Here is a 72,089-nt window from a genome sequence, read left to right as displayed (position 1 = left end):
ACGTTGTTATTAGTGTCTTCTATCAACACAACCTCCTCTCAGACAGATCCCGATCATCTCTGCAAAACCCACATAATCTCTGGGATTATGGTGAACATTTCAGAAAAAAAGATGAAGTTGCTTCCTCATTCTATCCACTAAATCCAGTCTTCTAGAAACATAAAGTATAAATCATATATTAAATGAAAATATAGAATGTTGATATTTGACAAAAAAGACGTAAAAGAAGAGCTCATGAACAAACTGAATATTTTACATTATTGGCCTATGCCTCAGCCACCCATAACACCAAACAGGAATGCCTACAAACCACAGGGATCTGTGAAAAAATGCAACTGAAATTAAGAAGAAGGATTAGAGTCTGAGGATTAAAATCTCACAGTAAATCATATAGCATGAAATGTGGAGCTGTGGAGCACCAGGTTGCTGTGAGGATGTACAGGTCACCAGCCAAGACCCAGGAGTTGATTCTTCAGCCACAAGGACAGAGGAATATTTATTATTATTCAGGGGTCTTTGCAGTGCAGAAATCCTCTCCAAGATTTATTTTGGAGATGCTCGCTGTTGAGGAATGAGTACAGATGCAAAGTGGGCCTGGTGATGCAGAGGTCTAATGGTCAAAGAGGGAGTAAACAGTTGGCCACCTAAAGCTGGCAATAACTCACAGGCCACCCTTTATTTTTCTTCAGTGACAAGGCTGAGCACTGGGTAGTGTCTCATCTGAAAACTAGTCTGAAAATTATCTTTCAGGTTTCAGATAATGATTACAGGAGGTAAGGAAGAGCTTTGCATGGAAGGAAGAGGAGCAGGGAAACTGATTTTACAACCATCAGTACTTGGGACATCAAGGAGTTTTTCTAAAATAACGTTGAATTTGGGCAATAACTTCAACCAAAAAAATGACAAGAGAAATATATGCAGTAAAATTTTTATGGATAGGCAACACCTTTTCTCTGAGTAACAGCTGCAGCTGGAAAAAATTTTGGAATTTTGTCTATTATTTTCCAATCCTATTAGTTGGCTAAGCATACACCTGTGGCCACAGTTCCAGAATTTTTTACATCTAAATATTTTCTGGATGTCATGGCTCCAAACTTGTCTTCTCTGTCACACTGCTAATGAAGAACAGATGTGTTTATAGCCATTGCACCTATTAAAAATTATAAAGATCCAAAAAAATTGGACTAAGTATACTAAAGCTGAACAAGTATGTTTCAATCATCGATCTTGGAAGCCTCTTGCGGGTGTAAAGAAAACTGTCATAACACAGTGGATAGGTCTTGGAAGTAAGACTAACTCACATGTTTCTTCTGTCTTGAGACTCTCTTTTTCAGTGAACTTTACATTTCCAGCAGTTTCAATGCATGAAGTGCATTTTAGCATGTTCCCCAGGAACACACTGGGTACTTACAATCCTGTGGATTGTAAGGCAAATGGATTTATAATTAATTAATTTTCTGAAGTACTTCTTTCTGCATGTGTTGATTTTTACAGCTTGTTATTAAAACAAAAAAAATGGTACTTAATTCCAGCTAAAATACGTTATTAATATTTGACTGCCTATGGTATCTGTCATGATTTAATTAGTTGCTGTTGTTTGGACAGCACCTTTTAACTATATACATCCTTTAGAAGGATGTGTATCTGTGATAGAACAACAATATTTTACTGCAATAAAATTTCTATTTCAACTTCATAGACTTTTGAGTAAATCTTAGATAAACTTAATTAGATGATTTGTTTTCTATCAGCATGTTCCCTAATGCTGTTAAAGCAGAGAGTGCCAAATGTAAATTTGCAATTTTCCTATTGCTTTATTTGCTACATACCCCTCAGTTTGTGTTGTACACTATTAATATAATTCTTGACAGTGTTTCTTCCTGGAAGCAGGTCTGAGCAGTCTGTGCTACAGTAAATTAGTTCCTTGGGCTGCCCAAGTTCCCCTGGTGTCTCCATCAGCCACCAGAGAAGGGAGAGCACAAAGGAGGGCTAAGGATACCTTGCCTTCTCTGCTGCAGGACAGTGAGATCTACATTTTACCTCTCAGACTGCATCATGGAGCATTGAGCAAGGCATTACAGATGCCTTTTAAACTATGGTGAGGATTGCATCTATGTAGAGCCTCAGGGGTTCTTTTCACCTTCTGTCCTGGTTTGAGAGCCCCAAAATCCAATTCCCAAGTCCAAGCCCCCCTCCCACATCTCAACTCAGTGTGAGATGGGTTTTCCAGACACCACACAAGACTCAAAATGGGGGGAAGGGAATTATATTACAATGACTGTACACATAAATATTCTAATACATTACACACGCGATCTCAACTATCTCTACCATGATAAATCAGTATTTACAATGGATCAGATCTCTTTCCCCTCCAATTAAAGTCCAGAAGGGAGAAAGAAAGATCTTTTCCACGTTTAGGGCAGCAGCCTCTCTTCTGTCTTCCATGCAGCAGCTGCAGCTGGACCCTTGTAGATGGATCTCCTTCCACTACACACAAGGGGATCTCCTCTCCCCCCTCTCTCCCGTAGACTGCGATATCAGGGACAAGCTCGCCTCACCACGTCATACCACGAAGTGCAGGGGCATCTTCATGACGGTCCCTTTCCTCAGGGGATTCACCCCTGAGTCAGAACATCTCAGGCAGTTTTCAGTTGTAAGCCTTTGCCTCAAGAGTTCTATCAGAGCTCCTGTGCTCTGTCTCAGGCTGCTAGCCAGCTCGGCAGCAGCAATGGGGGGGGCGAGGCCCTCCTCCACATTCCTTCTTACTGTCCCAGTCCAGTTCTGGGACATCTCTGAGCTTCTTAGCTCCACTCTCCGGTGCTGCAGCACTCTAAGACTCCTCTCAAGCTGGAGTCCATCTCCCTCCTCTCTCTAGGAGATCTCAGAGGGGTTTGGGGAGTTTGTTTCAGTTCTTACCTAAACTCTCTCTCTCTTCAGACAACTCTGTGTCTCTCTGCTTAGCTGCGTGCTTGGTTTGCTGCTTCTTCAATTCTTATCTCTTGGCTTTCAGCCATAGCCTCTGTTCACTGCTGTTTCTGTTGCTGCTTCTGCTGCTGCTCATAGTGGAGAAACTCCCCCCAGCTCTTACCTACAGATGCCTGGCCCAGTCTAACACCGTTCCGGGTTCCTGCAGCCCCCCAGCTGGGGGTTGGGGGGGGGCCTAGCCCCCAGTGGGGCTCCGGGTCCCTTCCTCGTGGCTTAGAACATGGACACTCTCCTCCAACAACTACAACAACTACCCTTCTTTTCCAGTCTGGTTGTTGATATGTTTATATTTTGCAGGAGCACTCATTGGCTTAACCCCAAGGGTCACCACCCCCTGGGGGTTACCATTATTTTAACTCGAGGGGGAAAACTTTTTCCCCCACCACACCTTCTAAGAAATTCCCAATTTAAACAGAGTTCATGTGAGCTCCCTGAGCAGGAAATAGATTTGAAATTAAATACAGGTACCAGACAAAGAAATTGGAATCAAAGGCCTTCTACTACTTTATCTGGATGATAAGTGCATTGAAGGGATTGACAAAAATAACAACAAAAAAAAGTGCTGGTTTTTGAAGGGATTTTTTTCCCGGTTTTAGGTATTTTTATTTTTTTTCTGCTCTTTGTTTACCTGTAGTGGGTTTTCCTCTGAAGTATTCATTGTGCAGGTTCATATAAGGAGGCAAAAAAAATGAGATGCTAAAATGAGATGTGATCCATCCCCTTCAGAGGGCAAACCTGGCACTGTACAAGCAGGAGACAGTGCCTATCACTCAGTGAAAGGTAAAGCAGCAGAGTAACAGTCCCCAGACAGTCTTTGTTTCTGGAATAATGGGCAGGGAAGGGCAGCCTGCTCCTCCTCCCAGCCTCCAATCCACTTCATCTGGAAGTGGGAATCCTCAGGTTTGTTGTGCAGAGTCACTGCTGCAGCTTACTGTGCTTTCTAAACACTCATGATTACTTCCTTCTGGAAGAGACAATATGCATTTTTAGTTCTTCACTTCTTTCCCAAAGAACTAAAGTAAAATGAGTAACTTCCTTCTAACACACCCAAGTGATGGTCCAGTCTCCTTGCCTGTTAGAAGTCCTCAGATCCAGGGGACTAAACAATTTAGCCACTGATGCTGGCACTAGCCTGACACTCACCTTGCGTCAGCCACATCACAAAAAATATGTCACTTCTGAAGGACTTCGGAAAAAGCTGTCACAGAGTGTTACGTAAATGTGAAGCTTTTCTTGTGCACATGTGCTGCCAACAGTGCTTCTTTTTCCTTTCCTAAATGCTGACAGACTGGTGTCTTCCAGGTCCTGTCCTTGCCCAGCTCCTGCCCAACACATATACAAATGTCATGTCAGCAGAGGTTATTCGTTGAGTTTGTAATCCCAGACCTCTTCAAGCAAACCTTCATTTTATGCTTTTCAGTTCCACATCTAAATTTTCTGATGCAGAGACCCCCTAACACCCCTTTTTTAACACTTTCAGCCTCTTCCTGATCCTACGGAGTTGATGGAAGGATGTGTAAGTGAGCAAGTTTGAACTGGCTTCCTGCCAAAATCTCCAATGCTCAGCAAAAACCCCTCCCCTCTCTCTCTCCTTTTCAGCAAAGAAAGGAAAGGGAAAAAAAATTATAGAAACGGAAAGAAACCGAAACCAACTGAATTATATCAAAATATATGTGTATTTTTACATGTATACAGTAAGGATATTATGTACAACTCCCAAGAAAGGGGAGAGGGGGAAAGAAAATGGGAAAATGGGGCAAAAAGGGACAAAACCAAAACAGGTATACACAATTGAGAAACCCGGCAACTAACAAAACAAAGAACTATCAAAATCTCACCACTTCTCTTGAGAGAAGCAGGATGGTTGGACGCGGCCCAGCACTCTCCCCTCACGTGTGGTAGACAACAGCAGTCACTGTAGGCCTCAGCTCCAGATAAGCAAGGTTGAGACAGGGACCTACTGTTCCCAAACCTCGCCGGAAGAGAAGAGATGAAGAGGCTTCTCTCTCCATTTATTTATATGTTTGGATTACGTAAAGGAATAGGATGAAATAAATATTCCCTTCCTTCCTGGCGACCAGGAAGGAAGGCCTAATACTTAAAACCATTACAATAAGGAAGGATGTATAAGTAGCATGGAAAAAGGAAGAAGAAATAGATCTTACATAAAGCAATCACTTATTTTAAATCCAATTATAAGAACTATGAAGGATTGCATCTCCCATTGTTGCTATTTTTTATATCAATGAGTTATATGTCTGGCAAGAAAAGAGTCTGGTCATTAAAAAGTTGCAGGCTAATGCCTCTAGATTTAAAAATTATTGAGATCCAGCTCAAAGGTGGCAAATTTACCCTTAGGTGAGGCAGGACTGCATTTGTCAAGTTTTCAAATACCTGTCTTGTAGTGTGCAGCCAGCTTGCTTCGTATATGGCTACTCCAGTTTGCTCTAGGTTTCTGCCTTCAATTTTCTTCTATTCCTGTGCTTTTAGCCTTAGGCAGCAGGCAGGATTTAGACCCAGTGCGTTGGATGATGCATAAGACATGGGCCATCATCCAACTGCAAAACATACATAGCAGGTGTGTGAATAATCAGAAGACGCTGCAGGGGAAAGGGACACAGTGGCTGTAGCAACTTTTTGGTTGTGTCATTGGATCGAGCTCACACTGCCTGTGCATCACTTATGCCATTTGGCCAGGTTCTGCCTCACTTACCCATTTTAAATAGTCTCTTGACCTGCAGTCGTGATTATTGAATGGGACTGCAGGGAAACTGAGGTGCTACCACTAAAAGGCAAGACGCAAAGCAAAATAGACCAAAGAGGTGTCCTTGTTTTCCGCTGTCCTTATAGATAGCTTTCCCTCCTTGTAGTTGATTGATATCACTGAGAAAAACAAACAAACAAACAAACAAACAAACCCCTAAAACTTCAGTGCAAATTTAAAGTGAAATTCAGTGTGAATTCAGTGAAGGTTTTCTTCCTCTAGCCAGAGACCAGAACTATGAAAGGTTATTTTGGGCCAAGTAAAGCTTAGGAGCTTTATTTGCCTCTCCCCAGCAAAGTCAATAGGATCTGTGCTTTGCTGTGATCAAGCTTATTTACTTGACAGTTTAGAATAAACCTAAAATCAATATCTTTATTGTGTCATGTGGAAATGTATATATTTGCTAGATAAAGCCTTGCAGTTACTGCAATGTGAGAGACATAAATATAGTGCTTTAAACTTCTGGGGAATTGATTTTAGGAATAATGTGTTTTATATAGCAGAGGCACTACTGATAACAGAGAGACTCAACTAATGGACCATGCACTAAAAAGTAAAATGGTACCTTCCTTAAATCATGAATAAGGGAGTATCATGATTCTTCTAGATGCAGTTTCAATGAGACAAGCACAGTATTTGAGTAGCAGAGGTTGCTATCTGACCACTTAAAGTAATCATCTCACTCCCCATAAAGATCACCTAATATTCTTGAAACTACACCATGACTGTATCTGATCTTCTATTCATTCAGCCTGTGATAAAACTACTCCATGATTACAGCATATTTTTAGCCTTATTTTGAACAGCTTCTTTTTAATTCACAACTTCTAAGAATACAGTAACATTTTGACAGTGGCACATTTTCTCAAGACTTAGAGCTACCCAAGGGTAATGAAACTTAAAGGTCAACTTTCACTGTGAATTCAAATTTCAGCTGTAACCAATTAACATTTAGTTTTTCTGGCTGATTCCAAGTCTTGCAAGACATTGCTACCTTAGCCAGAATTATTTTACCCAACAACAAAAATGGAATAATTTTCAGGGTGTGTGCAAACTGTGAGAGACTTTTTTTTAATCACTGTGGGACATTTTCTTTAACACCTGTCTGTCAGACTCAGCATTCACCAGGAGAGAAAAGTGCAGCATCCAGTGCTCTGTGTGTGGCTGCGCTCTGGAGCAGTTTGGTGCCTTCTCTGGAGCAGAAAGAAGTCAATTCCTGGCTCACAGAACTCAAGCTGCATTTGCTCTGTAGCAAGGTACTGATCATAAGCTGACTTTCAAGCCCCAATTTGTGGGTTACATTTCATGTAACCTGATATGACCCTGACAGAAAAATGGATAGGGAAAAATCCCTATCCATCCTTTCTTCTCCAAGATCTCCTGAGAAGAGAGGAGCCTGTAACAGGAGTGCATTCAGGTCCCTTCTGGAAGAGAGAAAGGAAAATAAATGAACACATCTGAATCATACTTGTTTAGCCCATGTTCATACATGAACACAGTTGTTTAGCTTATGGTATGCTTCAATATTTTCATGGCATCTCTGCCAAAGGAAGCTATATCATAAAGCAGGAGAAAGTTTGTAATGAAAACAGTGTATGGAAATATATGTGAACTATCTCTGTATAAACATGCTCTAAATTCATAGTGCAAAGACTAGAGAAAGAGGAGTAGAATGCTTTATGTGTTATGACTTTCAAGCAAAGATGTGGGAAGAAATAAAGCTGCTTAAGAGTCACCTGTTAGCTAACAGCCAGTTCAGTTTGCCATGCTGCACACACTTACCAAGAGTGGGAGGGACAAAAGTTGCTAGAACAGCCAGTGGGGTAAGCAGGGTTTAGGGGGACCTGGCAGCGTAATGACTGCTACAAGGCATAGTCAGAAAGATGAGATGTAACCAAAGGAAAAAGAGTAAACCAGCTGACCAACTTGAACTAGACTTCGCTATGCGATGAGAAGTGAAAGTCTTTACCAGCCAGTGAAGGTACTACAGGACAGGGAAACTTCTCCCTGAAGAAATCTGTGAATCATTATTTGCATAGATAAACCAGGTTGCTAGCTGGGGGCAACCCACGACAGAAAACCAACACATTTAACTTTGGCAATGTAACTACTAGATGGCTGAAGTGTGGAGGACTAGCAACCAAACCATGCTATACAAAAGCTTTACCATAACTCAATATCAGCTATAGCTGAATTCTTTTGTCCACAAAGCAATTATGGGGCCCAGTATGCTGGCAAAGTGTATTAGCTAACTATGCAAACCATAAGCAGTTTAGAAGCTTAGACGTGATGAAAATTAACCAGTGGCAACTTTCATTATCACATTCTGTTCGTGATGCAAGGGAAATAGCTAATTACATTGCAAGTATCTTCAAAATAAAAGTGAGTGACCTGAAAATGGAAATTATAACCTTGCAAACTCTGATGATATAATTAAAGGAAAGACTGGCTCAGCCAGACTATTGATAATTAATAGCTGAAAGTGGAAACACATTTTTTTGACTGCAGATAGACTTTCAGCTACAAAAAAAAATGAAATCCAATTGAAGGTCAAAATCTTGAGACAAAGATCAGGATGGTAGGGACACATTGACATTCTAGACCTGCCAAAAGCCTTTTAACAGGCTTTTTTATTATTTAAACATCCATTGTATAATATTTTCAGTTTTCTGCCTTTCCCAAATAGGTTTTTAATTTTTTTCAAGGGAGCAGGGGAAGGATTGATGAAGGGGTTGTAATAATGGTTATATCATATATAACTGTTTATTAGATGCCTTGGACTCCTTCTTCTGGTAAAAATAATTATAGCAAATATGAATGATCCCACAGTGTATCAAACGTGTGTACTGCATTGAGCAAAATTCAATTCTCCCAAATTAACAGGCAAACCCCCCCCCAAACCAAACAAACATCAATAAAAAAGTGCAACCACTAAACCTACAGAATAACGAAAATAGAGACCAAAATATGTTATGTTCTAGGACACATAGCAATTTTATTAAATTTTAAGAGAAATAATAGATAAGTATTATAAATATACAAATGATAAAAAATACTTTTTAAAACTACAGAGCTAAACCAGAATTTCCATAAACTAAGAGATCTTTTCAGAAGTTCAGTGTATAGCTAATCCTTGAAGTTAAGCTTTTGTCTGGGCAGTACTCCTTTCCTATCTCCAGGCTAGCCTCTTCTGCCAAAAATAAGATTGTCTAATCTGAGGTCCCAGACTAGGTTGGCTCTTTGGAGGCCAGGACAACTTTGAGAGGTCCTAAACTACATGTTACTCACTGAACTTCAGTTAGTCAGCAATTGCTTAAAGCGCAAGGAAGAGAGAATGTAGAAACAGTAGATGAAATTAAGTAAATCACTGAAAAGTGAGTATTTCTCTGCAAATATTCTCTAGACTTGATCTTCTGTAGGCAGTATAAAATTGGGAAACTGCAATGTCTTTTCTGGATTTTCAGTAAGATCTCAACCTAGGATGTTCTACATCACAACCCTGGTCTACAATACTAGGCCTAAAAGTAAACACATTAGCTCACAGGCACAGCTTTCCTCAGCAGAGGAGGCACTACAAGTGGAATGCCCTAATCTCTCCACGGAATTGCTGTATTCATGTCAACCACAGTTTATGGACAACAGTCTGCACAAGCAAAATTCAAAGATTTAGACTGTAAGAACAGAGACCATAAGCATTACCTATTAGCACATACAGTTTAAAAGTCTTGGTACTCTCTACATTTTGCAAACATTTAGAGAGCAAGAAGAAACTTCTTTATTAAAAATGTGAAAGCTGAAATGTCTTCTAGCGATGTATTGGAAGGTGAAATAGAGGGGTTTTTTAACTTGATTTGTCTCAGTCATTTATTTTGTGATATCCAGCGGGAAAGGCACTGAACTAGGCATGCTTTTTATTTTCCTTTGAAACCATTTTCATTCCATATGATTTCTTCCAGTTCCCATTTAAGATTCAAAAGATCCCTTGGTACTGGCAAGGATGTAAAAAATATAATGTCTCTAAAGACAATTTTTATTCAAGTAGTTGCAAAACTACTGCCTCTCCATGGATTTTCACAAAGAATATTTTCCATACAACTAATCTACAGTATCTGACCTGAGCAACCCTAGCAATATCAGGGAAAATTTCATTCTTTTCTTATCAAGCTTCAAGAGCTATTAGAGCTGACAGTAAATATGCAACTGTGTTCCCTCTATCACTCTTTCAGGAAGCAAATCTGTTCAGTTTGTATTCATACATAAATACAAATATAATCCCAAACCAACTAGAATGTGAATTAGCAGAGTGACCTGAGTACTGTTACTAAGAAAGGAACACTGGGAAAACAGAATGTGTTCTGGAAAGTGTCTGTTTTTTTACACCTGCTTTCTGAAACTCATCTTTGAAACTTTATCAAAATATCACTAAATGTCACATTCCTAAAGGCAACATGTATAATAGAGAAAGCTAGCTATAGAAACAAACAAACAAACAGAAAAAAAAATCAATTATTCTCTAGAAGACAATGTATATGGCTCATATTGGGTTATAGAAAATTGTATCTGTACTTTCTTCTTACTCCCAGCAGAAATTAGTCCCTTATTTAGGCTGCGAGAATTGACTAAGGGAAAATTGAAGTTGTTAAGAGGAAAAAAAATAAATGCTTGACTTAAAAACTTATATAAAGACTAAAAAATATAACCATGTCTTTCATTAAACTGTGTATTCACTTGAGTTAATTTGCTTAAGAAAAGACGGTTTGATGCATTAAGGGAAAAGTTTTTTATTAGATATTGCTAAGTTAATACAATAGTAATTTTAATATAGTGAAGCATCTTTATTTGCACTGTGCTGTTTACATTAAATCTGTTCCTACACAGCTTTATTAGTTTAAAATTTACTGATTCAAGAAGACTTCACTGTAAGTGAAAAGTTGCTATGAAAGTGTTCAGAAAAGGGAATTCATGAACAATATTTGTGCTTTCAAGAAAAGGCTGGAATATTTTAAGAGATATTTTAGTTACAATTAACTTTATCATCATGTAAAATATTGTATATATGTTTTTCCCCTGTAAATTTTCTGTAAGAAAAAACTGAGTATTCAACATCAGGTTTTGACTGAAGAGTCTCTGATCGCCTTTCTTTCCACATTTTTGGTAGTACTTAGGAATCTCATCAAATATAAATTGTAGTTACCTCAAAAAGTGAGACAACTGATACCATTTTGTATTCTGTAAGACTTTGGTCCTTGTGCCTTTTTTCTCTCTTCAGATGTATTTATTTCTTCGGTGTGTTGCTTTTATTACATTATTAGTTCACATGGAGAACTGTAAACTTCACCACATTCATCATTATTTTTCAGACCAATTCAATCTTCCCAACTTGCCATAACAGTTACAATTGTATCCTTTCTCAATAGCCCAGCATATTTTTTTACAAGAAAAAATGTAACTGTTAAAGGTATCTAACCTGAGATAAAAGTCTAGGGGTGAGAGGACAGTATGTAAGTTTTAGCACAAATTATTCAAAAGAGTTTTAATCTCTAAAGTTTAACTTCATAACTGAAACTCCACTGTTGTTAATAATTTTTAAATTCAAGTATAAAATGCAAGCCTTTATTAGAAATTATATTTTTGATAAAATGTCCCTGTTTTCCCTTTTCCCTTCCTTTTTTTTGGTCTGAGGCAGAATAAGGCTGAATTCTAAACCATTACACTGTGTCCATTTCACAAATGTGTATGGCAGTCAGGTAGCTCATACAGGTAATCTCTCACTTGTTTAAATCCTACAAAAAATGTAATGTCTTCTTATTCCTCTAAAGAATGAATCAGATGAATAATTGTATATACATAACAACATCTGAACCCTGCCTCTATTACATGACCTAACCCTAAGGTACCTGCAGCCCAAGCATACAATGGTAGTCCATGCCCTGCCTCAAAGCCTCAGCACCAAGAATTTCAGTGTCTGGGATACAGAGCATCAGTGCTGGAAGTCAAAGATTACTTTATTTCAGATATACATTTGCATGGGAAAAAAAAAATGAAATTCAGAGCTGCAAGAAAGGGGTTGTCTGTGCATTATATGTCTTATAGTGCTCTGAAAATTGAACTGAGATGCATCTGAGCTACAGTGGTAATTCTTTAAATACCTCAAGTTTCTATAAAGTTCTAATATCAATTTAAACCCTGGAAAACTGGGAAGGTATCAGAAAAGGGTGAATGTGGATACATTAGACAGGCTGTCAAACTTCTTGAATGTGCAGAAAGACAGAATAGATTCATCTATGAAGAAATGCGGGGTAATATTCTTGAGGTAGGGAAAATAATCTCAAACATTGACACTTAGGAGGAAAGAAGCATGCAGAAGCTTGTCAAAAGATAAAAAACAGACAAAAAATAAACTTCCATCTTTACTTGACTTTAGAAAAGGTTAAAATCAATGCTGATTTATATAGAGAGGTCGTATCTCAGGTACAACTGCGAAAAGATGACTTGTACCATGAAGAAAATGCGACAAAGCCCAGTGCTGACTTAGACATCGAGCCCAAGATGACAGACTCTGATTCAGTCAGCTATTGCACCCTCTGAGGCAGAGATGCACTGTGTTTCATTGCCCAAGTGACAACATGGTTTGCATTTTCACCTTCCAAACCTAAGGCAAAAATGAGGATGGCAGTGCTGTGGTGGTAGATGTCTGTCTGATCTGTAAGAACCTATGCTGACCAAGGGGGTCGAAAGACGGCTGAACCTTGGAGCGGGATTCAGTACCACCAGGTTCAGCTTGGGCACCACTAGTGGGTATCAAGGCAGATCAGACCTGGTGTATCACAGTGCAGGGCACTGCCAACTCTCAAAAACTGTTTCTGAAAGAGGAGGTACAACTGGATGGCAAATCCCCCACACTAGAGATAAGTCCCAGCCATGTCCCCAGGCTTCAGCAGTGTTGCCATCCACCTTAGTAGTGTCAATGGTTGTTTCCCTCACCCTTTTATGACAAGAAGCCTCCATTTAGTAAAATATTGTAGCTCATATGTTTTCATACTTCTCTATGGTTTCTGGATGGCCATTTGTCAACACTTTCTTGCCTCATGATCAGCTGCCCCTTCCTTGTCATGCAGAGCATAAAGTCCTACTGTGTTGTTTCAGCTACCATTCTGTTCATTCTGCACAGTTCTTGGCTGGGAGAACCAAAGGAATTGGCCCATGAGCCAGAAACCATATTTTGAGATAAGCATCACAAGGATGGGGGAGTGTTGTGGGAGGGTCCTTTGCTCATGGCTGTGGAAGCTTGCAGCTGCCCATAAGATGGATGTGGCCTGGTGCTATACGTTTCCTCAGCCTTAGGTTTTACAGAAAGATTTAAAATGCTCTGGGTGAGGGACTATGGAGGGAGAAGACTGAACTGTGCTCTGGTCTGCATCCCTCTTACATGTTCTTCTCTGTGGTTGCAGTTGTACAGCTTTTTTTGCCCCTTTTTAAAAATTTTATTCCAGAGCTGCTACCAAAACCACTGATGGGCTCAGCCTTGGCCATCAGCAGGTCCACCCTGGAGCCTATTCACATAGGTTCTATCAGACATGGGGAGAAGCTTCTAGCAGCTTCTCACAGAAGTCATCCCTGTAAACCTCCTCTCCACCCCTTCAGAAACCTTACTATGCAAACTCAATACACACTGAAGCAGTATTCCGCTCCGCATGGGCAAGGTTAGATTTCATCATCCTCAAAAAGTACTCCAAGGAGGATATGTTGGGAAAGGCCTGTAATTAGCAGAAAGAGATTACAGATGCATTGTGTTTAACCACTGCTGCATCTCAAATGGTATTTTCTGGTGGAGTAATGTACAGGTCTCTGCCAGTCTTCTCAAAGGTGTTTTCCATTTTCAGTAGAGCACCCAAACTTTTTCAGTCCACTTACTCCAAGCAAGACACAGCAAAGAAACAGAAGTCGAGGACACCTGCCACTTTGTGGGGGTTTGACCCCCCACAAAAATCCAGCATCTCCTCCAGCCCTTTGCATGACTTACCTTTGTTCTTCTCCTTGTGCAGGGAGGCACAAGGGCAGTTATGGGACAGGTCTATCTCTGCCATCTGTAGGAGTCTCATGAACATGTGGGAGGTTATCTTGTCTGGAGTTCTTCTCTCATTAGACTGTTGAGAATGAGTCTAGTCCACATTCTTTCAAACACAACTGTACATTGTTCCTTAAGGATGAAGGTATGCCTTGAAGGGGCAACAGAGCAGTGTGTCTCCCAGAAATTCTAGACACTGACATGCATAATTTTTTTTTTTCACACAGATACCTACAGAGGATCCATCAAAGCCAGGCCATGGCAGGAACTCACACTGAGGGTCAGAAGCATATGAAGTGGGAGTGGAGCTGAAAGTCATGCTGCAGAGATTGAGGAGTGAGAAGGCGCAACATGCAGTGGGATAGGAGCTAAGCCAGGATCTACTTCAAGGGCTGAGCACTTCAGTGGCCCTGGGCAGCAGTGTGAATCTGCACCCCACATCCACAGCTAGAAGCTAGGGATGATCCCTGGATCAAATGAACACACATCAGGAGAGCAGGCACAGCCACTGCTGTGATGTAAGCTGCTTACTTCTCTCATCAGTGAAAAAGTGACAACAAAAGTGCCTTACATAACTAAGATAATGATCTTACAGTTGCTTTTTCTAAGAGATAATACTTCTTAAACCTTTTATTGCTCCTGTCTGTTTCTTCCAGACCCTTTAATTTGTTACCCTTTAATTTGTAAGGTGACCAAACCAGGGAGGCTACCATCACCTGCATCCTCACCTAAACCAAATAGAGCAGAATGATTACCTCCAATGTCTCGCATATGACACTGCCATTAATACTTCCTGGAATCTGATTTTCTTTTCTGGCAAGTGTATCTTACCACTAATTCCTACTGGGTCTGACTCATCATTTAGTCATGTTCAATTAGCTTTTCCAATCAGAGTGATTTCATGCAACCTAATCAACAGATAGGAGCAGCCCCTTCTAGAAAAACCCTATTCTAAAAAAAAAAATTAGTAGCATCCCATTATCCCAAACCTTTGAAAGAAAATAAGCTTTTTAGTGACTTACCTTAAACTCTGCTCATTACAAATTATTAGTATTATTTTAATTACGTGAATGGCCTTTGCTTAAAAAATTCCCTCTGCTTTTTAATAACAAAGCTACAGGAAGATGCCAGTGTTTACTGATTGGAAGCGTTTATAGTACAGTCCACCAGGATCTGTTATTGCCCTAGTCACAGAACACAGCAGGCAATAGGCTCAAGCAGTAAATGCAACCCCAAAACCCTGCTGGGGAAATGAGCCTTTACCTGGCATTGTTCAGATTGTCCATTCTCAGTAGCACACTATTACTCTTTATCATCTCTTTAGTTGTCTTATCAGCAAAGTTTTTAGTCCGTTGAAAAAGTATCAGCATATATATATATATGTAGTTGTCATGGGTTAAGATTGGCCTCCCCGATAGTCGGGGGGCTCAGAGGTGATTGGGTGCCAGGGCAGTGTTCCCTGGAGAGACAATCACCACTAATCTTCTTCGCTTCTGCTAAGAATCATATATACACAGCACTGGAAGCTGTTGGCAGCTTCTGTTGGTGTCTGCTGCGTGTAGGTGTAGAAGGCCAGGGGGTGGCTGGGCTCCTTCTTCCCCCTCTGGGGGGGAGAGGGGAGCCCTGTGGCCCCCCAACTCTGCCTAGGCCAGAGTTAGAGACAGCATTGGAGTGAATGTTTGTGAGGGACATGGCTCACAAACAACTGATAAGCGAGAGAGAGAGAGAGGCAGGCCTTGTGTCCACGCCCTCTTCTTCTCTCCCCCGCTTTGCACCCAGGCTGCAGAAGGGGGCTGTTTTTCCCTTTCACTGTTTAGTGGGAGTGGTGCAAGGCTCAGCATTGAAGCAGAGCCAAGTGGACAGGCTGATAACGAAGCAGCTCAAGCAGCTTGGCGCTAGGGAAAAGAATCCCAGGCGAAATTGGAGACGGGCCAAAGGGCTTGGGAGTTGCCCTGCCAAGGTTTGACTGGGGGCAGCCGAAAACTGACTTGGAGGAATGAAGATTCCAAACGCCTACCGTGATAAGCTACACTACAGCAGCAACGAATCAAGGTATGAGACCGAGAGGGAGAAATCACACAGCAGAAATGACACAGGACCAAGGAGAAAGAACTCAGAGCTACCTTCTTGGACTTTGTGAGGAAGGATGGACTTCCACAAGCAGCTGGAGCTTGGTGAGAGAGACTGGTTACTTATCAGCCTTGAAAGGCTTTTCCTGGACTAAAGTTAAGAGGAGAAGCTTTGAAGGGACTGATAGAAGTGTAATATATATATATAGTTGCTTTTAGTTTGTACAGTATATTTATTTGTGTAAATAAATGTAAATACTTCTCCCTTTCCCTATAGAAACCTCTTGCCTGAAAGTTTTCTCTTCAGTGTTAGGATAAATTGTGGAAAGGGGTGGGGGAAGCCTGGAAATTGGATTTTGAATTTCTAATGTGGCTCAAACTGCCACAATAGTGCATTTCATTTTACTTTAAATCTTTTATGCAAATGGTGCTACAGCATCTAGAATTTTTAGCCCATATCTAAAGAATTCTGATTATAATTGGAGAATTCTATAAATTAATTTAGAGGACACTCATTTAAGATATTGACCGAATTTTTGTCCTTTGGTATTACGTTATGTCTCCTTGGATTACTTGTTTATAAACATAGCAGTCCCCAATGACTGGAAAAGAAGTCCCCAGTGGCTGGAACATGGGAAGGGTCACACCAATTTCCCCCACCCACCCACTGTTAAATCTGTTATTCCAACGGTGCTACCAGCATCACTGATTGGCTCAGTCTTGGCCAGCAGTGGGTCCATCTTGAAGCCGGCTGGCATTGACTCTATCTGACACAAGGGAAGCTTCTGGTAGCTTCTCATAGAAGCCACCACTGTAGTCTCTCACAACCAAAACCTTGCCACGCAAACCCAATACACAACTGTCTGAACATCTTCAAAGATGAAAGTGTCTCATGTTGACTCACTGCAATATGACACATATTTACAAGCTTAAAACAAGTCATGTAGCATCCATAGAAAAAATGCTTATTTTTTAAGCAAAGCATATTTTTAGGCATTAGAAGATGTTCTCAGTGTCAAATTCTCATATCCTGGCTGAAAGCAAGAGCTTAGACAGACACATATGTTAGGGAGAAATAATAATTTCTCAACAATGCTGCTATTGAAGTGCTTCCTCAGGTTTCCCTGAGAACATGAAGACAAACCTCCTTTGTATATATTTCAGGAAGATATGTGCCTGTTGTCCATCCAAGGTCCTGTACCTTTGCAGGGGATTGATGCTATGTGCCCTGATTTGCAGGACAAGAACTAGTGCTGCCAACAAGCTTGATTGTGTGAAGGGTACCTCATTTCACTACTTTATCTTGGAAACTTTAAGAAAAATTTTAAACTAGTAGGCTAGAACAACAACCAGTGGAGCAAAGACAGGTCTGTCCTCTCAGTGGTGAGTACAGGCTGCAGACTGTACTTGCTGGGATCCCTAAACTAGAAAGCAACCTGATTATTTCACTGCTGAAGACAAAAGAGGGAGTCAGTTCACTTCACGCTTGAAGGATTCCACAGATCCAGCTCCTTAGTTCAAAAAATTGCATCTCTGCCAGTTTCACTGACTGAGAAAGGATGCTAACAGCAAAAGGTTTGAAAAAGAGACTTCTGATGGTGATATCTTCCCCTGCAGATACTGAAGTATTTGAATGGACAAAGGTCTCTTGGGTGACCATAGGGCCTGCAAAACCTGTGTCCAACTGTATATCACCTTCAGTCGGTTGTAAAACTAGTTACTAGTCACTTTACAAAGTCTTCAAGCCTCTTCCTATGGGGTCCATGGTGTTTGGACACCCCTTGTCCCCTAAATCCAGACAGTTCTGCTGGGTCCTGTGGGATAAGCTTTGACAGGTGGGACATGGAGGGCAGGTTCAGCTGGAGTTCCCTCTAACTTGGGTGAACTCTCAGAAGGGACCCATAGGGCACCTGCCAACTTGTTTCCAGCCCAGCCCCTGACAGCCCAACAGTAGAGTTCAGCCATACTTGGTGGGCTCCTGAACTCACATGGTCTCATGCAGGCCAGGCTCTCCCATGGGTGGGTTGCTTCTATAGCTGCCTGAGGAGACAAATATGCACAGTTCAAGAAAGTGCCATTCAGTGTCTCTTCTCAGAGAGAAGAGACATAAGCACATAATAAAGGTCCTCCCACTAGGGTAAATGTTACCAGCCCTGGTGAGCTGAGTTCTGCTCTATGTCCACAGTGTCACCAACTGCTTTCAGACCAGGAGACTTTTCCACTTGGTGGGTTAGGAAGCATCTGCTGCCCCTGGATGAGGAGAAGATGTTTGAAGGGATGAATCATGTCTAACTCTTGTATAATATATAACACACTTCCAGCCTTAGCTCTCCTCTGAAGAATTTCTTCAAGCTCTGTTCCATGACACAGAAAGCCCAGTCAGCTTGAGCCTGGCCATGCATAAACCTTTGTAGGGCATTGGACCTCTTCTCAGGTCCTTCTACTGCTATTAGGCTTGTCCAGGCCTCATATAAGGTTGTGACTATGTCTTTCCTCTTCCTTACTTCTCTCTGCTCTTCTTCTAGGATTCAGAAATACTGATTCATATCCCTTTGAACATGTTCAAAGTCACTCCACTAGTCTTTTGTCTCTAAGTAACTTGAGCACTAAATAACTCTTTCACAATTTCCTCATTTTTAATATGTTCTTTCAATCTGTTTCTTTTTTTACTGGTTCCTCTTTAGAACCATATATACTAGGTGCTAGGTCTGCTTCTCAGCTCCCAAAATCAAGGACAGCCTTTTGTTTCAAGTTACGATCTCTATGAGGAAATCAGCGATGGCCATGTCTAGCTTAGAGAAAAGACATCTCTAACAGATCTGTAAAGCTCGCCATTAGAAACCTTCATAGCTTTTGTCAACTGGAGATCTAGACAGTGCTGCAGACAATGATTTTCTCTACCTGGTTGGGTTTCATGCCCACTGACAGACACATTCTCCATAAATCTGTCTGTTCTCTGTGAATTTATTTAAATTTTGGACTGACCACTGTTCTTCAACAATAATCTCCGTAATTTAGCAAGATGTTCCATGAAAAGGCTTTTGGTTTGGGCCTCGTAATGTCACTACCTGTCACTGAGTTCTTCTGCTGTGATGAATAAACATTACCTTTTTCATAGCATAAAAGATTTTATAGACTTCTATGCTGAACTGGACTTACTGTTCTCCTATAGAAACCTTTCCATGTGTTTTTATTGTATTGACTCAAATCCAACACTTTTTCTTTTATCACTTGTGGGTCTTAGGACCCATGAGATCTGGGTAAATGTAACACATATGATGCAGGACCAGAAAGAACCTATCTCCTATGAGGATCAGACATTCCATGAATCTTCACTTGCCCAGAAAGGGTCTCTTCTCCTTCTTGCATTTCAGCAGTACCTGTCCACTGTCATTAACTTGGGGTTTATTTTTTTTCTATTTTTTTTCCAGTTACAGATTTTCTTTAATTTTCTACCTCCCTTTTTACATCTTCTGACTAAAACATACAAGGTAAAACCTAAAAAATGTCTTTTCTGGTCAGTGGCTTAGGAAAGGACTTATGCATAAATGGCCTGGCAACTCTAGTAATTATTATGAGACCATCTACTGGTAAACATATATATAAATTCACCCTAGATAATTGTAAAGAGATACTTATAACCTTTCCAAGTATTAAACAGGCTGACACCAAGTGGCTAACCAAAGGACTAGAGGACATACAGCAACTAGTCAAGACATGATCCCTCATCATCTTGCATTCCATTAAAATAGTTTGCAAGTTGTTTAACACTTGCTAGCTCAGAGTAAAGTTTATTACATTTATTTTCAGATTTCACCTTTCCTGTTTAGGATTGGTTTTGCATTCAGTGATTATTTATGATAGAAATAATGCTACTGCCCAGGTCTGAGGGATTTGTTAGGATTCTTTAGGCAACAGGCCCAGAGTTTTTAATTTCCACTTAAAGGTTAGTATTGTGTTCCAGAAAATATACAGAAGAGAACATTTCATAAATCAACACTTGCATACATGACAGAATTAGCTGAGTGACAATTTTTAAAAGGCATCATTTAGTCTATGAACTCTTCTAAAACAGAAAACTTTTTTTTATTTCAGAAATGAAGACTACAATTTCAGTAAAAGACCAAAATGCTTGAATTTTCATACCAAATTTCCATTAGCATTCAATGTCGTAGGAAAGAGTTTAATGGCCTCTTCAACTCCATAGTAATTTGAGTCCATTAGTGTAATAAGCAGAGATTAAAAGCAGAAACAAAGAGATCATTAACCATGAAAGTTAAACACATCTGTTCATATTCAATCATTAAAATGACAAATATTTAATCACTAAGAAATGTAGATCTTAGTATAAACAGATTCAGTATCAAATCAGTTCCATGTAATGTTCTGCCAAACTAACATATTGCTCAGAGGAGGAATTTTAAAGAAGTTTCCATCTTAGATGCAAAGCAAAAGTCTTAGTACAGTTACACCTATCAGGTACTGCAAAGGAACCTTACAGGTCTGCAGTGCTGCCATCATTGCTTCTAATCAAAACCACAAATTCAAAAGAGCCCATTAAGCTGGTGCATCATCCTACTGTGTTTAAAAAGTAGGAAAAAGCTGATGCCTTGGGTGTAGTCCCTGAAGTCACAAGCTGTTTGCACACCACAAAAGACATTGATGTGCCTGTGATGTAGGGGAGCCTATTCCACTGACTTCTGGGACCAACAGCTCCTAAACTGATCCTTTCAGCTTGGTAGAAACAGTACACCCCAGCTTCTGTGAAACCCCACACTCTGTACAGAAATGAAGTACCAAAAAAATGCTTTTAATTTTGCTATTCCTTGAGGATAGTGTACTCTGCTCCCCTTTCCCCTTGGGGCTATGTGTAAATGTATGAGGTTGTAGAAAACATTAAATGAGGTTTTTTGTAGAAAAACTGAGGATTTGTGCTTAATCCCAAAACTGTAATCAAAGATACAAAAGGGAAAAAATAGCAAAATACCTAATTAGATCCTCTCTGAAGCTTGTCCCTAATCCTTCTTTAGTCCAATTTTTTGTTTCAGCATGTGTCACAGTAACTTCTACTGAGAGTCCAAGCAAATTCTTAGCATCACTTCACAGAACTAGCTCTTTGACAATTTACAGTTTCTCAGTCATTAGCCAGTCAGTCCTGTATCTTAACTGCTCCCTTTTCCCTTCAATCTTCTCCCCAGGGCTACTTATAACGGTTTGTTATCACTCTTTCTCCATCTGAGGTGGATTATGGTTCTCTCTTAAATTCGCATATTTCCTGGCTCTGTTATCTAGGGCAAATCTGTATTTAGCAAGATAAATCCTTTATTAATTAATTAATAATCAACTAATATCTAGAGAAACAATTATTAAATCCTAGAAAAAGATATTTCTATATCTTTTCCCTGTAGACTTTGGAGTTGAATTCCATCCATCTCCCACTCCTTGGGATTTTTAGTGAATATAATCTTTTGTTGTAAGTAGAAAAGACCACCAGGCTGGAAGAGGTACATTAATTAAGAATACAACATTGTAAAGGTTGTTAAGTTCACATGTTAAGCAAATAGTTTAAGAAGTCCTTAATATAATTTTAGTCCATGACCACATTAGCAAGACACCAAACTTGAGACACAGGCTTAATAAAAGTTTCTGGAAATCTGGAACTCTCTTGTTCTTTACCTTCTTAATTTCCTTACCTTTTCATGCCAGCAACTTTAGGAAAATCTATTACAGAATAGGAAAGTCATATTCATTAAAATTATTCTGAATATTAGATTTATTTATTCTGATTTAAATTCTGAAGGGCTTTTCCCATTGCATCAGGTGCTTCGCAAATGTTAAAGAGTGCAATAGAATAAAAACTGTTTATTGTATTTAACTTAAAGCAGTCACTCCTCAATTCCTAATATCTGACCGGCTGTATCTCTGAGGCCTGACAGCCTGAAACACAATTCATTACTCAGCTGGGCACCGAAGTTCAAAGCTGGAGACCTTCTGCCATTGTACTCTTGAGTGAACTGTAATTCACAGCATAGAAATTCATCTGTCCACAGTGGAGAGTAATCCTCACTTTTAAAGTGATGCCTCTCTCTTCATTAAGTAGGTGTCTGAATAAGTGCTCATTTCTCTCCACTGAAAGTATAAGGATGTCTGAAGTTTCATTTCCAGGTAAGTGGTGATGGTTGTCCTGGCTTCCCTTCATTGGGCAGCATCCCTTTGGAAAGGGGTAATTGTCTGACATTGCCTGTTGATTAAAGATGCTAAGAGAAAAGTATCATTCATCCATGTCAAAAAGCCTAGCCATTCTGCTAGCTAAAGGAATGAATGACAAGGTTGATGTACCTCCATTTTAAAACACATTGTGACTATAGTCACCTAAGAAGTTTGTTAGATAAACAATGAGAATTTCAACCTCTACAAAGCTTACTACAGGGAACAGCAGTCACTTGTTTGTTTGTCTCACCACTCTTCTATCTATCTCTGGTCACCCTTACTCCCAGATGCACTACATGGAATCTCTTGTTCCTGGAAACAAAAAGCATATGAAATCTTATTAGATTATGTTTACATGAATTTTCCAGTTCAGTAATGCATATCCAAGTACCTTGGATAATTCAGATAAGTGTCCATACTAAAATCTAAATTAAAACAAATCTAAAATTGCTTTGGAGGGTTATCTGTCATTAGATGGATATGCAACCAAAGGAAATAACATAGGAAGCCATAATAAATACAAATATCCACTGTTATTTTTATTATATTTCTGCTCTTTTTAGCCTCAGACAACTCTGTAGTAGTCTGATGTACCACATCTGCATTCTTGTCTATCATCTCTCTTTAAAGAATGTCAATAATAGAAAAAGGCAAACAGCTGAAAACACAGAAGGTGAACATGTTTTGGGAACAGATTTTCCTATTTCTTTTTTTTTTCCACTTTAAAATGTCAATCCACTGAAGAAGGTACTTTTTGTGATTTATGATTTTAAGAGACCTATCCCTTTATAAAAACTATACAGTGATAAGGAGGATAGGACTCAAAAGGATCTTGTTGTGCAATCCCAGTTATCATAAAATCATAGAATCATAAAAAGGTTAGGGTTGGAAGGGACCTCAAAAGTGATCTAGCTCCAATTCCTCTGCCATGGGCAGGGACACCTTCTACTAGACCAGCTTGCTCAAAGCACCATCCAATCTGACCTTGAACACTTCCAGGGATGGAACCCCCACATCTTCTCAGGGAAACATGTCCCAGGGCCTCATCACCCTCAGAGTGAAGAATTTCTTCCTAATATCCAATCTAAACCTGCCCTCCTTCAGTTTAAAGCCATTTCCCCTTGTCCTATCACTCCCTGTCGTTGTAAAACGTCCCTCTGCAGCTTTTTTGTAGGCCCCCTTCAAGTGCTGGAAGGTTGATCTAAGGTGACCCCAAAACCTTCTCTCCATGCTGAACAGCCCCAACTCTCTCACCCTTTCCTCATAGGAGAAGTTCTCCAGCCCTCTGGTCATCTCCGTGACCCTCGTCTGGACTTATTCCAACAGTTGCACATCCTTCTTATGTTGGAGGACCCAGAAATGAACAGCATCCAGATGTCTCTCAAGTTAGTCAAATGCCAGCTTGAAAGCAACTGTATAGGTGCTTCTACCCTTCTGCTTGAACATAATTCAAGAATTTCACTCCACTGCTTATTAGAGATCTCCCCTTTGTTTGCACCTAGAACATATTTATGACCAGTTAGTTTTTATGCCAGTCCTACCTACTCTTTAAATTTAGGAGACTCTTCTTTTCTGCATGTATTTCCCAATGTATTTAAAGGCCATATTCCAGTTTGCCATGCTGCTTAATCCATGCTCTTTCTCTCTCTTTGCATCCTGAAGTTTTCCACTCCATTCTTTGTCACAGTGTACCTTTTTTGTACTCATTGAAATGTGAATTCAGTATTCAGGGAGGGAGTTCAGAAGAATTTACCCAGTAGTCCAGATGTAGTCTCACCAACAGCATTGAGAGATTCCACAGATCAATTTTACTTTCCAGATGATGATTTGCAAACACTATACTAGGTCTTTGTCTTCCTCAGTCACTTCCAATGACCTAATTGTCAACTTTCTTGTTATTAATCCTCAGATGCCTGTCCTTGAAATCCATTTTTCTTGGATCCCCCTTCTGGCATTCTTGCAATCACAGGAGTTGTCTACACCTTAAGTCCTTTAATGTCTCACTCTTCCTTTTGTGTTTATGATACTGCAAATTTTATGCGTGCACTTCTTCATTTTGAGTCAAGATCATTAATGAAAACATTCAAAAGATTTGTCCAAAGATTAATCCTTGAGAAAGTCCAAGAGTGGCTTCCTTTCAGTCAGATGACCTTTGCCGTCTTAATTCCTTTCCTTCTCTAAATTTATATTTTACCAGGTAGCAGTGTACTGGATATTTGACTATAATCTAGATATTAAAATGGGAAAAATATGAAATTTCCCAGTGTTTCCTCTCAAGAAAAGTGGTGTCCTTTCCAAATAAAATTTTTTGTTCTGGTCTCATCTATATTTGGCGAGTAGTGCTCCCTTATAGAGAGCTCAAATCAGGTGGCACGATTATGGTGGAAGAGTTGTCTCTTACGATTGTTGAAAAAAACCTGTGCATGTGGACAGACATGCACATACCATAATAATGAAGGGAATGGTACTTCTGTAGGTGTCTTTCTTGCTGAATTCCAGCAAAATTATTCAGTGTTGACTCCATTTAGCTGTACTGTCCATTGAGCAGTATGGTGTCTGAAATTTTCAAAGGTGTTTTCTTTCTTGCTTCAACTGGCACAAGAAAATCAAGGTAAATTATGGAAAATTAAAATATCTGTAGTATGTATGAAGACTTAAGCGATCCAATTGGAAAGCTATGCCATCTGTAACAATTCAGGTGCAGGAAAAAAAAAAACAAAAACATATTTGGGTTAGAATTTTAGTCCTTTAAAGTCTTGTTATTCTTCATCCCTTCTCAGACAGTGATTTGTTATCTAAGGAGACATCCTTTAGATAACAGTGTTTTCTTTTACTGTAGAAATGGCATCTTCCCAGACCATTTGTTCCAGCTTTGGCCTTCATTTCTCTAACTCAGGGATAGAGAGAATGTCTCCTTGGAAATCATTATTCTTTATTCATTTATCATCATGCAAATACTTTTCAGAATAAAACAAAACGGATAATTTAAATGCAGTCTGCTTAAATAGGACATTGTGTTTCTCTCCAAATGAACATTACATTGCAATAACATGAGCAATAAAACTGTAATTTCTTACTAATTCCGAAATGTCAACTATCCTTTGGAAAACTAATGAGAAATTTCATTGTTCAAGCCCAACTTAGGCAAAACTCAAGGAAAAAAAAATATCTCTGTGGGTTGTAAGATTCGAATTTCATTAAAATCAATTATTTAATATACTAAAATACATTAAAATTATTAGGCAGATGGCAAAATATCTGAGTTTTACTGGGAGTTTGGAAAGAAACTATTTTGCCTACTTCTTAAACTACTCAAATGATCCAACATTCAAGAAAGGAACTTGACCTTTTGCAGCATTCATTTTAGATATGTTGCTCATTTACCTTTTGACTCAGTTTTCTGTCTTCCTTCCATCCCTAGATTTCTTCCCAGCACTCTAATACTCAAGGACAGAGACCTGTGTGGTTTTACAATGCCAACAAGAAGGAGCTAATTCATGACATTACATGGTAGTGTATGCCTGGAGCTGGAATACATTAGTGTCACTGGGGCTTTTGTGATATAATTTTTCTTAAAGGCAAGTCAGTTAATTGTCTAAAAGACTAGCAAATACTATAAAGGGGGATAAGCTCAACTAAAACTCAGACATACTTGGCATGTGAGTTTTGCCCTTTATATCAGCTCAACTATAACCAATTCTTATTAGAATAAGAGCATGCAAGTTTTGTTCTAATATCTTGTATCTGTGGTAAAGTCCTCCAGCTTCTAATGAATGTGCTCAGCTACTTGAAATTCTGTGGTAATAATAGAGAGTGCACCTTTCCACTCAAGTACCCTTTTCCCTGTAACAAGATGTGAAAAAATCCTCTTGACCTATGCAAAGAAAATTGGGCCACTAAATGTTAAATGGAAGTATATTGAAAGTTCATGAGGAAATAGGTATTCTTCAGTTGTTAGAAATTATTAGTTTGAAACTTCTATGAAGTTTATAATGTATGAGATGGTTAAAAATAAGATAAATGATTGGCATATGAATTTATTACTTTTTCCTATTTCAGCCTTCTCCCTAAGCCCATGCAAATTTAGTATGGTACTGTTTTTTTGTACAAGGCATAAAGGAACATAGACATTATATAAATAGTTTCAGTGGAGAAATGAAGTGGAAAAACTCATTTTACTATAGAAAGATAAGTGGTATTACTTACTATTCCATAAGGCTTTAAACTACTGAGTTTTAGAAATGTCTGATAATTTCCCTAAGCTTTTAGGTATAATAAGCAGCAATGAATTTTACCCAGGCCCTTCCTGGACACAGCATCCCACCTCTAAGAAACAGAAAGCAGTAGTGGAGAGTTGGCTTCAACTCCTCATCTCTGTAACACAGATGAGGACAAGGAAAACAACCCACTTTTCTAGATTTTCCCCATAGAATAGACTAGAACAGAATAGAATAGATCTACAGCAATCATTTGGTCCAACTTCCTGACTGCTCCAGGGCTGACTAAAAGTTAAAGAATGCCTCTTAAATACTAACAGGTTTGGGGCATCCATCACCTCTCTAGGAAGCCTGTTCCAGTGTTTGACCATCCTCTTGGTAAATAGATGCTTCCTAATATCCAGTCTGAACCTCCCTTGGAGCCACTTTGAAACATTCCCTCACATGCTGTCACTGGATACCAAGCAGAAGAGCTCAGCATCACCCTTTCCTCTTCCCCTTCTCTGGAAGCTGTAATTGAGAACAAAGACCGGATTCCAGTACTATTTTAAGTTTTGGTGGGGTTTTTTTTGCTAAATGTTGAATTTTTCATAAAGTTTTTGTACAAATTTGTACCAATTTGAAATAAGGCCCATGTTTCAATTTAAGAGTATAAGATCTCTTTTCCTTTTTGCCTTCTGAATGTCAACATTCATAGGAATTATCAATAAATGATGAAACATTTACAAACATTTAGATCATTTCAAGGTCTGGTAGGGCCCTTGTAAGTAATCTGGGGTGATTTGCACTGACAGTAATGGATTTTGGACTATGTTTGAGTGGAAATACTAGTGGAATTTATTACTGACAGTCTAATTATTGAAAAACACGTGTGAATGAGCAGCTGGTACCACATGATAGAACTGTTTTACTGCCATCAAAACTGCAGGAAAGTTGAAGGATCTTAGCCAAGATGCAAAGCTGGCTTGAGGTGCTGGCAGAGGCACCAGCACTAGTTATAACAAGAGTGCCTCATGACCGCTTCTGACTTTAGTTCAAATAGGTTTCTATCGTCCACAGGTGGAGATTTCTGTTCTGTGATTCAGAAACCTTTAGACTCACCACCTGCTTCAGTGGCAAGGTAAGTGATATGAAAGGAAACTTTGACTAATTTTCTATTTTTGAAAGGAGACATAGAAAACCAGCCTTGAGTCAATTATATCTGACTCCAAGGTCACCAGTTTTACCGCAATAAAATTAACACCAAGCAATTTTTTGGGGAACATAATCTCACGGTAAGTTATCTGAGAGCATTCCTAGGTACAATTGAATGTATTTATGCATAGGAAATGTTGGAACAGTTTAAAAAAAAAAAGCTGAATGATCAGAAACAAGAGAAGATCCTAGCAAAAAGAATACTGAAGGCAGCACAACAGAGACCGCAGAACAGCTAAATCTTCAGGGACTGCTTCTGTCTCAGTTTCATTACTCTAGCCATTTCAATAAGAATTATGAAATACTTTTGCAAAAACTGTAGAAACACTTCAAATATGCTGCACTTACTCAGTGCCCTATGGAATGAAGTTAGTGATAAAAAACACAAGAACAAGAACTTTTATATAATTTTGTTGTAGTAACACTGAGACTTAATTTGATTTCTATGCAGTATTAGAATGAAAATATGTACATTAAACAGTAATCTGAAAGATGTCTTCATGCAGAAGGTAGTTCCATGAGTTTTAACATAATCTAGAATTGCAGTTACCGCAATTCAATAATTTAGTCTATTCATTTTACCCTTTGTACTGACATTTTCTTAGTTTTTCTCAATTATTATTAAAGACACTCAATAGGAAAATTCATTCCACACAGGTTAAAATATTTTCAAATAGCAGAATAATTATTTTTCTTATTTTTCTACTTCTAGGTGAAATTATTTTGCATATTATTTTTCATCACATACTTGTAATTATTCCATAAACTGGTGTTACATCACTCAAAAAATCAGACATAACGAAGACTAAGGAAAACAGCAGGGAGGAAGTAAGGGGGCATGAGAGAGAAAAAAAGATTGAAAGAAATAAAATTGAAGCAAAAGCCATTTCTGTCATTTTCACTTGCAGTGAAGGATTGATAACATAATTAAAAGCCCTGTCTGAAATCACTTCTCTTTGAATTAGACAAATAAAACCAATCCTTCATTTGAGAATTAAGGAAAAAAAAAAGAATAAAAGAAGAAAATTCGCCTGAAGAAATTTTGAAGAATATGTTACAATACAGATAATTCCATATGATACATCTTTTCACTGATAACTTCTCAGAAAGCACTTAAATTTTCCTATTTATTTTTAATCTCTATTCTTTCTCACACAAACACAACCATTTGTTGTCACAGGGTTGATTTTTGGTGACAAAACTAAGGATCAACATGACTAGTTGCTGTTAGGAAGAAAAAATGCCTATTTTGAATTTAAAATTAAAAAATTAAATGAACTTGCAAAATAGTTAGCATATAATAAAAATTAATGTCAGAAAGACCTGCTCCACTAACCTTGCAGAATCTCTTTAATTACGCTGAAAATTTTAATATGCTTCGTTCAGGACAGGAAGGGAATTTGGGTATTAGTTCTCCTGACCTACATTTGCACTTGGTTTGCTTAGCAGAAAGGAGTCAGGGAAGTGGGACTCATAATAAGGAAGTATTGTCAAGATATGAATTACTGAAAAAAACATGAGATGTTAAGCTTCTCAAAAGGCATTGAGAACTTTTTTGAATTGTCAAAAAAATTAGGAAATAATCATAGAAATCATACCAGCACTTGTAACACACCCTAGAGATTTTAGACAGTCTGGTAGTTGAAAATGGGATTTAGCAACACAAAAAATATAAAGGGGAAGATTCGTGTTTTTATTGTTTCTCTTGTTCTTATGGTCCAATGACTTTAGCAGTGTTATTTTATTCTGTGCCCATTATAAATGTCAGGAAAAGCAGAATGTAAAAAGCAATTTTTTTTAGATGTTATTTCTTTTGACTCTGATCTTAAAGACCACAGCTAGTGCTCTTCAAGACTACTCTTGTTATAAACCTCTACTTCACACTACTAATGGACTGTGCCCATGGGCACTGTGGTGCATGTCAGCTTTGCATAACTCATCCAGCTACTGAAATGGCTTACCATTAGCAGAAGGAATCACATGATCTAGCCCAGGGAATATCCTGGAATTTCTGAAACCTAATGCTATATGCAAAATAAATATACTTCACTTTTTCTTTAGATCATTCTAGCATGATGGAGGTCAGAAATCTCCCTTTGACAGAGCAAAAACTCATACTCCTTTATCTATCACCCAAAGATTCTTTGCCTCTTAGAAGGAATAAAAATAGAGCTGATGAAACACAACATAACTTGAATAATTATGCATCAGAGCAGTGACCCAGCAGGAAAAGAAAAGAATGTTCTTGGTTTTTTTAGGTCTCTTGGGAGCATTCGTGGTGTCAAATCAACAAATCACTTTTAGTAATCCAGCACTGTTGCACGTCTACATGAAAATGATACTTAAATATTCTAGATTTGAATGTGAAGATTCCCTCATAGCATCTTAAAAGTGTAAAAGTGTTTAAAGATGGTTTAACTGTGCTGTACCTCCATGTCAAAACCCCTAAGTAACAGGTGAAATGTGGCAGGAATAGGTGAAATGTCTCTAGTGCAAATGTTATGCCTTTAATTGGGAAGCCACACTCTGCATCCTATTCTCTGAGGAGTTAATTGCCTCTTCAATGCCATAGGAATTTAACATACACAACATTTTACAGGACCAGACTTTACCTTGAGTGAAAACCAACAGGTTTGCATGAATTCTGCAGACAGTTCAATAATGCACGATTCAGTAACGCCCAGAGACAATCGGGTATGCAAAAATTAAAATACTCAGAGCTATCTTGAAATTCTATTCCTTGGGGATGGTGTTTAATGTAAGTTAAATCCAATCAGTACTTTTTAGCTTTCTTCCCTGTCACAGAGTTTCAGTTTACTAATTAAAAATGTTCAGTTGCAATTCCTTTACATCACTTTCTCACGAGGTAGAATTCAGCGCCCTCTGAGAATTTAAAAAGGTTACACCACCATTTGTCAAGGTCACAGCAAGAAAGGTTTTTCATTAATTTTAGATTGGCAAAGAATAGGAAATATTGCAATTGCTGCATTTAAACCATTCACTGCACTAGTTCTCTTTTTATTTCACAGTCAGACAATTAGGGACTTTATTTAAAATGTATGAATTGCACAACTATCATTAAAGCAGTGATTCGTAAGAGTTTATTTGCTTTCTTTGATGGAAGTATTACAGAAATGCAATTGTTCTTCATGACAATGACCCAATCATTCAACATCTGGTAAATAAAAATGGTTCTGAATAAATTTGACTACAAGTGGAGCCTCCATTAAAATGAGTGCTCTGGAAGTCCATTTCTGCAAGGCACTGACTAGTCACTGTGCCAATATTGACCATCTGCCTCCTCAGTTTGACCAGGAAAATCCCCCAGAATGTTGTACTTTTGTGGTATGAAGAAAACCAAAACCACGATCAAACGCTCTTAGTTCGTGAAAACTGAGAGTCATGTCCAAGGCACGTTCCTGGTTAGTGCAGCAAAACTGAGTCAGTTTCAATCAAATCAGAACCAGAGCAGTGATTAGACCACTGGGCTTTCCCAGAGATGGTTTCAACAGTCGCTAGCATTATGTATGCTTTCTTGAATGAATGTCTTTCTCATGACAAACAGCTGCACTTCACATGTTCTTTCTTTTTGATATTTATAGAAAATTAGAAGCATTGGTTTAGATGGATTTGTTTCATTCATTTCCTTTTTGTAAGACTTGCCTCAAAAGAATACATCTCCTCTATTTCAAAGCAATACATTTACTGCAAAGTGTTAGAGTCTAGGTAGCCTGAGATTGCATTTTGTAGCATTTTTTTCATGGCTTTGCATCATCAATAAGTACATCTCTCAGGTGGGACTACTCTTGTAGACTGTAAGAGTATCAGAAGTTTATCTTCCTAATGGTTGTGTGACTTTGGACTGGAGACACCATTTCCCGTCCTGATTTTGCCAAGAGAGATTTGTTTTCTCATGTGGTACTATGCTAGTCCAAAAGTTTTCCTTGGTACACACAAAATCATCATTTTATTTCCTCATTGAAAATATTTTGGTTTATGGCTTTGTTTTATTTTGAGAACAAAAAAACTCTTGTCCTACTTGTACTGTTAGCCATATATTAATCACATCACACGCACAATCTTTTGCTCTCATCACATAGTAAAGGTGTTTTTCCTGATTCCCAAAAACAAGTGTGTAAATGAAAAGCTTTCTTACCACCTCATCTCTCTTCTCTTCTATGGTCATTAAAACACCGAAGAAGATGAGAAAAGACAGCATGGGAAAGATTAGCTATTTCTTTCTCCCTCTAAATGTTTCAGATGAATTCTTTTTCCATTGTGCATTACTCAAAATACAGTTACTCAAAACTATTGTGTGAACAAAGGAAATTGTCACAAACGTGTCAATTGAAATTTTTTAATTGTAATACACTATTGTGCCTCTTCAGTTATTCATAATAGAAAGCGGTTCATTTCCAGGACATTTTGGCCTTTATGGATTAGCCTCTGAAACCACATACATTCCCTTTCTTCAAAAGAGCTATGTTTATTCAGATTTCTGATTTTTCAGGTCCGTGTCCATCAGTTCATATGTATGCTCCACATTGAGTAAAAGCTCAGATGCACCAGCATGTACCAGTGGCTGCATCACCTCTGGTGTCACTTCTCCGTAAATTAAAGCAGACAGTCAGAGGGCAAAGGGACTTGCGCAAGCTTCAGATTGCTCCTTGACCAGAACGAGCAGGTGACAGAGATTGCAGCAGCTTGCTATTATCTCTCTCCTGTCGGCTTCCACTCAGCTGAGACAATCCAGTAACAGCCAGTAACAGATTGGCATGAACAGAGGGGAAGTCATGCCCAAACAACCTGACAACCTTTCATCATGAAATGACTGGCTTGGTATATGTGGAGAGTGCAGTGGATGTTGTCTATCAGGACTTCAGACTTTACTGAAAACAAGCCAGTAAGGACTGAAGTCCAGATAATCGATATTGTCTACTGTAAGATCCTCATAGAGAAGCTGATAAAGTATAGGCTGGTTGAGAAGACAGCTGGATTGAAAACTGGCTGAATGGACAGGCCCAGAGCTTGGTGACCTGTGGCATAAAGTCTTGTTGGAGGTCAGTAACTAGCAGTGCATTCTAGGGGTCAATACTGGGTTCAGTCCTGTTTAACATCTTCAAGATGACAAGATAAGATGACCTTCAAAGGTCCTTTCCAATTTTAACCATTCTGTGAACAGCATGGGATCCTAGTGGGATACAGGGTGCAGCAGAAAAGGGAATCCTACATAGGTTTAAAGCACAGAAAACATTTTCAGACATGGGAAAAAATTGCCAATTTAAATTTTAATGAAAGTAGAAACCCATGAAACTCCTCGTTCACTATTATGTGGTCTGTCAAAAACAGCATTTTCTCCTCAGAAGACACGTCGAAGAAAAATTTGAAATCTCTTAATCTAAAATTAAAAATTCAGAATCATGCAATGAAAAAAAATTGTCTTTTTTTTAATCTCATAATTTCAGGTGGTGATGGAAGGACATACTCAAGGTTTTGAACATTTAAGGTAACAAGATTGATATAGGACGTCTTTTTCTGACAGGCTTCAGTACACCTAACAAAATCATCCTTCATTATTCCCTGTCTGCTCCATAATATAATTAAACTGATCATCATTATTGTAATTGTCGGATATTCTGAAACAAATGATACCTAAAGAATTTCATGGAATGCATTACCTGAAAATTAAGACAATTTTAATAATTTCTGCATATCAGACCATTAATGACTAAAACTTTGCTAAAAGAAGATAAAAGTACAGGATAGTTTTCCTGAGTGTGACCTTGATGAAGACTGTCCTAATGCTGTCTCAAATCAACTTCCTGATAACCCTGGAATAAGCAAGAGAAGACTGAATCATACAGGCAGCAGAAAGGAGAAGCTGAGATACCTCCCAGGAGAGACGCTGTGAGGAGGCTATAAGAGCCAGAGGTGGTCATGGATGGAAAGCTCACACTGCTGTCCTGGGGCAGAGTGACTCCAAGCCCTCAGTTCTGAAAATAACAGAAGGAAGAGCAAGTGTTTGCAAGGAAGGGATCATGTTTTACCTTTTGCCCAGCAGTAGGCTGATTTTGCATGCTGCTGACTATGGCACTGCCTGCCTATTTGCAGGTAGGATGTGTGTTTCTAGAGTAAGAGCAAAAAAGTGTGTCTCAGAGATTATGTCCCTTCTCAGTACAGGAAGTCTTATTTTTGATGAGTGCTTTTGACCATGAAATCTCAGCCGTGCTACTCAAATCACAACAAATTAGAGAAACACTCTAATTTAAGGTGAACACCACTTGGTTTGGTTTTCCTAAACACAATTAATCACTTGATTAGGCTACCCCTGCAAAACCAATAGTGGTAAAATAAAATATATATATATATGTAACTTTTCTTCCAGGATGTGACTGGCATCAGCGAAGTCAGGGTCAGATTTAAGGGGATTGCAAATAATGCACCAGGGGTAGCCTCTATTGTAAAGTTGTATAAATTGAACTAAATATAAAATTTTTTCCATTTTCCAAATGTGAATCAACTGGCTTTACAAATAGAATTTTATGCACAAAAAATAAGTTAGAAAAATAGAGCAAGCTTAATAGTTAATTTTCAAGATAGAATAGAATAGAACAGCATAATTTCACTTGGAAGGGACCTTCTAGACCACTTCAGGGCTGACCAAAAATGAAAGCATATACAGGTGCATCGTCCAAATGCCTCTTAAATGCTGTCAGGCTTGCGGTATTTGCCACCTCTCTAGAACTCTTGTTCCAGTGCTTGACCACCTTCACAGTAAAGAAATGCTTCTTAATGTCCAGGCTGAAACCACCTCTGTGCAGGTTTAAACCATTCCCATATGTTCTGTCACTGGGTCCTAGGAGAAGAGTTCAGTACTTCTCTCTTCATTTTGCCACCTCAGGAAGCTGTAGAGAAAACAAGGTCGGCACTCACCCTCCTTTTATCCAAACTAGAAAAGCTCAAAGTCCTGAGCTACTCCTCTAAGGACATCCAGCCATTTTACCAGCTTTGTTTCCATCCTCTGGTTGTATTCAAGGGTTTTTTTAAACTGCAGGGCCCAGAACTGCACGCAGTGGTCAAGGTGAGGCCATACCAATACAACACTGAATACAGCAGGACAATCCCCTCTTTTACCCAGCTGATGATGCTGTTTGATGCACTCTGGGATGGGGTTCACCCTCTTAGCTGCCAGAGCTCACTGCTGGCTGACTCACACTGAGCTGCTGCCCACCAGCACCCCCAGATCCCTCTCTGCAGGGATCCTCCATCACTCTCCAGCTACTCCTCTCAGAATTTATGCTTGTACCTTGTGTTACTCCATCCTACATGCAGAATCTGGCATTTGGACTTCTTAAATTTCATTCCATTAATCACTGCCCAAGACAGAGCTGTAAGAACTGCACAGTCATGCCTTATGCTCACAGACAAAGTTGCCACAGCCCTGCAATCCCAATGGCCATCTTGGGACTCCCTCTGCCAGCTCTGTAGCAAGGCTCATTTTTCTCTGCTTTGGTCCTATGAGCCTTTTTTTGGTACATCCTGCTTCTGTAATAACTGTTCTTGTGATTTCAGTGCTTGGTAAGCATGCTTATATCACTGAGGACTTGTGCAGGGCTTGCATAAAGAATACACTTAAATAGCTTCACATGCTTTAAAGATGACAGATGACTCTTGGTTTCACTTTCAGGCTATAGTTTTTGGACTCAAAATTGCCAGCCCTTGTTCTTGTGGGTGACTTTAACCTGCTGGATGTCTGCTAGGAACTCCACACAGCAGAGAAGAGGCAGTCTAGGAGATTCCTAGAGTGTATAGAGGATAATTTCCTGCTCCAGCTGGTAAATGAACCTACCAGGGATGGGGCCCTGCTAGATCTTCTGTTCTCAAAAAGAGAGGGGCTGGTGGGAGATGTGGTGGTCGGAGGCCATCTGGGGCACAGTGACAATGAAATAATAGAGTTTTCAATACTCAGGGATGCAAGGAGGGTCGTCAATAAAACCTCTACGCTGGACTTCCAGAGGGTAGATTTCAGGATATTCAGAAGACTAGTTCAGAGTGTACCCTGGGAAAAAAACCCTTGAAAACAACAGCGTCCAGGAGGGATGGACATGCTTCAAGAAGGAAGTCTTGAAAACATAGGAGCAGGCTGTCCCAGTGTGCCGAAAGGTGAGCCGGCAAGGAAGACGACTAGTCTGGCTGAACAGGGAGATTTTGAAAGAAATTAGGGTAAAGAAGAGAGCCTACCAATTATGGAAAAAAGGGCAGGAAGAGTTTAGGAATATAGTTAGGTCATGTAGAAAGAAGATTAGAGAGATGACGACACAACTTGAACTTAATGTTGCCCCTTCTGTGAAGGATAACAAAAAGTCCTTCTACAGTAGCAAAAGGAGAGGCAAGGAAAATCTGCATTCTTTATTGGACATGGGCGGGAATATAGACGAGGAAAAGGCTGAGGTATTTAGTACCGTCTTTCCTCAGTTTTCAACAGTAAGACAGGTTGTCCTGAGGACAGCTGGATTCTGGAGCTTGTAGAAAGAATAGCCCCCCTGTAATCCAGGAGGAAACAGTTAGTGACCTGCTGAGCCACTTGGATCCCCACAAGTCTATGGGACCAGATGGGATCCACCCAAAGGTGATGAGGGAGCTGGCAGAAGAGCTTGCCAAGCCACTCTTCATCATCTACCAGCAGTCCTGGCTCACTGGGGAGGTCTCAGATGATTGGAAGTTGCTAAATGTCACACCCATCCACAAAAAGGGCTGGAAGGAGGACCCAGGAAACTACAGGTCCATCAGCCTGACCTCAGTGCCTGGAAAGGTTATGGAGCAGATCATCCTAAGTGCAATCACACAACAGCTACAGAATCAACAAGGGATCAGACCCAGTCAGCTCGGGTTTAGAAAGGGCAGGTCCTGTCTGACCAACCTGATCTTCTTTTATGATCAGGTGACCCACCTGATGGATGAGTGGAAGGCTGTGGATATGGTCTACCTGGACTTCAGCAAGTCCTTTGACACCATCTCCCACAGCATATCCTGAAAAAGCTGGCAGCCCATGGCTTGGACAGGGGCCCTCTGTGCTGGGTTAGGAACTGGCTGGAGGGCTAGGTCCAGAGAGTGGTGGGGAACAGTGCTGCATCCAGTTGGCACCAGTCACCAGTGGTGTCCCCCAGGGATCAGTGTTAGGCCCAGTTCTGTTTAATATCTTTATTGATGATTTAGATGAGGGGATTGAGTCCATCATCAGCAAATTTGCAGATGACACTAAGCTGGAGGGGAGTGTTGATCGGTTGGAAGGCAGGAGGGCTCTTCAGAGGGACCTGGACAGGCTGGAGAGTTGGGCTGATTCCAACGGAATGAGGTTCAACAAGGCCAAGCGCCAGGTCCTCCATTTCGATCACAACCACCCCATGCAGGGCTACAGGCTGGGGACAGAGTGGCTGGAGAGCAGCCAGGCAGAAAGGGACCTGGGAGTTTGGATTGACAGGAAGCTGAACAGGAGCCAGCAGTGTGCCCAGGTGGCCAAGAAGGCCAATGGCATCCTGGCCTGGATCAGGAACAGCGTGGCCAACAGGTATAGGGAAGTGATTCTTCCCCTGTACTCAGTGCTGGTGAGGCCACACCTCGAGTACTGTGTCCAATTCTGGGCCCCTCAGTTCAGGAAGGATATTGAGGTGCTGGGGTAGGTCCAGAGAAGAGCAATGAGGCTGGTGAAGGGACTCAAGCACAAGTCCTGTGAGGAGAGGCTGAGGGAGCTGAGGTTGTTCAGTCTGGAGAAGAGGAGGCTCAGGAGAGACCTCATCACTCTCTACAACTCCCTGAAAGGAGGTCGTAGCCAGGTGGGCGTCAGTCTCTTCTCCCAGACAACCAGCAGTAGGACAAGAGGGCACGGTCTTAAGCTGTGCCAGGGGAGGTTTAGGTTAGATATTAGGAAGAAATTCTTTACAGAGGGGGTAATCAGGCATTGGAATGGGCTACCCAGGGAAGTGGTGGATTCTCCATCCCTGGAGGTTTCTAAGATGAGACTGGATGTGGCACTTAGTGCCATGGTCTAGTAACCACAGCAGTAGTGGATCAAGGGTTGGACTCGATGATCTCAAAGGTCCTTTCCAACCCAGCTGATTCTATGATTCTATGATTCTATGACCCAAGTGCTGGTGTCTGTGATCACCTATGGCAGATTCATTTCAGCAAAGGTAGCTAATGTGAATTTCCTTGTACTATTGCAGTAAGAAACTTTTCTACACTTCTCTTATGTTTCCTTTAATAGAAATGTCTCTCAGGTAACAAAGTTGAACACATTTTACATCCAGCAAGATGCTCCCCATTTTCTTACAATTTTTTGTGGGCTACATAGCCATCCAGGAACAGAGTGAAAATGTTTCACTCTTGCTGTAAGACGAGGCAGATCCACTTAACACATAGATCTGAAAAGCAGTAACAAAAATGAGCAGCTCTGTAAGGAATCAAAACTTAAACCATTTCTGAGTAATACTGTTTTCTTAAGACTCCTCCATTTCACAGACTATTTCTACAGCTGTTCACTTTTCACAGAATATTCTCAGTTGGAAGGGACCCACAAGAATCAAGTCCAACTCTTATGTGAAGGCCCATACGAGAATTAAACCCACAACCTTGGTGTTATTAGCACCATGCCGTAACAAACTGAGCTAATCTCAGGGTTATCACACGGGTTGCCTCTGTTTTTCAGCTGAGACACTGTGGGTCAGTACTGTAAGCCAAAAAATACTGCTTTAGCTGACCAAAGGTTCATTTCACCTGCAAAAGAAATGAGCAGAAAGAAGCAATTGTTTTCCCCTTTGGTCAAAGCAAAGCACCGAATGGAAGACTTTATTTTCTACTTACTACATTTTTAGAAATTAAGTTGACAAAGAAAGGTGACTAAAATGGGGAATCTCAGGAAGGTGTATTTCTGCTCTAAGCTACTTTGTTGTGAATGATGAATAACACTACTAGAGTAAATGTCAGCATTTAGTTTAAAAAATAGAAGCTAGTGTAAATAAAGGCAAGTCCTAATGATACTGATTTACATCAGACTCAGGTCTCAGTTATTTCAATACACTGTTAGTAGTATATCTTTAAATTTCGAATAGGTCTGGTGAACTGAATAATATTCTGTTCTCTTCTATGAGAATTCAGATACTGCTTCTGCTAGCTATCAAGACCTGAAGAAAACAAGTATTGGACTTAAAAGGTTGTTGGTTTGAAAAATTGCATAATTAATTTCTGAGTCTTCCAGGTGGAAGATTTCTTATCTCCTCTACTGTTTATTTTTAAGTTTTTGCCAAATATGGATGGCTCTGGGTATAGCTAATGACTTCTTACACTACTAATAAGTATTAAGGGTTATTCTATTGCATGTTAAAATATATCTATGGAAGTTTCCTGCCTATCTTTATCTATGAGGAAGTATTATGTAAGAAGTAAAATATCTAATTTTTTTAGTTTGGAGGATTCTAGTTTTGAGAGGTGCTTCTGCTGATTTAGTCTTTGACATTGGTTACATTTTTTTAGAATTAAAAGCATTTGTTTAAACATTATATCTATTATATATTATATATTTGCAACAAGAAAAGTCTTTGATTTTGCAAGATATATTCACTTCTCATGCTCAATACACCAAAATATTCCTCTTAATTTGCTTGCACACCCTTGCCTTAGACAGTTTATTGCTCAGGTAGAGTAAAGGACATACAACAGTATGGATGACATTATTTCTTAAATCCATATACAATACTTTCATCTATTGCTAGTTTATTAGTAGCACTGTGAATTTTTAAATAACCTATTTTTTCTTATGAACTTGTTATGGTATTTCATTCATGCTACTATAGCACTGAGATACTCAGCTGAGTATTCTGAAATACTCCTAAGGTTGGTCTTTTGCATCTTTTAGGACCTAAACATTTGTCTAGCACTTCCCACAGGCTCATTTTAAAAGATTCTTTGTGTGGGAAGCTTAAAAGGTGGTTCATGTTTGCTGGGATTCTGTGGGATCTCAAAAATTATATTTATAAATGTGTGTTATACTGAAAGATGTTTATGATGTCAATGCACTGAAACTCACACATAAAAAATGCCTTCTGCTTTTATTTTTTCTGTGAGGAAGAAAGAAGAAATCTGTATTTAGGGTATCTCTTTCTTTATAAAAGAACAAGCAAAGACTCAAATTCTTCAATCTGAGTAGGAAGCGCATATAATCCTAAAAATGTAGATCATACTTTTCTCACCAATGACAGTGTCATTTTTTCTAGCCTATGTGTAATTTATGATCATTGCTGCTTGTGCCCAGGAGTGATATGCTATTTAAAAATAGTGTGTGATTCCATTAAAGCTAGCAGGTACCTTATAAAGACTTTCTCTGTTGAAAATGTGCAGGTGAGTTATTACAGTTTAAAACAGAAGAAGTGGATTTTCCTCTAATGGATTTTCCTCAGTGCATGAGCAACCTGCAAACTAAAGTCAAAAATTATTTTTATTTTTATACCTGCCTACAGGATTCACAGAGACCAATTGCAACAGCTGCAATTGAAAGTCAAATAAAATACACTGCCCCACATGCCGCTGTATAAATATAACAAGCTCTATTTTTTAGCCAAACTGCTTTCTTCTTTTAGATGTTGCTGACTACAGCAAAATCATGAGTCTGTGTACTGTCTTTTTCCCTTTGATAACAAGTCAGGGAAACTTTTTTGAAAAATACAAGAAAACTAACTTGCAGGCACTTTTGTCTCATTTTCCACTTAGCTAGTTCATTTGTTTAAAACTGACTCATTTGATAAACAGTGAACAATCACTTGGTATTGTTAGAGATATGAATGTATGTCTTATCTAATTTTCCAATTAGCAGGAAGAATTTAGACATTCTTGTGTCTTGTGTTTGTCTCACTCCTGGCATCACTGATACAAATTAATGTCCTTGTTCCCTTTACACTCTCTGGAATACAAAAACCAGTGTAAGTCGATATTTATTTCAGCTTCTGAAGCACAGGATCTGTTTCCACTTGAACAGCTGAAATGGTAACTTACACAAAGACTGGATTCTACATATGCAGAAACCCTAATTTCCAGTAACCTTAAAAAGAATTTATGGTCTTTTGCAACCTGGACTATCAGATCTGAATATAGCATCATAGCCCTTGGCCACAAGAATTTAAAGCTTGATCTAGTTCTCTCTGCAGTCAGCGGAAAGATGCTAATTGTTTTCAGCTTACTTTGGATGACACCAGGATCTCATGGTCTGACTCTGCAAACCAAAACAAAGTAAAGCCTCCAGTAGCTCCTTTTGCTCCCTATGAAGGTTGGTCAAGCTTGGGAAGTAAGAGAGAAGTGACAAATTGTCAAGACCGTGAAAATGAAATAAAAATAAAGAAACAGCTTCTCCTAACCTCTCAGTTAAATTTTGCAGCACAAAAGAAAGTTTGTTTTTATCACTGAAATATTGATGTATTTTTATAAAGACTTCACCTGTCTGAAGCTGAAAAACCCATGATTTTAAGTAAGCAGTTTAAAAATTTTTCAGCAAAAATCAGAAGGATGCCAGAGCTTGATCTGTTCAGTATGTTGATAAGGGTTGTCACAAATGGGAGCAGTTTCTTAGCTCCTGTTCATGCCTGATAAGGATAGTCTCATCACCTGCTAGCAGTAACCTGAGTTTTCATAAGTCGTATTAACACTGTGTTTGTTCACTTTGTGACTCTACAAGGATGCCACTACCTTTGGAAATATGGGTTGACATTGAGAATGTTTCTGTAATTGTGTTTTCAAATCTTTGTATTAGTGACTCTACCTACATCCTGCTGAGAAAGACTCAGTCATCTGCTACAAAAATAGCTGAAGTCATTACTGGACACCAGTGTCTCTGTGCAGAAAACCACACAGGTTAATCATGGGCAGAGACCTCTCTGTTTTGAATGAGAAACCCATAACAATTCCTCTTACGTGAGCAGAGCAAGTCATCAGAGGTCAGCGCTTCAGCTTGTCTGTCATGAGATACACAGGGACATTTTCCCTCCTTGTAACAGCAAGAAGCCTTAGATTTAACTAAGATTGAGAGGGGGGCCTCAGCTTCAGTACCACTTCCTAAGGACTGTGGTTTTTACTTTGTTTAACAGGAAAAACTTATGTGATCCCATTCTAGCTCTACTTGTCTGCCTTGTCTCCCAAATAACTTACCTCCCCAAAAAACACTGGCCAGTGATCCAAACTGGTACAAGTTTTCTGGTTCCTAACACGATCTGCTTTTTACGAGTGCCAAGCAAAAAAAAAAAAAAAAAAAAAAAAGGCAGCTGAGGCAGCCTGTTCAGGGCCTCCACTGATGAAAGTGGAGGTTTAACCTTGATTAGACATCAGAGGATCCACATAGAGTAAGCCATTATTAATATTGTCAAGAAGTGAAAAGCTTCATTCATAGATCTTGCCTGCTTAGACATCAAAGTCAACCAACCTCAAAAGAAATCTGTGGGGAACCAGGCATCCTTAGTTCTCATATTGATCATATTACTTGTTCTGAAAGTTTCATCTGAGCTCTGGCAGTGCTTGACCTTGCAGAGAGAACATAATGTACAAACAAGGCAAAAGCCTGTACTTGCTTTTTTTCTAAGAGTTAACACCAGGTGAATAATTGATAGCAAATCATATATTTGGTAAAACATCTTGTTTTCTGCAAATAACTTCCCCAAAAAAATTACATTTGATCAAATGATATTGTTTTCTAATAAAAGTCCCAAAATCTCCAATCAATTACTTGTATGTCTCGTTTGCAAAACATTCAGTGTCTGCTACTGTAAATCAAAATAAAAGCTTTTCAGTTGGGCACAAAGTATAAATTTGTTCTTTATAGAAACAAATGCAATATGATCATGGACCAAACCAAAAGAAACTTTGAAATTCAAAATTATTCTTCTAGGCAATTTCTAGGCTATATATGTCCAGATATAATTGCAGTCTAAACAAAGAGAGCACCTAGATGATACCACCTTTCCCTTCAAGACACAGTCTGTCTCAGAAGGCATCTGTTAAATCAAGCATTTATTTTGTTTGTGGAATTACTATGACTGTCACTGGCAATTTTTGCAAAGAGAGGGAGAACAGATCATGCAATGAAATTATCCATTGTGATTTTTAAACTTCATCAGATAATTAAAAAATGGCATTGCACTTTCATAAAGTTTGAGATAGGGTTTTCTATCAACAGTTTTTAGGGACAAATATTTTCAGAAAACAATCTGTAGCTGAATGAAGGACAAAAGGCAGACCAGGGAAGCACCATGGGAAATGTGCACTTCTTTTTTTTAAAAATTGTACCTGGAGTTTTGGTCCTAAATGCAAATCTGAAAACTACTGATAGCATGGAGAAAATAATTACAAAATAGATTGAAAATATTTTTTTTATTTAGAAGACTTTTATACATGTTAAATTTTATGAAATATTCAGAGGTAATCTTCACATTGTTTTAAAATACTGACTTCAATAAAAGGTTAAATAAAATTATCTGCAGTAAAAATTATTTTCTTTCAAATCAATCACAAGAAAGTAAGTAGGGGAAATGACAAAGAAGTCAGCAGATGAGGAGAAAAGGCTAAGTAAAGAAGTAATCAACTCTTTGCTGCATTCTTTCTCAAATATTTTCCATGCTAAATTGAAGAAGTAAATTATTTTTCATCTTTTTTGTTTTGGCCTACCACATTTTGATAGGCAGTATTTAATTTTGCAACTATATGTTTCATTTTTCAATTCCACTTTGCAACTATGCTTCCAAGTAATTTAAGAAGCATTGATTCTACATTAGCATTGAATTTTCTCCCTTTTACCCTTCCAATTCTCTCCCCAATCCCACCCAAGGGTTAGTAAGTGAGTGGCTGTGTGGCCCTTGGTTGCCACATGGGGTTAAACCACAACATCATCTTTTTCAATCTAATCTGGAATGTCTGAAGAAGAGATCAGGAGTTGTATGATAAAAGACAATCTAGTCACTGGAATTTATTCAGAAAATGCACATAATTTCCCAAAACTGTAACAAAAGTGGGAAGTGGAGAACCACAGTAAGCCCTCCCAGCTCCCTCAGACAGGTTGCAAAGGGTTACTGCAGTGTTCCCCAATCCCATGAGGCACCTGCACTCTCAGGGAGCCACTGGCAAACACAGCACCAAGGGGCTGGATCCACAGTAGAGCATGGTGGGACAGTGAACTATTGAAGGTTTCTCCACTTTGGGAGACAGCTGCTCTAGCCAGGAATCTTTTGACCAGCAGATTTGTGTTTAGATGCTGGTCAGGCAATGAGTCTGTTTTTAGAGGACACTGACCTTTCTCATGTAGAGCACTGGGCAGGTGCTTCCTGCTCCAGACCAAACAGCCACAAAGCCTGCATTTGCCTTTAAGGTACTAAAAAAGGAAGAAAATTTCTAGAAGCACAGGGCTGTGACCTTATCCATTTGTACTTTTATGAGGCACCTAACTTGGTATTTACAAGACGGTAATTATATTATTTTAATGTTGATGGCAACTGTTTACAAGAATGTAGGTATTTGATTAAATATAAACGGTGAGATTAAATAGCCTGTTTACTGCAACCCAGCTAAATGCCTAATTAAATAGCAAGAGAATGTTCATTGGATGTTATGTTTTAACAAATATGAGAGCGTTATATATTAATATTTTAAAATACACTATTGACATTGTGCCTCATTAGTTAAACAGTCCTTCTGTTAAAAGCACATTAAAAGTACTTGAACTGTCAACAGTCCTGGTTCCTAATTTATAGTACCTCAGTAGTGGTTTATTTTACCCTGTTTACAGATCTCTAGACATCTACTCAAAACCCAATAAAATATAACATTCAATTCCCAGTTGTCTAACTTTGCGGAAATAAAATGCACAATCATTCACTTTATGGTTTTTTGAAGCTATGGTCCAAGATACAAAAGCTCACCTTGAAGTTATCTGAAAATTTCCTGTGAGAATAACTATGAAATTCCAGAATCTATCTGAAGTCTAATAAAAGCACTTTTTTATGATAGACACTTTTCTAAAACAAGTTCTTCCTTACTAGTAGAGGTTTTGTAGCTAATGACATTTCTTCATTGAAAGCCCTTTTAAAAGATTTTTTTTCTTAGTTCTATAATATTACTGGAAAGAAAAGGGGAAAGTTCTTGTTGCTTTGATTTTTAATTAACATGCGTTGGCATCAGTTAGGCAATTTCTATAACAATATATTTAATAGGTTGTGCTAAATAATAAATGAGAGTAAATGAGAATAAATGAGAGCCACAGATATGGTGTGTGCCTTCCTCTGTATATCGTCACACTTTTAAACTATATTTGAAGCCTCAAAAAAATTCTTCTCTTTCTTAATACCTGCCTAATATATGTTATTAAACCTTTAGAGTTTTTTGTTAAAGATGCAGTGAAAAGAGAAGGTAGTAGTTACAATTGTGAAATATAAGGCTTTTGAGAATTTCAGTATTATCTTCTCCTTCCCTTTAACGATAAGGTGTTTTTAGGAGTTAGGATTTCCTTTTCTGTCCTGTGACAGGTCTCCAAAATGATGATTCTTCCACAGAGAATTTTCATTTGATTGACACCACTTCACAGAGATTCTTTTTCAGCAGAAGTAGAAAAGTAGAGAAGCTGTTTCTTGGACAGTGGTGGTTTCATACAAAGCTATTTGTATGAGGCTTCCTGACCTTCTCTGGTTGATGGTTTTCTGAAGAACTGTGATACTAAGGTTTCACATCATCTCATATCCACCATACTTTTACTCCTAACATTCAGTTTACAATCAGGACATTTACTCTTGCGATCTCGTTATGGATTATTTAATGACGCTGAGTATTTATATCTGGCAAAGTATTCAGCCCATGTGCTGTATAAGGTACTGTAGCTCTTTTGCTTCTGTAAATGTTCTATATTTAAATCCAAAGAGGTGTTATTGAAAACATCATCACTAAGGCATTTCTATCTTGTTTGCATTTGAAAAAATCCTATCTCTCCAGATCTTTTCAAGCTCAGTAAATCCTAATACCAGCAGGGAAAATTCCACTTCTGGTTTCTTTTTCACATTCCCCTTCTTTCTTAACACTATGCTGAAGCAATTCATTCCTCTGATTTTGTCACTTGTGGTCTTAATTTCTTAGTATCAAAATTTCCTTCTGTTTTTTCTTGTCTACCTCAACAGCCAAGCTGTGTAAATATTGTTGACATTCCTGCTCATTTCAGTGCGGTTAAATTATCAGTTTAGCTTTGCCTAACAGTCAGAGGTTGCAGACCTTTCCACCTGCCACTAAGGCTATGCTTAACAAACACTGTATTTCAAATAACACAGTGCTGTTACCTCAACACCAGGTAATTGGCCTGATATTCCTCTTTTATCTCCATTCTTTGTGGGAACCAATCATCCAGTTAATTGCAAATTCAGTCTTGTCATGAATTTTCACTCTTCTTTCCCTGGAGGATATATACCTGTTGTACAGAGCAATGCTGAGTTCTGTCTTATCTTCCATCAGAAAAAAAAAAAAAAAACCAAAACAAAAAAAACAGCCAACCAAAAAAAACCAAAACCAACCCTGATAATTTAATCTATCTGTGAGCAATATACCCTATCTGGTGAGTAAGTAAATTAAGATATAGTAGTTTTTGCATTGTTAAAAGTTCCCCAGTGTCTTAGGTCACAATAATTTATGACATAAACAACTCATCAATCCCACTAAGGAAAGTCATGAGGAAAGAGTGGGGTCAATGAATTTTTCTTCATAATCATAATAACTATGAGCCAGAAATCCTTGGGTGGGGAGGGAGATTCCTACACTAATTTCATAAGCTGACTTTCTTGACAAATGACGGGACCTGGGCAACTGTCAGGATCCCACACTTATCATGTAGCAGAAGAAACTACGGGGTGGCCCTTTGTTTAGTCCACAGAGGCAAGGTTTTTTTCTTGCTGTACCCTGCTGAACAGTCCTGTATAGTCTTGAGTCTATACTTGAAATTTGGCCTTAATACGCATGTTTACCCAATGCTATACTAAAAATAAAGCTTAATTGGGATAATTTATTTACTCAGTACCTACTCATTTTTCTTGTCTAAGAAAGAAATCAGCCACTTACTAAATCCATGACTACACAGCTGCTCAAAATTACTTCTTATCAGAGGAGGTCCTACACATTAGGCAGTACAGCCATATGTTCAATGAGCATTAGTTCTTATTTGTCTGGTCAAGTCAGAGTAAGCTCCAGAGGAGTCTGCTGCTCTAGGCAAACTGCCCAGCCCAACCAGTCTGTTACTGAATGCCCAGTCAACCTTGCCAGCTTGCGAAAACAGTACCTGTGCAATTTTGTTGCCCCTAGAAGTTGGCTGCCCCAAGCAGCCACCTGTTCTTGCTCTTAGGAGAGTGTTTTCTCAAAGTATGTTGGAAATCTCAGTTTGGAGGGAAAAAAAGCATCTTCTCAGGGCTGATTTACTACTTTGCAAATGGGAAATCAACGAAAAAAGACCAGCAAGCAATCACAGTATAACTTGTTTGTCCCAATAAATGTTATCAGATAAAATTACACACCAGTTTCTCAAAATGTCAACGCAGATGCGCATCAACACTAATTATGTGACAGACTGCGGAAAGGATTAGTCCTACAAAACACATCATGCTGGGAAACCAAAGGACCACAAAGAACAGTAATTTTTATCTAACCACAGAAATTTACATGGACTAATCAGTATTGTTTCAAAAAGTCAAAACACATCAACAGCCACAGCAACTGTGAAAATTACCTTTTATGTTAAGTTATAGAAGGACTTTCTGCACAGTCCATAATATTTTTAATTAGTTCTTGTTTTCCTTCAGTTATATAAACTGGTTTTATCGTCCTGATGTTGCCATTTAAATTACATTTCTTTTTCATTTAGAATTCTTTCAATGCTACAATTGACAGTAGTTAGTGCTACTAGCCAGACTTCTGCATCCAACCTAATTAGACACTGTTGTCCTACAAATTATTTTTAGATATGTTTCAAGCACTCTAATTATGCTCAGTGCACTGCATTGCAAGTAAAACAATTGTTGCTTTAGTGTCTAGGTTACTGTCCATGGATAAAATCATCTACACTGAGAGTGTTGAACTGCAGATACAAAAGAGTAACTGCACAATAAATTCTCTGAAGATGAAATGGGGTAATAGAACACTTTTTTAAAAAAATGGCCTGTTACTGTTTAGCAAGAGAAAGAATTCAAAGAAATGTGTGGCAACTATCGAAATGACTGGCTAAATACATCTGGACATTTTCTTATGTGAACCTTGTTCTAAGTATTTTCAAGAGAAATGCCAAATCACACCACTGCTCCATAAAAGCTTATAAAGGTGGTGTCACCTCTCTCTGCCTCTCCTCTATCTGCTTTGGAAAGGAGCAACATCATTTTAAAATCAAAACTGCTGAAAAAGAGGTTCTGGATGTCCATCATGTGAAGTGTTCAAGGTCAGGTCGGACAGACATTTGAGCAACCTGTTCTAGTTGAAGATTCCCTGCCCATAGCAGGGGGCTGGACTAGATGATCATAGAATCATAGAATCATAGAATAGCTTGGATTGGAAGGGACTTTAAAGATAATCTAGTTCCAACTCCCCTGCTGTGAGCAGGGACACCTTTCACTAGATCAGGTTGCTCAGAGCTCCATCCAGCCTGGCCTTGAATGCTTCCACAGCTTCTCTGGGCAACCTGTGCCAGTGCCTCACCACCCTCACAGTAAAGAATTTCTTCTGAACACCTAATCTAAACGTAATTTAAGTTTGAAGCCATTCACCCATGTCCTGTCACTACATGCCCTTCTAAATGCCCTTCTCCATCTTTCTTGTAGGCTCCCTTCAGGTACTAGAAGGCTGCAATTAGGTCACCCCAAAGCCTTCTCTAAGCGATTCTAGATTTTATCAAATTTAAGCCTCACCATTGTTTCCCCATTTATTAAAATGTTACCCAAATATCTCTAGTTCCATCCCCCTGTATGTTTCTCAAACTTCTCTGACCGTTCTACTAGTGAACAGTTGCATTTTTATCCCATCTCCCACGCTTCTTGTCTTGAATGGATAACAATAAAATTTCAGACACTTCAGATGACACTTGGTGACAAAGTAGATGATACTAGCTATTTTAATTCTCTTTAGTCTCTCTGGGTGGCATTCGTCTAATCTCCGTGTCTAAAGAGTAGCTGTCTGGAGTCAATCTAGTCACCTTTTTTATAGCCAGCTAAGAGAAACAGGTACTTTCAGGGTAGCCTTTATCTGACCTATTTTAAGTATCTAAAGGATGAAGTGTCCCATGCCTCAGAAGTGTCTATTTCTTGCTTAGGTAAATCCTACCTTCTGCGTCTAATCAAGTTCTTGCTGCCACCAGTGACCTTGTTTTTCTAATGTTTCTAACATTTATTTCCAAAGTAATAGGACTAGGAGTTCTGGAACAGGTTGTTCAAATTTGTTCAAAGTAAATCTATGCAAAAGATCTTCAAAACTAGACCTGGGTCTAGCAGGTTGATCTTTCCCTCCTGTGAGATTTTTTGAGGTTTTGGAAATTTTTTCTCTAATTAAATTGAACAAGAAGTTGAAATGTTGACATTTTACAAGACTCAACTACATTGAAAGAACAATAAAGCTCAGCTACAGAAAAGTCTGTCTTAATATATCTAAAAAATTCTTTTTCTTTTTCCCTTTACTAGAAAAGGCCTTCAAATCTTCAAGAAAGTATTAGATAAAATTTGGAAATATATTGAAATTTTTATTTTAAAAGTTGAAAGGGTGTCTTTCAACTGTGTCAGTATAACATCAGAAGGCTTCAAAGCCCAATCCTCTCTTCTACTGAGTTTTGCTTTTGACAGTTTTGCTTTCCTGACTTCAGTCTCACCTGAAAATTCTTGAGGAACTGCAGGTAAAGCAAATTTAAATTACAGGAAAAAAATCCTAACACAGATCAAGGGAGGTCAGGTCCACATTTCGTACTAGTGCTAGCATATCTTTATGAATTTCATACTCATTTTCAATTACTGCAGTAAAACTGAGCAACTCAGCTTGGTTAGCAGTTACCACAGATGTTTCCAGATTGAGGTGTTATGAGCTTGGTTCAAAGCCAAAGCTTACTTCAAAGGCACGCTGGAGTAAAACCCTCTGTCTTTCTAAGGCCAACACCTGTTCCAGGCAGCTTTCTAAACTTAACGTGATCGCTTAAAAAAACATGCTGCTCAGAGGTGCCTAAGTGTACAGGAACATTGCCTTTTGGTGTCATGGTGCCTGGACACCTACAGTCATTACACATACTTGGATACTACTGTGTGTAGAAAAAACACACACTAGTAATAGATAACATGATCATCTTGCTGCAGTATTCAGCGCTATTGAGACTTACTCTGATTTTATTCTGCACTATCTGACGTGATGTTTTAGAAATATAAAACTAATTACTTCCCTCTTCAGTTTGGCAAGAGTTAAATTTTTCAATAATTTCAACAGTACTAACCTAGCCATTTCAGATTTCTTTCTGGAGAAATAGCTGACCCTGAGGACAAACCCTGCTAAATTTAGTTCATACTAGATTATAAAGGATCGAACTGAGGGACTAGTGGTCCAATCTCTTCTATTATTCTAGAACACAGAGCTCTTAAATTACAATGTAAAGGATTCACTACTAGGAAATTAGGTTATCTGTTTCCCACCATATCAGTGTTCTGTTCACTGTGTTTAAATGCAAGAGTCTATCTTCAGTGGTTCAAAAAAATCCCATGTGGCCAATTTTGGTAAATGTCTTTGGTCAATCTGTGCAATAATTTTTCATAGTTGAATAATATCCTGAACCCATCTACCACAGGGTGGCCTTGAGCTTCTGAAAGTGTCTTTCTATTTCAAACCAAAAATTCCTTCCTGAATCAAAGCATATTTAGGCTAAAGTTTCTCATATTTTTTCTTGGCCAAATAATGGGTTTGGAAATATTAGTCAATGTCATTTGTCTGATTGCGATAGATAAGTAAAAGAAAACAAAAATCAAAAGTCTTTTTCAAGTTTTAAGAACTTTTGGATGCTATATTTATACTTAGGTAATTAAAAGCTAGCATCCTGTAGCCAGTTGTAGTTGGCTTCCCGCCAAACCCCACAGACTACAGCGAAAACCTCCCAGAAGAAAAGAAAAAAAACGAAATAGCAAAAGCTATATCAAATATATATATATATATTTTACATATATATCACAGATATATACAATTAAGATACTATGTACATATAAACACAGAAACCCCAAACGGGTCCCAAAAAGTGGAAAAGGGGAAGGGAAAAGGGAAAAAGGGACAAAACAAAACAGATCTTCACAATCAAAAAACCCAGGAACCAGCAAAATAAAGAACTAGCAAAATGAAATCTCACCACTTCCCTTGAGAAAAGCAGGATAGCCAGACCCAGCCAACACTCTCTACCTCCCGCATGGCAGACAACAGCAGTCGCTACAGGCCTCAACTCCAGATGAGCAAGACCAACGCAGGAACCTACTGTTCCTGAAACTCACCTGAAGAGAAGAGAGCGAAGGCTTCGCTTCCTTTCTTATTTATACCTCTGTTTACGTAAAGGATAGCATGGAATACTGGGAACATAGGGTACTTCCCTGGTTACAAGCTAGTCTCCAGGAAGGCCTAGACTGAAACTGTCACACCTCCGCACATGCATGTACACAACTCTCTTCAACCACAGACCTAATCTTGTTACATTTGCTTAGAATTCTCTATTAAAAGGAAGAATAGAAGTGTAAGTGCCAAAATCCTAACAGCTTTGGTCTACACACACAACAACAGTCAGAAAAATAGCATTAGTGATCTTTACACTGCAGTAGAAGCAGCTATTGCCTTCTTGTATTAGTATTGCCCACCACAGGTGTTTCACACCAGGAGGTGCTGGTCTCTTTTGATACTATTAAGAAGGGTGCTAAGGTTCTGTAAGGCGTGATTCACAATGCTGTTATTTATTAGAGCTAGCATCATAAGAAATGAACATTATAGATAATCTATATCACTTTAGATGGGGACCCACCCGGGGACCCCAGATGATGTAGCATCTAAGAGCGCTCTAACCCCTGTGTGGCATACCATGCAGATCCTGCCCACAGCTGAGATTTTCTCTCCCTGTCATTCAAGCTATTTGCAGGATTTTCTTAAAAGTAAACAACTCTATCATTTCTACAGCCAAACGCTGTTCAGCTGAGAACTTCTTGCTAACTTTTAGATCAAGGCAAGGTCAAGCAGGTGGCATAATTGCAGGTAGGAGGTGGGAGCTGCCTACAGGACGCTCTGTCACCGTAAACTGGTTGAGTTCATTCCGCAGCCCAGGGATTTGGCAGCTCAGCACAGGGCTGAAAGCCACACTCTATGTGGGTGCGAAGATTAACTGCTGCGTGCGTCTCTAACTTCTCCATGTGCAATAGTCTTCTGATCAGGGTCACTAACATGGGACAATATAAAGCCTTGTTTTGTCACTTGTAGTTTTCTCAAGTGTTTCTCTGTTTCAAAGGACAGTGAGATGACAGAAGAACTTCACAGTCTTTTAAGATAATATGTAACTGTGGTGGATTGACCTTGGCTGGATGCCAGGTGCCCACTCAGCCACTCTATCACTCCCTTTCCCAGCCAACCAGGGGAGAGGGTAAGGTGGAAAACAGCCTGTGGGTTGGGATAAGGCAAAGCGAAGTGAAAGATAACACAGTTTAGTCTCTACTTCCCATGAGCAGCGATGGTCGGCCACTTCCAAGAAGCAGGGCTTCAGCACACATAACAGTTTCTCAGCAAACAGCCATTGGAGACAATGAATGCCTGCCTTCCTGCTCCTTTCCTTAGCTTTTATATCTGAACTGACATCATACGGTATGGAATATCCCTTTGATTAGTTTGGATCAGCTGGCCTACTTGGGTCCCCTCCCAGGATCTTGCCCTCAATTGAGGAAGGAATATTACAGGGCTGATGCTGTGCTCAGCAGTAGCCAAAACACCGGTGTGTTATCAACACCCTTCCAGCTACCAATGCAAAGCACAGCACTGTGAGGGCTGCTGTGGGAAATGAACTCCAGCTCAGCCAGACCCAATACAGTAACCCAGTTGGGATGGATCATCCTGAGGAGATATCTCCTATGAAGAGGACTGAGACAACCCACTTATGTTAAACACCCAGTGTCTAGACAGAGTAAGATCGGCATGATCAATGTCATGTCACGTGTCAAACACTTGAATCAAAATTAGAGTCAAGCTGTGAAGAAACCTGTAGGAATTTTGATGTAGTAGTGGAATGGTGGTGCTGCAATAAGTGTGTTTGCAAGTTTTGAGTGACAGACAAACTCTACTGATTGCATACTAATCGTGACTTCATACAAGCTTGCAGCTTGTTTAAACAAGTCTGTGTGTGTTAAAACAGAGAAAATATAGGCTAGGAATAAAGAACCAGAGTGCCCTCTGGTAAGCAAAGACAGAGGACAAAGGGCCCGGCACAACTTGGAGGTAATTTATCCCTAACACAGGTAACAACATAGGTGGGAAAGGTACCTCTTCAATACTGCAAAAGGGATAGTTCACACATCCAGGCATATTGGCTAAAAGATATAGTTCAGTAATCGTTAGCCATTTAGAGATTCTTTAGATTTATTTTTTTTTCTAACCTGAAGTGGCTGCAGAGATGAAGGAGTTGGGAAGTGAGGACCTGAAGAATCAGTATTCCAAGCTTAAAACCAAGCTATATTCAGGCATATTCCATAGATTCATATGCACACACATGCACAAACGAACAAGAAACATACAAAAAAACCTACCAAAAATCAAACAAATCCTCTGCCAATAAGGTCAAACCCTATTGAGTATCCAAAGACTTTTCAGGTTTTTTGATAAATTATTGAATGTATCTCTTTCTTTTAAATGAACAGCTTCTAATTAGCACTATTAAGGGGAAGGAAACACTGGAAACACTAAAATATCCTTACTTAAATTATTTTACAATTTTTCTAGCGGTGTGAAAGACAGCCTTTTTTAGCAGACATTTATTGTTTTAGAAAAAATAATAAGAAACACTGACAAATTTATATTTTTGAAAGCAAATATATGTTTAAGAAAAAGAAGATATAATTGGTTGCATTAATAGGGACATTTTTCAGTTAGTAGTAACAACAAAGTACATTGCAAATTAAAAATAAACCCTTACATTGTGTGTTTCCTTGAATTGTTGCAATACTCTGGAAAAGAAAATTATGTCTATAGAAGGTCTTGCCTTGTATATTATTTTATTATAAAAAGATGGGAAATAAAAATATATAGATAATAACATATTTATCCTTTTTATTTTCACAGTTGAATCAGTTGTTTCTCCTAGAGGAATAAGGCTGTGTAACTTATTCACACTACACATTTATGCCAAACTAACTGAATTCATTAATGAAGTGGTAAAGATCCTGCTGTTTTAGCATGGTTGGATCACACTGCAGTAGAAGTGAGATCACATGTTTAAGAAACTCAATCTTCTCCAGGATTGAGATTCACATGCAAAACTAGAGGACATTGATTTCAAATGAATCGTAAGAAGAAAAGAAAGAAGAGAAGAGAGGAGAAGAGAAAGGTCTTCTAAAGCATGTCATAAAACAGTCTTTGACAGTCAGTTGATAAACAGAGCTGAAGAAAAGTTAAAACTAGGACAAAAGATAAAATGTCTAAGTGGTTCACAAGAATACTGATGCAAAACAGTATATTGAGAAGTCACTAATGCTAGAGGGAAACAGCGTGCGATGACAGAAACCATTAGAAAAACCCTTAGGCGTAAAAAACATTTTCTGAAAAAGGAAATTAAATTTGCAAGTTATTGACTCTAAAGCTTAAAACGACTTGGGAACTATCTCTTATTTTATATACAAAACCAACTGGTAAGGTTTATTTACAATATGTTACTTTTGTAGCTTTTTATGAAGAAAATTCTATACATCATTCCTCTAAGAAATAAGAAGAAAATTCTAGAAATAGCAAACTTGCTAAATCAATTTGAAACTTGTAAAGGAATAACACAAAAAGAAGCTCTACTGAGTAAGACTAAATATTCCTCTAGCCCAGTTTCTTGTCCCTAGCAATGACTAATGGTGAATGCCTAGGAAAGAGAAAAAAAGAGGACAAACAAATAGTGATATCTCTTGTACATATTCTTCTCACACACAAAAGTAATGGACTGGAGATTTCCTGAGCCAAAGGTTTGACATATTTTATTGTTGTTTTTATTTAATATCCTGTGTAACTTCTTCTGCTGTGCATTTGTCTTACTTTTTTTTTCACTCAGTGTAAACCTCTGCAAGTTGTGTTCCACTCTCTCGAACAGAGGGGTTTCACAGCTTTGCCATTGCTGCGTGAACAAGCATTTCTATCTTGAAATATTCACCTTCTGATTTCATTTTATTTTTCTTCAAAAGCACAACAAATATTTTTCTCTATTTATCTCATTTTTGACACATGATTTTATAGAACTATACTGTATTTTTCCTTGGCTGACCTTTTTCCAAGCTGCAGAGTCTTTGTCTGTATTGTTTCCTCTATAGAAGCTTCTTCATAACTTTGATCATCCTTGTTTCCTCCTCTGTGCTTCCACTACCAGTAATTATCAACTTACCACTTGATGTTTTCACTGTTGTTGATAAATGGGCCAACCAAGGAAACCTCAAGGGAGGATTCAATACAATCCCTGGCAAAATTCCAGAAACCCATTTGTTTTCTAAGAGCATTTTATGATATCCTAAGTAAAACTTAGTCTGTAAATTGTTGTGATGATATTATACTGGGGGGAAAAGTGAATAATTTATTATGAGAACCTACCATTTTGGACTCCTCAGGCCACTGGGAAAAGCCTGAAAGACTGCTTGAAAAGGTCCTTTAATTAATCTCTCTGTCCAAAGACAAGGGGACCTACTTTGGGTTAGGAGACTTTAGTGTGATCAACCTTATATACAGCTATCTCATCCAGTCTTGCTATTGTTGGATTGTAAAAGAAAGGGTTCATGGTTAGTCTGGAATTTCTCTAACCTGATTTAAATCACATTCTGAGAGTGCAGAGACCATGACTGAACCAGAATCATTGAGGATCAGCAAAGATGAGATCACATTGAATGATTATTAGAAACTTGAAGACTGACAGACCAAACAGAAATAACTTTTTGTTCAATGAACAAAGAGGCAATAATAATGGTGTTTTATCAAGGACATTTTTTGCATTTACAGTCTCCATAATTATTCCAGAAAAAGCAAAGAATGACATTGGGCTGCTTAAAATAAGACTAACACTGACTGAATAGAGAAGAGGATTTAAATACTATCTGACATTATCAAATCAACCACTTTACAGTAGTAGTGAATTGAAAGTACTTTAATTCATCTCTTAAATTTCCAGGAAAAGAAAGGTTATGTAAAACTTGAAATATGAATTTTATTTTTTAAAAATGGATTCTTCAAATGTATTAACACATTATTAGACAAATGTTATCTTTTAGATGTTAGCAAGAAGTAGAGACATCAGGTATTATTCCGAGTGGTTTACCACAAGCTATAATCCCAGTATTTAAAAATGAAAGCAGGACATTGAATAGCATGGGTTTGTAAGCACTTTCAGGAGAAATACTGGGAGCAAAACAATTAATTGTGCTGCAGAGGAGTCATTTTGCTGTTATTAGACATCTGTTACTATTCCCTATCCTTATCTGAGTTTCTGAGGTCTATATATCCAGTTGAATTTCACTTGGCATGGCCAAAATAAAGGAAAGAGAACTGTCTCCTTGTGTTACTATGTTGAGAGACTGATGAAGGACAACCAGGTGTTCCCCTTCTGTCTCACCCTGTATGACCAGGCATCTACTCACAAGCTCTCAAGATAATATTTTTGCTTGCCTTGTGGTTACAAGGTGTCTTACATGTTGGACTCTCAAGACAGCAAATAAGCTGCACAGAAACAAATCTGAATTTCTTCTTATTTTTGCCATTAATGTAGCTGTACCTGGCAGAATGGAGTCTGTACCTGTCCACAACAGGATCTCCTGCGGTAAAAGTGGCCCAACAGCATTTGCTAGGGCTATAAGGAAACTCCAGTCTTTCAGTTCACAACTACTTCTTTTCAGTGTGCCACTATCACCAGGCTTGGAGTTTTCCCGTGCCAAGTCTGTACCTGGCTGCTCTTGGTGGCCTGCCCCATACCTGGGTCATCGTTTCACCCTACCTGCTTGCTCCTTTTAGTAACCTCTTTTATGTAACACCACAGCAACCACTTCAGCAGGAACAGAAACAGTGTGCCACAAGTCATACAAATAATGCAGGTGTTTCTCAGTTCCTTATTCACATATTTGGGGGAAAAACAATACAGCCTATTCATATAATGGAATTACTGTTATTCTTAAGGTTGGGGTCAATGATTTGCCGGTGCAGACAAGCACAACATCAATGAAAGCAGAGGTACCCATCTGCATCAGCAAAGAGTTTTGCTCACAATCTAGAGAGACAAAACTGGATCTAGCAAATAACTGGTAAGAAATGAAGAAAAAAATCTTTCTATTAGCAGAACAACAAAGAAATATAGAGGAGTTACATTATAATGCACCCTCTATGCAGCCTGATCTTCTATTATGCTGAGGGTTCTCAATTACCATAGACTTCAATAGGACTCTTATAGGACATTCACAGCTCACAAAATCAGGATTTGTGGTACTGTGACTGGTATGCAAATAGGTAATATGAGACTACACTAGATATAAATTAAACTGTAAGGGTTTTAATCTTTGGTTTGGAAATGCAATGTGCAGGAGCAATTATTAATAGAGGTTTAATTCTTATCAGATACATACATGTATGCAAATACTTTTTTCTTCTCTTTATGTCTTGCCTTGAGCAAATATAAGATGAAAAAACTCCACTGATCATTTCATTTTCCCAGAAGAGAGCTGGAGGAACACGTCCAAAATGCAATCTTCTCGTAATCAAGTTTCCAAAGTGTTGCAGTAGGATTATATGCAGGACAATGGGTAACGCTTCTCTTGTAACAAAGTGGTGCCGCTATTCTCTTGTGAGGCTGTAATGTCCAGCCTTTTCAGCCCATGTTATTACAACATTTCCAGACAAAAAGAAAACCTGATGAAGAGCACATTGGAATTAAGCTAGATTTCAGAAAGATTTTGTATGGTTCATGTGAAACAAAACATAAAATGTTCATGTAATTAAAATATATTGCTCTTGTGAGCTTTACTGGGCCTGACATTTCAAGGTCTGTAATGAAGAAGAACTTCCTTGCTGGTTTGCAGTTTATTGAGCATAATGTGCTTTATTTCCTGGTATAGCCATGTTGGTAGAGGCTCGCAATGGGCTGATAAGGACAAATTTTGAAATGATGAGGACAAGATTCATTCAGATTCCAGTGGGATTGGATTGAACGTGTTGCAGGTAATTCAGTCCTGATCCAGCAGAATATCTAAGTATGTTCTTATCCTTAAGGTTTAGGAGTATGGACAGAGGTGACTTTTTCTGGTCATGTGAGTGCCCTGAACTTTGAATCCTTTGAGAAAATTGTGAAGAAGGACTTGTCTCAAGGCCATACCATCTTCCTATTCTTTCTTAGCCACCTGGTCTACCGATGTAAGTAGCAGTGCTATACCAAGACAAGACCACATCACCTAATGGGTCTTCCGTATTGCACTACAGTCACCCTCAGCTTTACATCTTTCTGCTGCACAAAAGCTGGCAACTTTGGCTGCTCATTTATCTCAGTGTAAATGTGAACTTTACAGTATTACAGCTGCGAATACAGAAATACACACATCACCCAGAGTCTGAATTTTCAGGACCTTCAGCTGCCAGCTAGCTAGACTATTACTTAGATTTACTGTGAAATTACATGGTAATACCAACCTATTGTACTGTGAAAGGAAAATACTAGAAAAGCTGTTTCTTTGAGTAATCTTAGCTGTGTTACTAGTTTACCATAAATATATCCAGTATTTGATTTTTACTGTAAGTTGAATCAGTGTTTACACTATAAAGCAATTTTTGAGAAATGGTGTTTACATTACCTGTGTATCCATGCATACAAGGAGAATAATCTTGACTTAAAGTTCCTCCAGCATTCTGACAGGCAAAAAGCACTTCCTCCCTTTCTGCAGGATCACAGGACAATCTAGGCTGGAAGAGACAGGTCTGGAAAACGCCCTAAAGGCTTAGACTGCGCAACTTCTCTAGGAAACCCGTGTCTAGGTGAAATTGTCTTCATGGGAAAGGAGCTTCTCCTTGTGTCTGTCCTGAACCTCTCCCATGCCAACGAAAAAGATATACAGACAAAGACTGTATACACTGGACTGCCTACGGATGCATCCCAACCTGCCCTGTTGGCCCCATTCAGGGAGAATCCCTCACCCCCAAAAAATTGAAACAATGCTGGTAGATGTACTCTGTAGATAATCTAATTTCTCCTCCACCACTCTTTTGATGTTCAACCTGAGCCAGTACTTTTTCTGCAAACTTGTCCATGGAGACAAAATCCACTCTGAAAGTATTTAATGGGTCTACCACTGCAATGATAATTTTGCAGTGTACAAAAGCCTCACTGAAAAGAGATACAATGGAAACCTGCTATATAGTGTAACTTGGAATAGTAATGAAAGTTAATAGCAAAAAGCAGAAAACAGTGGAGTAACAAGGTTAGTTACAAGGTAATAGCTATTTTCTCTGTTGTTTTTTTGGAAGTTACTAACAATCAAATACTCTCATTTAGTATTGAGAGAAAAATAGTAAAGCCTTAGACCAGAGTAGTAGGTGGAGCAACATATGTACTTCTCTGCTCGTTACTCCCCATTCTTTGCCTTTTATAGCTGAGATATCTGAATCATCATCACCGTTTTTCCAGCATTATAGGCATTACCCAAGCCTGCCTATAGCCCCTAGCATCAGAGCCTAGGATGGCATTTGACCTCATTTTGTACTCAAGCCACTGCACTGTGCAATCACAGACTTTCATACTACCTCGCATCAGCTGGCATTTCTGAAGATGCATAGCTGTGCAGAAATGGTCAGCTGTGGCAGTAGAAAAAAACTCACCCAACCACTCTTCATATAAAGAGAAAAACACATACCTACTGTCCTGGCAATATGGCTGTGCTGGAATAAGACACAAAAGGCAAATAATGCAAGCCCAATGCAGTTTAAGTTGCTGCCCCAAACATAGCACCTGTGTCCTCTAAAGTGACACAAAAAACCCAGAGATGTTCTCAGAGGAACCAGTTCCACCCACCTGGGGATGATTTTTCAATGATAAGAAGAGTTGGAGACATAGAAATGAATGAAGGAGGTCTCTGCTGTAAATCATCTAAAAAAAAAAAAAAAAGCTTTTAGGAATTTACTTAGCTTTATCTCAAACAAATGTGTAGGCTGTAAATACATTGACTGGAAAAATACACTGAATAAATCTACTGTTCCTCCCATACTGGCTTGCTGAGAGTGAAAAATCACTTGACATAACCCTTATTCTATTTAATACACCTTGAAAAGCCTAATAAAGTCTTTTAAGCAAGGGAGATGCTTTGAAACCTTTGCTGCAATTAGAGGGAAGGATGCCTCTATTATGCTAAGAGATGAGCTGAACAAGTTTAATTTCAGTTCATGATTAAGAAAAAGTCGTGGATGTGTTGCTGCATTCAGAGACTTAAAGTCTACTGTATATCACAATGGCATATTTATAAGCAACACAATGTGATGCTCTCATTCACTCACAAAGAGAATGACATATACAAACCAATAGTAATCCCAAATCTCAGAGGAATCACACACTACTTCAGCTTCCAGTTTAGTGAAAATAAATTGTTTTAATCTGTAACAAGCTCTGCAAATTTAAATAAGTGAACAATAAATACATAATAATAATAACCTAGGACTTACTATTCTTTTTCTCTTCCAATATTCTCAGTTATAAGGGAACTTAATGAAGCTTTTAAAACAAAACTATACTGAATTCTTACTATCATAAATTTCCTTGAAAAACTAAAAAATAAAGAGAAGTCCATAGTTAGAATAAATAGGCCAGATACTGTTTTCTAATCCAACCCTTTGCACAATCCTATCCTTGTATTAGGTTTGCCAACAGGGTAGGTGGAAGTCCTTTCAACATCTGGGCAGCATAGTGTTCATATGTGCAGCACTGTGTTCCCATGTAATTCACTTAATCTGCACTAGAGGGTTTCCTTAAACATCCCTTTCCTTAAACACCCCCCTGTCCCCCAGGCTGTGCATCCTGTGCCCTCCCTCTCATGAGAAGCAGCAGAGAATTTAATTCAATGTTTCTTTGCTTCCTAATGCCTGATGAGAACATGATTGATTATTCAATCAGGATTTTCCCCACTTTCCTCTAATACCAATAATTCAACAAGTTACACTCTGAGTGAAGGTCAGAATCATCACAGTTCCCATCCTACAGCTCGTCCCAACAAAGGCTTGATTACCTGGAATGGTAGGGCTTACTGATGTTCAGCTCTCTAGCAGGTCTGTTATAGGTATGTTCCTGTCCTCTGACAAGTACAGTCCATATGTTTGGTAGTTTTAATATGGTTTCAGCTCACATATCCCAGTTTAAATTACTTTATGTAATGTACATCCTCAAAGAAATAGAATTCACAATGTAAATGGCCCTTGTAGACATCAAGAATTTTGTAACAGAATGCTTTATTTTTGCTATGATTACTTATTATTATGAGGACAGCAGCAGATATGGGAAATGGAATGAAATATAACTCTCAAAACAGCTGTGAAATCCTGAAATATTTTACCTTCTCTTTGAAAGTAAGTTTCTTTCTAAACTTGTCAAGGCCACTGCTTTTTAAAACTCATTTTGCACTTCTGTATCCTTGAAATATTTTAAAAATATTTACTTGATTAGAAACTGACCACTCAACCTTGTCAAATACTTTTCTTGCATGTAAAGACAAAGGAATGCATTGAGCTAGTAAATTATAATAATCCCATAATCCTAAGAGCATGTTTACAGAGTTTTCATATTGCTAATTACCAAAGGAGTTGGCATTTAATTACTTTCTACGATCTTCACAAAATATTTCTCTTTTGTCTTAGCTTTTTAGAACATGTATTTCTTATTTTTCTCAAATTCCCTGAAAGACCCTAAATAACAAAAGAATTTAATTTGTCCAGTGTGATGAAAGATTCCATTTATTTGTCATATCTGAAATTTAAATATGGTTTTAATTTATTTTTCACATTGAGATTCTATGTGAATTTGCTCTTTAACAATCTCGTTATTTATTTTTCATTTATTTTGTTTTCTTTCAAAGTTATTCAAGATTAATAGATACATCTCTCACAGTATTGGCAACTTTCCAGATAATTTCATTAATTGTCTCTCTTACAGTCCATAATAGCAGAAAGTTCACTCTTTGTTTCCTCCTCCTCGGACCTTTGCCCAAATTGATATTCAAGCCAAACTCACATTTAAGCCAAGAAAGAATTGGTGGAATGAGATTTTAAAGATTAGGTCAAAACTCTTCAAAGCATAAATAAGTTGCCGGTACCAATATTCTTTGTTTATATATGTGTTTTATAATTAATGCTAGGAAATATCTTTTCACTTAAAATATGGAAAAGATGAAAACCTATTTAAATGGTTGAAATGGAAAATGAAGCCACAAAACTATGTGGAAAGGTGTTCCCTGTACCCCTTTTGGACAGTGTGTTCTGAAAAGCTGGTCTTTAAAAGGAAGAAAAGTAACTTTGCTAATGAAAAAGGATAACATTTTATTTTCCAGATTAATGATTATGGTTTTTAATTAAAAAAAAAAAACCAAACATGGAAATCACCAAACAACCTTTCAGTGTAGAATCATACCAAGGAAACAAATCTGCTGCTTTGGAACTAATACCTTACGGCCTTGTGCTCTGTGTAAAGATTTTTGTGATATTACAAAGTCCTCAAAAGATCTTAGCAAAACATGTTACGAAGTACACAACTAACAATTCTGTACAAATATACAAAGCTTACCCAAAACTGCTCATGATACAAATAGTAGTTTTTTAAAATATTTTCAGGTAAATAAAGAGGTAAAATAGATACTTTAAAAATCTTATTCTATTTTGTTTTGTATGAAGTTTATAGTTTTGAAATCAACTTGATTTAGAAATTGTCTTTAAAGACAAGAATTTTAGCCTAAAGACTTTTACTTCGGTTCCTAAACTACTTTTTTTCTTATTTGAGTTTCTTTGTTATGTTTTTGTTTGTTTGTTTATTTGGGCATTTTGTCTATTGTTGTTGTTTTGTTTGGCCACAGAGCTGAAAATTCAGTTGTCTACACAGTTCATCTGGCCACATGTTGCCTAAAGCAGTAGACAATGCTTTAAAGTAAACTCAGTGGTATGTCCAATTCAGAAAAGCTTTGGTTTGATCTGTAATGCATAAGACACATATTTGATTAAAAACCTGCACAGCAGCAGTCAGTCCTATTTGTTCCCCAGGGAAAAAATATTATTCTCCCCAGAGCATGTTCAAAAATTGTTTAAGTTAAATTAATAAGAAATATTAAATGTAACCCTCAATTTCAATAATCCTCGATACATTCAGGATTTTGGGGTGAATGTTAGCAATTAGCTAACAATCTAATAGAGGGGTGTACCTATATAAATAACACTTAATCCAAAATTCTTAATGGACCTTCTTTTAAGTATTTTTTCCAAATGACATTGGACAAAATTGGTAATTAAAATAATATCCCTTTTTGCTATGAGGGTATTTGAAAAAAAAAAAATTGTGCAGCTGCCTCATCACTGAACAAGTCACAGACAAAACTGTATTAAAATTAATTTTTAACTTTTCTTCCCTTCTTTAGGAACGGCTTTCTTAGCGCGTTGAATTTCGGCTGGGCAGTTCTTCACTACTCTGCACTTTCTATCATCTTTACCCTGAAGCAAAGCAGAATCATTGTGTATCATAATAGTACCTATAGCATAGATGTGACTCTGTGTTTCCAGACAGTGGGGATGTGGGCTGTCTTTATGAACTAATAATTCTTGAATTAGACATACCATTTTGATAAAGAGGGGATGAGTGCATGAGGTCTACTTCTCCTGTGCCTCTCTCAGGGGGACAGGATGCTGCTGGGACAGCTCCTGCATTCACTGTATCTCTCTTCACTGCCAAGGCTGGAAGAGAGGGGTGATACCATCATCTTCCAATATTTCCTTAGAAGTCTGATTTGTTGATCTGTAATGATTTTCTGCTTCACAGGAACACAGACCCGACAACAGTAACAGCAGTTGTTGTACCAGATCACCAGAGATTTACAGAGTTCCTTATTTCCAAGGAGTATTGCTGCAGTGTGGAGGTCATGGTCCTGACAGAGAGCCACTGTGCAGTGTTATACGACTTTCATTGCTGTAAAACTTCAAATCTAAACAAATAAATGTGTCCAATGCAATATAGTTCTCTTTTATGTCCTGGGCAAGTCTGCAGTTTCCATGGTTACCAAGGGGCAACCTAACAGAGAAACTGTCCACATGTTGTTTCAACAGATTTTTTTAAGACTCTCCTTTTGAAAAGTTAGAATCAATCCCTTGTAACACATATTCATGAATCTTCAATGTTTACTTAGAAATTTATGCAAAAAGCAATTAAACAATTTTAATCTATCTTCCTCCAGAAGATAAACATTGTAAGAAATGCCTTCCTCCTGGCCCCCCTTTCCCCTTTTACTTAGTTTTTATTGCTAAGCAAACCTCATATGGTATATAGTGTCCCTTTGGTTAGTTTGGGTCAGCTGCCCCGGCTAGGTCTCCTCCCAAGGTCTTGCCCAAACCTAGTCTACCAGTGAGGAGGGGATGTTGAAGAGACAGCACTGATGCTGTGCCAGCACTGCTCAGCAGTAGCCAAAACATGAGTGTTATCAACAGCTTTCTAGCTACCAATGCAAAGCACAGTGCTATAAGGGCTGCTATGGGGAAAAATTAACTCCATCTCAGTCAGACCCAATACACAAAGTCCAAAGTACTTGACTATAAAACATGACATTGACTGTACTGGTACATACGTAGGTACTTTGAGTACTAAGATTGGACTTTAGGTTCGGTACCTTCTGTCTGTTTAACAATCATGTGGCATCAGAATCTTACCATACCAATACCAAAAAAAGGGGTAACAATGATAATGCAAGATATTCATTTTACAAAGACTAGGTATTGACATTAAATGTGGACATCAACGATTATCAACAGAATTCCAGTTGCACCATTGCATCTGATCTCTCCAGATGGTTTGGAAATCTCAAACTGTGGATTTTAGTCCCATCTACAGTATAGTAGATCCCAGTTTTAACTCCCCAAAATATATTTTCCCTTTCATAATTATTACTTTTCTTTTTTTCACACATGTCCTTTTGAAAAAACCTTTGCCTTCCTTAGAGAGCTTGGAGTGCTTCCCAGTGCTCAGAGAGTTGTTAAGCGTTTGCCAGGATAGAAAACCTGAGATTCCGCCTCAACCCTGCCTAAGTTTTTGTAAATCAAAGCAGGAGTTGTGCCCTTCATCAGATGAGAGCTGGTCTCATAGGTTAAGCAGTTTGCAGTAAGGCATCCCTTACTTCTTGGCAGACCTGTTAAAATTTGCACAGTCTTTAGTGCCTTCCTAACACTCTCCCTGGTGGGAGAGGTGCTGAACCCTGCCCTCTACAACACCATGTGCCACATTCAACTTTCCAGCCTGTCTATCCATGTCAGGTATATGGAACCGGAGAAGAAATTAATATTGTGCAAGAACCAAAAGGTGCTTTTTCCACATATAGCCATCTGTAGCACTTATAAAACCACATGCACAGACACACACTCATCTTATAATGACCATGTATGACTTTACTCTGCTGAGCCATGACCGAACACAACACCGCAGACCCTGCTTCAGTAACCACTGTCCAGAAGAAGTGTAGGGAGGTCTTTCAGCAGCTCTTGTTGGAACAGCCTTTCCTCACAGTTGTTTCTGAACTTCTTTTCATTTTGTTTACTTTATTAATTTAAAGACAGTCTCTAAAATAAAGGCAATATTTCAGAAACTGCTCTGATAGAGCTGTGTAGCATGAGATTATCACCAACTTACTGCAGGCTTAATGTAGTTGCACAGGCAGTTTTCATCTATTTTCTTGTTATATCATGCTACAAATTAGCATATCATTTGATGCCCACTATTTCCCCTGCTTTTCATGTTTCTCTCATATTGATTATCACAGATGATTTTCAAGTAGATCTGTTAGCTTGCCTTTCTTTAATAGGAATTTGGAATTCTCATTTACTGAATATACTAATACTTCTGTATTCTCATGTCGTTTTTGCTTTCTTCTCTAATATTAAGAAAAGCTCTGAGATTGGTATCATCTTCACATTTAATTAATGTGATTTCTATTCCCTGGATAATCTTCCCTGGTTTGTCTGCAGTTGATGTAAACTATGTTCACATTGACTAGACATTATAGTTAATGTACTAAGTGACCATGTACTATTTCTAATGATTATTAAACTGTTTGCTGCCTACGCAGGTGTGCAGGTATACAGAAGAATGTATTCAGTGTTCCTAAGTCTTTAATTTTGTCCAAAATAGATCTTCTTTGTTTTTGACAATTATTAGGTTTGGCTGTTTTACATCTAATAATGCAGTTAAAAATAAAAACAATTTATATGTTCACAGATTTAAATGTCAAGATTTCTGTTATCTCATTTTGAATACTCCACTATGTGAAATTGCTCTGACTGTTTTTCAGCCACCTTGAAATATCACCATTGTACTCGTCCTGCCAGGAAAGCAGCTGAATAAACTGTCAGGTAAATTCTCCAACAAAATGATATTTCCATCATGTCTGGAAATATAGCACATACTGCTTCATCTTTTCATCAGGATGTTCGCCTTTTTTTTAATTTCTTATGAAAACAGAGAAAACACAGCATGTATTCAGCACTGAGATCTGCAGAATATTAATTGCTTTCTAGTCACTGAAGAAGGCTACTACTTTTTTTCCTAGAATTTTTCAATTTTCAAATCAAGACTCATTTCAAGTGACAATTAACTACTACTTATTAAAAGGAGCCTGAATGGGTGTCATTTGATGGTGTCCAAGGCATCTCCAAAATTATATAAGGGTTCTGGGGCATTGTATTACCTTTCTGGACATGACCCCCCCACAACATTTTGCAGTAGAAGACACTTGACTATATACTTTGTCTTTGAGTGGGGTCAGCTGCAAGGGAGATCCTTGGGATACAGGACCCTCTGGAAAGCATTTGGATCTCTGTGGACAGCCTTCCTCCTTCAGTTCTCCTGTGAACTAGGAGCTCAATCAGTTCATGGCTGCACTTGGGAAATGACAGCACGGGTCCAAAACGTTTGCAAGGCTTGAACTTCAAGCAGTGATTTGAGGACATAAATGTTAGAATTTAAATGTGGTACAACTCCCAATCTCTGCTCTGCAGAACAAAAGGTAAATTGCTCCTTCATATTATACACAGCAGTATCCATTTTTTCCTTAAAATGATTGATATTAGATTTTTTGTGGGAGTATAATTAAAGGCCAAGCTACAGCCTCTCTGGTAAATAGCTTATAACCTCATTTATTTATAGACTTATGTATTTAGATCTGTGCAAGGATTTCAGGGTAGAATGTTGCTCTGCTGGTAGACACTGCACTAAAAAGAGACACTATTTGGGATCCTCTCTTCAGCAAAGGAAACCAACCCTTTTGAAGTTAACTATGCTCACAGCTTTTCATTAGCAATGTATTTCAATTAAAGAGCCAAGAGCTGAAAGTTTCTCAAAGATTTCTCAAAATGCCTTATAAAATCTGGGATGGAACAAACTCTGGGAATCCCACTTGGATCAACAACCTGGAGGGAGGGGGCACAGTTTACAAGTATTTTAACTCCAGAATTTTTTGTGAGATTTACCCAATGTCCTACTGAATTACAAAAATATATATATATGTATTTTCTTCTTCTGATCTTAAAAGGAAAACCGGAGAACAGAGGGTGATCCTATCAATGTGTATTAATACATGTTGGGAGGGAATTAAGAAAAGGGAGCTGGATTTTACTCAGTAGTGCCCAGTGACAGGAAAAGAGGACACAAATTACAACACATTAAATTCCATCCAAGTGCAAGAAAACCTTTTAGTTTACTATAAGGATGATTAAGCATTGGAACAGGTTGCCAGAGAGGTTGTGCCTTCTCCATCTATAGAGATATTCACAACTCAAGTGGACACAGTCCTGGGCAACCTAGTCTAGCTGACTCTGCTCAAGTCTAGGCAATCTCAAGAGGTCCCTTCCAACTGTACCACTTTATGATTTATTGAAACCAATATTTGTAATAAACACCTTTTTTCAAGCAGCTTCTTATTCTGTTCTGAACACTATGCAGGGTTTGAAGGAAACTCCAAAACCCTACAAGGACACTGTGGGAGATTTGAGTCATTTAGGGAACTGCTTTATCAGGTTTTTAAATCTTTCTTTTTGGCAGCTTATGATAACATTTTTATATCTGAAGTGTTCTGTATTATAGTGAACATTTTAATTAGCCCAATACCAATTTCAGTATCTGCATCAGATTATCAAAAACGTCTTTGCTTTAATGTTTCTTTGATTCACGGCTTTTAATGAGGAGTTTGTTTGATCTGCAAGCTCACATTTCATTATAGTTACAATGAAATTGTGAATTATAATTTTTAGGATGATTCCACTGCTTTACATGAAACTGGATTCCACAACTCTTACAACTAAGAGCTCCTTATTCAGTGAGAATTTTTTTGTAACTCCTAGTCATTAACATACAGTGTATTTACCTTTCCTCTGAACTAAGGAGGTGTTTTTTCTAAATCTCTATCTCTAAAAAAATGAAAATTTCTTTAACCTTAAGCGTTAAAATAAAGTTACTCATACAACTGTAATTTCCCAGTTGTCCTATTTACTTGTCCAGCTGATGCTGATGGATGTGCTGTCCCAGGACAGGCTGTTGCTTCTGTTGCTATGATCTCTCTCTCTCTTTTCTACTGGCAGTTGTAAAGTGCTATACTGTTAATATAAATACTAATGTGATTCTAGCATTCCAAAATTTTGAGTTACATCTCCACATTGCATAATCTTTGCCTCTCCTTATGACTGACATTTTTTGATCCTAAGATAACAGATGTTCATAGAGAAATATATTTATTTGACTGCTTTATTAAGTATAATTTTTGCCAGTTTAGCTGATAGCGATAGGATAAGTATGTATAAGAACAGGCCTTAGCCTGGCTGAAGTGTTATTAATCAGGTCACCTTCAGGTGATCTGAAGCTGCTTATAGGCTTGAATCAGTCCCTCAAGGACAAGTTCTTGAGTTGTTACTCCGTGGGGTCATATATTAGTGATGCTGATTTGATCTTTTTAACTTAGGTCCCAAATGTCATTTATCTGTACACGAAACTGTTATTTATGGGTTCAGGAATGCCTTTAAATGACTTTGATCTTTTCTCCTTGTTATTGTTTTCAGAACTTTCCATATTAGCTTAAAATGAATCTAGTAGCTATAACGTCATAAAAATACAGACACTGGGTTTATCTCCTGAAGAGCAATGTTTGGGTGCAGTGGCAGATAGCACTTGTTTTGAAGGGCTTTGCCCTGAGGCTGCTCTGTATTCTGAGTGCTACGAAGATGTGTCTAAATGAAATCAATCTTTGACACTTGAACTTAGGTGCTGTGCTCTGTTATAGCAGCAGTACTGTGCAGCTCTCAGACTTTCTTCTGTTTCTCTCTGACTCTGCAGCACATCACTCATCACACAGCCCTGCAAAACAGTGGGAGAATTTTATTTACCCACGGGAAGAGACTGGGCAGCACATCCCCCTGCAGAGCACGCAGGAGGCTGAGTTCCCCCATAGTGACACTGTCTGCAAAGAGCACTTTGTCCTCATTAGTATAGAGGCTTTCAAGTGTTTCCAAATGCTTCTCTGTTTTGAGAGAGAGAGATATCATGACACGTGATGATATTTTCCAGATTTGAATGCTACTTGCTGATATGGTGTAAGAATAAATTGCTCACTGCTTCTTTTAATAAATCAGGTAGAGCAAATTCTCAGCATACTCACCCAATGGGACATGTCAAGAGTTTGTTTAAAAGCTGGCTGCTGTAGTGAATAAGAAAAAAAACCTGCTGGTGATCTTGGTACAATCTGGATTAAATTTTGAATGAATTATTCCCCAGAAATACCTACAAGTAAATGAGCAGTTTGCCTATAGTTGATTGATTGATTGATTGATAACAACAGCATTAATGATAATAGCCCAATATCAGTTGCAGATTGTATTTTTATATTACTTAGAAGTATTTTGTAGATGTTCTTATTTCATATTTTTAAAAGAGAATCAGAGGTGGCAGAAATTTATTGAGGTAAAGGAAAGAGGGGTTGAATGGTTAACACTGGAGTATCAAACACACACACAAACACAAATCCTCCCCTTTCAACTGGGTTTTGCCTGTGATTAAAAGTAAAATTTAGATGCAGTTCTGTGGCATTTGCTCTGTGCACCCACAGAGCTGGAAATGACCTAGAGATACGTCCAGGTAGATAGAAACTAAGACTCAAATGAACTCAACTCAATTTTCAAGGTAGTGTGAATACTTAGAGGCAAATGAGTTGTGTTGATTTCAATGGACTAGCTAAAGTACTGTGCAGTGCTCTGAAACAACCAAATTTCAAATTGCTTTATCTTTCACTGTGCAATAATATCATTTTTCATTATATTTCTGTGCATTCCCTTCATGAGAATTATTACATTATCAAGCAGAGCAGAAAAATGAGACAGAGGAGTTACAGTTTCCTGCAGAAGTGCCAGATATAATAGTTTTCTCTTTATCACATTCTCTTTCTTAGGCAGCCTGCCAACTATTGTCTTTTAATGAACAAAGCTCTGGAAAGATTTCAGAATCTGAATACATCTTTTTTCAAGCAACTTGGTTCATTTAAACTATTTTTGAACATTATCTACTGCATTAACAATAATGCACTTTCAGGTGTTCTTCTGAGCATCCCATTAGGTTGTACCTAATAACTATGTGTTTGGTAAATGACCTAATTTGCCCCAGATTTATGAGACTACTTTTAGACATGATGCAAGATTATACCACAGCTCTCCAGTGAAAAAATCACTTAAAGCAGACTTCTTGCTTCTCACCGGATGTTTTGATATGCTTGGTTTTGGGAGATTATTTCATCCGCACACAACAGGCTACTTTTGCTCTACTAAAATATTTTTAGGGGGTGAGGTTCTCGTTGCTAGCTCTCTGCATGAACTTATTCTTATTTATTAGCTACAGTAATGAATAAATTATATGTACTTCCTTAATAGGAACGGGTTTTAGTTTATCTATTTAATGGAAGGAAACAAAGGCTCCAGAAAACACTGTAAAGCATCCTGTTATAGATTTAGATACCTGGTTGCAGCAAAGCACACAATGCACTAGGCAGGCTGGTTTTTTGGATTATTTAGATTGCAGATGACTAGCAGAATATTCCCAAACTGTATCTAAAATTCTTGGCCTCCTCACTTTTGCTTTTCTCTGAGGCATCTGACTCTGCTCTTTGTCCACATAAAGCAGTTCTGAATACAGCTACGTGTTGAAAGCACCCCAGACTTTCAGTAGGTGAAACACTGGTGTGAATGACAAGGAAAATGCATGGCTCTTCACGTCAGGTACAAAGATTTCCTGGTAAAGCAGCTGTATTGATCCTTCTCTTGATTGTGGAGCTAGAGACATCTCTGCAGTTCCCATACTGATAGGCAGCCCAATAGGGAGAGGCTTTGGGAAAAAAAAAAAAGTCTGGTTTTATATTTTCCTCTTCCTAAGAGGATAGTCTTTCAGATAACTAGCTTTAGCTGAAACTGATAAAACTGCATACATTCACAGCTGTTTAGGAACACTCAGTTGCGGTGTTTGAAAGATCCCTTAGATGAGGCTAGCCTGAAACTTATGTAGGTTTTCCTGCACTGCCTGCATTATCATAGTCTTCTAAATTTTGGTTAGTTTGCAGTGGAATGTGACAATGTTACTTACAGAGTGCATCTTGAATTGTGAAAACTTTAATGCATAAGAATTCTCCTTAGGAATATGCAAAGCGAACTTCAGGAGTGATGCAAAAGAAAAGTCTACATAATAGCTAACATTAAATCATCTGTTTCAAAGATGTGCTAGAGATCACTTGGAGTAACAAGAAAATACTTAGTTCTTGTTTGGGAACAGGAGAGATATTAGTTACTTAGAATACTTGTTCTGAGAAAACGTCTCTCAGTAATTTGGATTTAAAACAGAACACTGAAAAAAGAGATGCTTAATATTAGTAAGGATTTGCTTATCAGGCAGATGTTCAAAACCAGTCAAGCATAACCTGTTCCTTTGTGAATAATTTTTCTATGTTTGTACTGGGTTCACACAGCAAGGTTTGGGTAGCGAGGACGCTACAGGGGTGGCTTCTGAGAGAAGCTGCCAGAAGCTTCTCCCATGTTCAACAGAG

At 38.4% G+C, this 72,089-nt stretch overlaps 1 long non-coding RNA gene across 1 annotated transcript; it reads left to right on the top strand.

Annotated features, from left to right (window-relative positions):
* The first annotated feature begins 37,652 nt into the window (after positions 1–37,652).
* LOC113947750 lies at positions 37,653–63,918 on the top strand. The gene is made up of 3 exons (XR_003527846.1): positions 37,653–37,732; positions 58,021–58,161; positions 63,800–63,918. It is a non-coding gene; the product is annotated as an uncharacterized LOC113947750 (long non-coding RNA).
* The last annotated feature ends 8,171 nt before the right edge of the window (positions 63,919–72,089 follow it).

Source organism: Corapipo altera, unplaced genomic scaffold, assembly GCF_003945725.1.
Source record: "Corapipo altera isolate COAL_440 unplaced genomic scaffold, ASM394572v1 0, whole genome shotgun sequence".
Lineage (NCBI taxonomy): Eukaryota > Metazoa > Chordata > Aves > Passeriformes > Pipridae > Corapipo > Corapipo altera.
The sequence above is the reverse complement of the archived record's forward strand: the minus strand, read 5'-3'. Positions and strand labels throughout refer to the sequence as shown.